Here is a 71,360-nt window from a genome sequence, read left to right on the forward strand (position 1 = left end):
AATACGGGATTGCTGGATCAAAGGATATGCATTTTGATACACTGCTGAAGTGCACTGCTGAGGTATGTTAACACCAATGTAAGCCCTATTTCAGAAGATAGGCAAGCTCCATGGGACAAACAACTCCCTGGGGTATGACACTGAAGAGAGCTAAGCAGCCCACAGGACTATAGGAGGGGGACTGAACTTTCAAGAAGGAAGGTGTTCACACTTGATTCTCAGGACCACTTAAGACATATTTTACTCCCTATAATGGTAGCATGTGTACAAAGCACTGTCTCATTGGAAGTCATAATCCTGTCAGCAAACAGCGTAGATATTATGATTATGTCTCTTCATCAAAAGGGACTGGCACACAGAAAATTAGTGGAGATTTTTCTGTCACGGAATGTGAGATTCAATTTTTTAAAATGAATTAATGGGGAGATGGGATCTGCTAGAGTTGTATCAACTGTAACAGAGCCCCACATAACAGTGACTTAAACATCACAGGAGTTCATTCTTTTTTCACATAAAATACGGGACTGTTATGGTCCTCCACAGAGCCAGAGAAAAAAATTCCTTTCGTTTCATTGTGGTGTCGTTTTTTTAAGATTTTCATTGTTAAGTAATCTCTACACCCAATGTGGGGGTCTAGCTCACAACCCTGAGATTTGCACAAGCTACCGACTGAGCCAGGTAGGCGCCCCTTGTTTTGCTGTTCTACCATTCTTTAGGAGTTGTCTTTATCTGAATGGTCTACTCAAATGGCTCAGGCCCATCTCCCTGCTCCTCCAGTGGGAGGGGCCTCAAGAAGGGTAGCACATGCCCGGGAAAGGGCTCATGGCTCACTTGCACCCTGTTACAGATGGGGCCACTTTCCTTTCGAAGTGGCCATAGATTTTGGCAAATACTCCTGTGGAAGAAAAAGTCAACAGTCTCTGCCACAAATTCTAAATAGAAGTACTTTTCTGAAGACATTGTGTTAATGAACTGTCCATTTCCAACCATTTTACATAGAAGATATTATTGACCTGATATAAACCCAAGACAAAGACATAACTGTTCATCCCAGAACCTGTGAGTTGTGCACTGAATAATTATTTTTACATTCCTCTAGGGTGGTGACTATAGTAGGTACTCTATGGACATGATATGAATAGGTGAATGAATAAATGAAGAAAGTGTAAGTGAAAAATGAACTGGAGAGCTTCTGCTTCTGACTTAGTTGTGCTATGGAAGATGTCTTTTGTGTAATAGTAATATCTGGATATGATACATTTTAGTAATTAGAAATACATGTAATACTAAAAATTCCCTTTGCATATTCAGCCTTTCTCTAATGATACAGGATGCTGCTATGTCCCAGATCACCAACCACCATTCTATTAGATAGCATGTAATATAGCCAATGGATAGAATATGTGGCCAAGTTGCTAATTATCCTAAATTCACTGAACTTTTTTTTAAGTAGGTTCCACACCCAGCACAGGGCTTAACATGGGGCTCAAACTCACAACCCTGAGATCAGGACCTGAGCTGAGATCAAGAGTCAGATGCTTAACTGACTGAGCCACCCAGGTGCCCTTGGACTTCTGTTTTTAATAGAACCCTGATCGGGGGTGCCTGGGTGGCTCAGGTGGTTAAATGTCTGACTTTGGCTCAGGTTCTGATCTCATGGTTTATGGGTTCAGCTCCACGTGGGGCTCTGTGCTGATAGCTCAGAGCCTGGAACCTGCTTCAGATTCTGTGTCTCTCCCTCCCCCACTTGTACTCTGTCTCTCTCTCTTTCTCAAAAATAAATAAGCATTAAAAAAAATTTGGAACCCTGTTGGTAGTTTTTCATTTGTGATCTGGCTCTGAGAATAGCATAAAACTGGGTATGCTGGTAACTTTAGCTTTCTGGCATTTGGATTCTAGAAAAGTTAAGTTTTCAGTGCTTCTTTTCAAAGCTTATAATCAATAACTCCCTCTCTGCTTTATGAGAGAGAAGGTTGGTATAATGTCAAAAGCTTAAATGTTGGTGCCAGAAAACCGTTGCTTTCTGTCCCAGCGCTGTCCCTTTCTGTGTGACCTGAGGAAATACAGTTTAACCTCTTTTGGCCTCAGTCTTCTTATCTGCAAAGTGAGGATAATATCTTATCTGGGTTGGAGGAGAAGTAAACATAATACAGGAGATCTCAGAAAATGATCTTGAAGCAAATAACCTAAGCATATGTTTACAATTACATATATCTATCATATCTGTCTGGGCTATATTTGTCATTTTGGAAATGATGATAGATCATGTAATTCATCTTAAAAGGCTAATTCAGTGCTTAAGATTCTCTCTCTCTCTCTCTTCCTCTGCCCCTCTCCCCAGCTTGCATTCTTTCTTTCTAAAAAGAAAGGAAAGAAAAAGAAAGTTTGAATAAAAAGTCTACTTCAGACAAGATCGGGCACGTTCAGGGTGGTATGGCCGTAGAGAAAAGTCTACTTCAGGGTAAAACAGAGCTCTCCCCAGTGTTTAAAGCCCAGCACTTTGAATGCTAGAGCGCTCTGGGGTACAGTATCCCCCAAAAAGCATATTTTTTAGCTCCAAAAGGTAGATCTCGATGGCTTAGGAAAACCTTAACTGTTGCTTCTTTGACTTCTGCCACTTAGACATTTTTCTGGTTCCATCAGTACACAATTGGATATGATTTTCTTCTCTGAAAATAGACAAAGTCCAGGAGAGTCTCATGTTCTTTTAAATGTATGCTGAATCTGTGACAGAAAAAATACAAAAACATGGCAAGACAGCCCTCTGATATGCTATCACCAGAAAGAACCTGTTAGAAATAAGCTCATCAACCAAATCAAACGAGGGACTCGGAGCCTGGGAGCACAGTGAAGCGAGCCTTTAATCAACGTTCTTGCAAGAGTGGGTATCTTATGGACAGGCATACTCGGGGCAGTTACAGCAGACAATTTCTCTCCTAGTGTGCAAGTCCCTCCCCTGGAACTTCATTGGCTGAGTCCTACAGAGATTACAGCCTTACCCAGAATTCATCTATGCCCTTGTAAGGCAAAACGTAGTCTGATTGGAACAAATGTACATTCCTGAGGATGAGATTTTCAGTCCCTCCTCCCTTTGTTCTTTGGTGCATGCTCATTGCAAAGCCAGCAAAAATAAACCCCAAAAATGGAGAGGGGAAGAACCAGGAAGTGAAGTGTCTAAAGATTTGGGACTCCTTTGGTGGTGGGGGGGAGGGAGTGTCATACATATTTCCAATAGGTTGTAAACCTATTATTAATTAGCATAGCTTTTATTTGGTATTTCTGAAAATGAATCATCTCCCTTACTTCTTTCTTCGCCCTGCCTATCTGATCCCTTCCATGAAATCCACTCAAAATACTTCCTTACCTTGGCTGTGACCCTCAACTCACCAGTGGTGTTTAGTGAGGCAGTAGTTCCCAGGAGGACTGGAAACAGCCACTGAGTCTGGACACTGCCCATGACTGAGTGCTGTCAGGATGCTATAAAGAAAAATTATCCAGTACTTGGAGTATCAGGCGAAAGGAAAATACCAAATGCTTTTTTTTATTTTTAACTTTTTAAAAATGTTTATTTATTTGTGAGAGAGAGATGTAGAGTATGAGCAGGGAAGGAGCAGAGAGAAATGGAGACAGAGATTCCAAAGTGGGCTCCAGGCTTTGAGCTGTCAACACAGAGCCCTACATGGGGCTCAAACTCACAATTGGTGAGATCATGCCCTGAGCCAAAGTAAGACACTCAACTGATTGAGACACCCAGGCGCCCCTAGCAAGTGCTTTTAATGTCATCTTGGATCACTGTGTTTAACAAGCTGTGATTTGGAATAAGAAATATATATTTGGTCTTCCTTTATTCAGGCGAGAAGGACCTGGGCTGCGACTGGCATCTGGTGGGGAAGTGACAGTCTTGCAGAACTGAGCCCTTGATCTGTATATTCTGATGCTCTCTCTGTGTAAACAGTGTCAGAATGGAGTTGAACTGTGGGATCCCCAGCTAGTGTCTGAGAATTGCTTTGGTGTGGGGAACTCCTCCACCCCTTGCTAACGCATAGTTGGAATTGGGTCCCACTCAAAGATTTTTTTTACAGGGTCATTCAAAGATTCCTTGATTATCTAGGGGAAGGTTTGACCCATCATTTACCTGGGATTAAAAAGTTGGGTTTTGTGAAGTTACACAGCAACTTACAGAATTTTGGCCAATGAGGATAACAGTGATTCCTGCCTAATAAACAAACAAACAAAACCCCTAAGCATAGGTATTTACCACCCTGTAGAATATTAACCAGAAATATTATTCTAACATTTCTTTCTCCAATGCCTAAATCATCCCTGTTCTCCTATTCTCTTTGAACTAGCTTTATCCACTACTGGTTTTTTCATTGATGAGTTGAACAAGTCTTTGATATTTACTCATCTGATTTTATATTAGATTCATGTTTTCAACTTTTTGAAGTGTGTATATATGTATTTTTTTAAGATTTTATTTTTAAGTAATCTCTAAACCCAAAGTGGGGCTTGAACTCATAACCCCAAGATCAAGAGTAGTGGGCTCCACCATCTGAGCCAGCCAGGTGCCTCGTGAAAAATCTATTTTGACAATCTTGAACTTTATAATGGCCATCCTTCCATATCTAGATGGACTTTGCATGGGTAGTGTGCCCAGGATCCCCAGGACCACCCCCAAATTTGGTGATTCCCTAGCAGGACTTCCAGGACTCAGCAGATAGTCATACTCATGGCTATGACTTATTACAGTGAAAAGATAAAAAGCAGAATCTGCAAAGGAGAAAGGCACATGGGGCAAAGTGTAGAGGGAACCAGGCACAGGCTTCCAGACTTCTTCCAGTAGTTTCCAATGCTTGATTACTCTGGCATCATGTGACATTTCTAAAGTGTTTACCAGAGGGGCACCTGCATGGCTCAGCTGGTTAAATGTCTGACAACATCGGCTCAGGTCATTACCTCACGGTTCGTGATTTCGAACGCCCCATCAGGCTCTGTGCTGACAGCTCACAGCTTAGAGCCTGGATCTTACATCAGATTCTGTCTCTGTCTCTCTGCCTCTGCCCTGCTCAAGTTCTCTCTCTCAAATATAAATAATATTAAAAATATTTAAAAAAAATAAAGTGTTTACCAGGAAGCTCATTAGAGATTCAGTGCCCACAGCTTTGACTGGTGACTGTTTATGTAGATACCTTCTTTCGAGGTGCTTTTAGGCAAATAGGCTTGAGAAACAGAATGTGGAAAGGGCCCACAGCGCCCACCTGGCCGAATACAGACAGGCCCATCAGGTGACCCGCCTCAAAATATCCATAGGCCCTAACTGACCAATGGACTACTTACAAGTAGGCACAGTTATCAGAAAAGGGAGAATCCCATACATCACACCTTCTCCTCTTTCCCCCTTTAACAGCCCTAACTCACTGCCTCATTGCAGACAGCCTCTCTTCTGCTGTCCAGCCCACCACTCCCTTGTGCTGTATTCAATAAACTTCTATCGCCTTTGTTCTCCCTCAGGTGAACCCTTTCACCTCGAGCATCACCGGCTTCCACCTGATCATTATCCCACATTTGGGGGCACCCATCCAATCAGGAGACTCCCTTCTAGATACCACACTTCCGTCTAGCATGCACCAAATTTACAAATTCTCAAATGAAAGCAAGGTATTCCGCAAAGAACCATATTGTTTGCACAGTTTAGCGACAGGGGGCCGCTCTTATCAGTAGAAACTCCGAGGAAATCCACGTTCCTGGATGCCAGCTGAGGACCCACCTGGCTGGCCAGCCTTTTTAAGGATAGCCGTGTAGGCCTACTCTCTCAACTCTTCTGCACAGCTACGTTACAAGCTTATAAAGGACACAGAGTAAAGGCCTCGGGGACTCCAAGGCACATTGCAAAGTTGTCACCCCACATCTGTTCTCCCTTTCTACCTCAGCATCAGGAGAGTGATATGTCCAGTTAAACAAGTGCACCACCAACTCCCCGACTCCCATCAGCTTAGGGCGGCCAATAAGACATAAGGGAAAGTTGTCAGGTGGAACTAAATGAAGGCTCAGTAAGAGATGGTAGACAGCGTGTCCCTTGCACGGCTCCATTTCCTCCTGTCCAGGAGTGTGGAGTCTTCAGCACCATCCTGTGAAGGGTCCTGGATAACTCCATGCATCCCCTCTACCGGCCCTGGACAGTCTACTGCTCCGATGAGAACAAACCCTTATGAATGAAAGCTGCTGTAGTCAGGCCATGGTTACTAGCAGCAACAAGCAATCCCCACTTTATATAAAACATATCTTTAAAAAAAAAAGAGAAGTTATTCACTCAATACTGAAAGACCTCTGAATTTAAGGAAACTTGTTCCCCATCCTGCAAACTGTTCTTCAACAGGCAGTTCCCAACTTGTGAACACATTTAAATTGCATTTGCAACGTGGATGTTTGGAATTCTGAAAACGTTTTCTCAGAGAAACATTATAAATTATACTGAGTTGTTAGATAAGTCCATAATAGTCTATTTAGGCCACAATTTGACTAAACTATAGGAATCACTGTAGTTCCAGGCTATTTGGAGCCACAATTTGTTGTGTTTTACTGGTTGGTTAGAAATAAGTGTTGTGGAGGAAGAACAGGGCCTTACCACAATCAACTGGGGTTGAAGTGTTTTAAACAAGAAAATGTAAGCAGATATATCTGCCATCTATCTATCTATGATAGCGTTAAAACATGCTTTTGAGTAGAGCTGACACTATAAATCTTCTCATGTGTAAACACAAACTTCCACTTTGATGATACTAGGAGCCAGGTCTCCACAAAGCATAATTTATAAAGAGAGAAATCAGAGGGGTACTGGTAGCTGACATAATGGAAGGGAAGAGCCAGAAACCTTAGGGCTGTTAAAAAAAAATTCAATTACTCTTGTTAAAACACAGCAAGGCAGACATTTTCAGGGCAGGGAGAGAAAATTCAGGGCTCAACTTTGAATACAGCATGGGCAAGTGAAACTTTACAGTCAAGGAGCAGAATGGGAGTCAGGGGATGGAAAATTACCAGGAGGAAACACTAGGAACAAGGAGGTTCTAGTTGGTTAAGCTGATCCAATGGGATCCTTGCTGAAGACAAGCAGGGCTGATCAGGCATCACCAGGTGGTGGAGGATGTGGAACCTGATCAGATATCAAGGTGATCAGGAACCAAGCATGGAGAATTCCAGTTAAAATGACTTAAGGTTCTTGCTAGATTTTACAAGGAAATGCACAGAGGGGTCTTGGAGAAGTTTCAGGAGCCCGACTAAAATTTTGTCAAGCAAAGAATCTTTGTCAGGACCTGCAAAGAGGACACTGATGAGAAGCCAGATATTTAGCCTCACAGAAACTGGAAAGATGTCAGTAACTGGAAGAGCAGGAACACTGGAGGCAGAGGCGGAGAGGGTGCTGAAAACAGGATGTAGGGGTCTGTACAAGCAGCTGGACCCCGGCGTGCCCACCACCACTCCAGAGCCAGTAATCTCCCTCCCCTTTACTCATGAGAGCTGAGGTTTCTGCTTGGGGATGCTCATGGTGGCAGCCAGAGGACGGAGCATTGGATTACATGAAAATATATATTCCGAACAAGTACCCCAAGCTCCTCCCCCATCCAGCTCCCAGAATTCCTACAGCCAGGTGTCTACCTGCAGGTGGGAGATTAGAGGAAATTCCTCCAGGAAAAATGATCTACATGCAGATGCTGGCTTTTTGGCACCTCCCAACAGAAGTCTGGCTTGCGGGGTGCCTGGGTGGCTCAGTGGGTTAAGCCTCTGACTTCGGCTCAGGTCACGATCTTGAAGTTCATGGATTTGAGCCCCATGTCAAGCTCCGTGCTAACAGCTCAGAGCCTGCCTGTCTCTCTCAAAAATAAATATATATTTTTTAAAAAGTCTGGCTTGCTGCTTGGAGTGGACATTTGTCATGGTATTTGCCTACCCAGCATTTTTTGAACATCCTTCTTATATCTGGAGAACTTCCCTCTGTAAAAAAAATTTTTTTAATATTTATTTTGAGTGAGAGATAGCACACAAGTGGGGAAAGGGCAGAGAGAGGAGGGAGAGGTAGAGAGGGGGGCGGAGAGAGAGAGAGAAGGGGAGGGAGAGAGAGAATCTGAAGCAGGCTCTAGGCTGAGAGCTCAGGGCAGAGCCCAACATGGGGCTCCATCTCACAACTGCAAGATCATAACCTGAGCCCATACCAAGAGTTGGATGCTTAACTGGCTGAGCCACCCAAGTGCCTCTAAACCCTAATTTATAGCATACTTACCAAGTACTCAATAGTACCCAAGGGGCTTCTCTAAATCCCAGACTGAATGTAGGTAGAGATTTGCTGAATATAACCTTAGCAACATGAAAGAAATCTAAAGTTACATGAACTAGTTTCAGAAAAAAGAACTTATGGAAACTCGATGTGAAATTTCACTTTAACTTTCATTCATGTATTGAAGGACACCTCTTATGCAAGTTTACTTTTCTTCAAGGAAATATTTGTTGCATATTACCAGTGATTATATTTCACAGCAAAAATAAATTAAATGGATACACTTCACAAACAAGCTGGAAATTAAGGTATCCATCAAATGCATATGCTGAACCCAGTCCCGGTTTTCAGCTTTCAGCAGTTAATCAGGATTCTGGTCCAGGACCACCAGTCCATGATTTCAAAAAGTTGAGTATCCTGTCAGTGACTGGAACAAAATCTTCTTTATACGTGACAATTGTTTCCACATAAAACCCTTTCGGGGGCTCGAGCATTTCATTTCTTGCAACATCCTTTTGCTCCACTTCATTGCCTTTCAAAAAAAATGGAACACCTGAATGATGAACTTTTAACTTAAGACAGCAGTCCTTAAAATTATTAGTCAAGTCTCAGAAATCAAATAAACTGAGGTGAAAACTACCCCGGCCCCCATCAGATTCCTGACACGTATTTCCTTTCTGTAAAGGGGAAAAATAAATACGACATGAGCACTACAGACTGCAATGTTTTCAAATGCTCAATACTGGACACGTGTACTGTCAGGCTATTACCTAACAGCTGTACCCAGATATACTTAACATATTTGAAATGTACCACTGAATGGCTTTTAGTGTATTCAGATCTGTGCAACGAGTGCTGCAACTTCAGAACGCTTTCATCCACAAAAAGAAACCCTATTCTTTTTAGTAAGCTCCGCCCAAACTCCTTCCCTTCAGCCTCAGGCAACCAGAAAATGTTACAGGTATCTATAGATTTCCAGCATATTTCTGAAGGCTCAGATTTCCTTTTCCGCCCAGTAACTGGAAAGATTTTAGTACTCGGCTGGCGGGGGTGCTGAAGTGTTTGCTCGCCAACTGCGACGGGGGCTAATGGAACCGGGGTACCACCCCTTTAAACCACCGTCCGGGGTCTTTGACATTCCCTTTGGAGCTTTATACAGAATCTTCAAATTCTGAGTGTAAAAACGGCCTCCTTCAACAAACAAGACGTAGGAGGAGGATTTAAAAAGTAGTTCCGGGTAGATTCCATTATAACGAATGGCTCTAAGCAATCTTTCCCACTGGTTAAGCAGAAGAAACCCGGTGCTTGCGGCACAGCTGAACCCCTTATATAACCCCTTGGGGACGCCTCACCGCAGGCTGCCGGAGGACCGTACCTGGTACTTCGCTCTTTTTCCGGCCTAAAAAAATCAAGGACCCCAGCATGGTCCAAGCGCCCAGCGCATAGACCATGGACATCCGCCGGTACCAAGCGGAGGCCTGGTCCGGTCGCATGGCGGTGCTCGGAGAAGATTTTGATCCTGGGAAGCCGGGGCGGAGGCGGACCTTCCAGTCGGTACGTCACAGCCCCCGCCACCGCCTCCAATGGACAGACCACTCTGGGAGGCCGCTTCCTGCGTTGGCCCCGATGCATCCTGGGGCGTGTAGTCCCGAAAGTCGCGCCGGGGCTTGCCCTCTGAGTGGTAGGGTAGACGCGGCTTGCTGTGCTGCGCACCCACTGCCTCGCATACCACGTGATGGGAACCAAATGACAATTTCTCTGAGCAGACTTCTTGCGTGGAAAATTTAACACCTGCCTTACGCAGGATTCAGATGGTATTCGTAAAGATTAATTCCACTCCACCAGCTCTCAGATATGTGGTAATACCGGTCTTCCTACTCAACTCTTCTCCATTTTCCTTTCTGGAGGGTCCCCCTTCGTCAAAGCTAATCCCTCCACTGGGTCTGAGTCCTATTTTTTTTTTTTTTTATTAAGTAGGTTCCACGCCCAACGTGGGGCTTGAACTCAGGACCCTGGCGCCCCTGGGTCCTATTCTCTACAGCCTCCTCAGAGGCCTTTCCCATCAATTACACTACCCACATCTCAAAAACAAAACAATGTCCACCTTCAACTTTTCTCTTATCCATACGTTTCCTCAAAGCATAATCTACCCCCACTCCAACAGATCAAACAACGTGAGAGCAAAACTGATATGCTTAGCACAGAGTGGGCATTCAGTAAATTGCCATATCCAGGGGTGCCTGGGAGGCTCAGCTGGTTGAGCGTCTGACGTTGCCTCAGGTCATGATCTCCTGGGTCGTGGGTTTGAGCCCCACATCGGGCTCTGTACTGACTGCTAGTTCAGAGCCTGGAGCCTGCTTCAGATTTTTTGTGTGTGTCTCTCTCTGCCCCTCCCCTATTCATGCTCTGTCTCTCAAAAATAAATAAATGTAAAAAAAAAATTTTTTTAAATAACCATATCCAGTAACTACTTTTCAGCCATAGTCAAATTTGCCTTCTAAATCCACTGACCCCACCTGCTCCTTTCATGGCTTCAAAAACATTATCTTCTTTAGTATCTTCGTATCTTTTATGGATCTTCTTCCACCCTTCAGAAATTGCTTTGCCATACACAAAAAATTAACTCTAAATGGAACATAGGCTTAATTGTAAAAGCTAAAACTACAAACCCAGAAGAAAACAAAGGAGAAAATTTGCCACCTTGGGATAGGTAAAGATTCTGTATAATAGAGAAAACATGAACCATAAAACAAATATTGGTAGGGGCACCTGGGTGGCTCAGTCTGCTTAAGTGTTGGACTCTTGGTTTCTGCTCAGGTCATGATCTCATGATTGGTGAGTTTGAGCCCTGCTCTGGGCTCTGTGCTGACAGTGCAGAGCCTGCTTGGAATTCTCTTTCTCTCTGCCCCTCCTCCTCTCTCTCTCAATAGAGGTAAACTTAAAAATATGTCTCTGTCTCTCTCTAAAAAAAACAAAACCTAAAAAACAACATCTCTCTACTTTAAAAAAAAAACTCACAGTTAAAATGAAACAAGCCACAAAATTAGATATTCAAACACCTATATTGGACCAAACACTTGTATCCAAAATACATAAGGACAATTTACAACTCAATTTTAAAAAGAAAACCCTATTAGAAACCAGACAGCAAGTTTTAACAAACTCTTAACCAAAGATATACAAATGGTCAATAAGCACAGGAACATCATTAGTCATCATAGAAATGCAAATTAAAACCACAAAAGGACACCATTACATGCTTATTAGAATGGCTAGAATTTACATTAATACCAAGAGATGTAAGGATTTGGAGCAATCAGACTCTTACTTGTGGGAACGTAAAATGTCACAATCTCTTTGCAATCCTGGCAGTTTCTTAAACAGTTGAAGATACACCTATTATATGACTCAGATATTCCGTTCTTAGTTATTTATCCATAATAAATGAAAACATACCCACATAGACACGTATATGGATGTTCACAGAGCTTTATTCATAAGAGCCAAAAAAGGGAAACAACCAAACTGATATCAACTAGTGGATGGATAAATGAAATGTGGCATCAAAATAAAAAGGAACTACTGATACATGCAGCTATGTGGTGACTCTCAAATGGATTCTGCTAAGTGAAAGAAGCTAGACACAAAACCAGACAAAATTCTAGAAGCACACTAGTCTATAGTGGAACAAAGCTGCCCAGTCATTGCCTACTGAGGAAAGTTTGGGGTGATGGGGACATTCCACATGGTGGTGGTGGTTTCATGAGCACACAGGTCAAAACTCATTGAATTGTATACTTTAAACGGGCGTAGTTCATTATGAGTTATACCTCAATCAGGTTATTAAAAACAAAACAAAAACATTGATATTCTGTTCGAAACTCACTTCTCTTCTCATCCTGAGCAACTTTACTCATGTTATTTGTTAATGATTGACTCTGCTCCAATTTCTCCTGAAAGCAAATTTATATTAATTACTGCCAACCTGCTGGACATTGTTATATCTCACAAGTTCCTTAAAATGAATGCCCAGGACTGAATTCATCAGTGCTAGGAAAGAAGGAGGAAAGAATTCTTTCCTTCCTTTTCTGTAATTCGAAGAATGATTGACATGATCACCCAAGCCAGAAAACTCAGACTCTTGCCTGAATCCCATTTGTCACCTCTGTCTGAACACCTGCCTCTTTCAGGCCTCACCTGGATTCCAGCTTCCTCCCATCCATCCTACCACTTCCTAGTGTTTAAAAAACCCCTAACTGATCCTTTCCCCAGTTTAAAATGTCAGAGGCTTTCCTTGCTTTGGAGAGGAATTTCGGAGTCCGTATTAGGCACACTAGGCTCCATGCTTCCCCGCTCAGGATGGCTGCTTTCCATATACTACTCCCCAGCTCCATGCTCCCTCTGGAAACAGCCACCAGTACGCCGAGGTGGCCCCTACATGGCCATGTCTTTGATATTAAGACAATGGTGCCACCTCACCTCAGCACCTAAACTCATTGTCACTGAAGAGAACACCAGAGCAAGGTGGGTCTGCCACATTCTACCTTGTTAATTTGAAATGGAATGGACCACGGTGGGACAGCTTCGATCTTAATCTGTATATGCCGTTTTCTGTACTCTTCTAGATGATGTATCTCAATTAAAAATTATTTCCAAAAAGACATTCTATGGAAAAGGTACATAATATAAAAGCCCTTGGCATTTAAAATGTGTTGGGGCATCTGGCTGGGTCAGGTGGATGAGCATGCAATTCTTGGTCTTGGGGTTGTGGGTTCAAGCCCCACATTGGATATAGAGATTACTTAAATAAATAAACTTCAAAAAATAAAATATAAAATATAAGTGTTAAACACCTTAAGATAGGTAACACTCCCAGAACACACACCAAAGGCAAAAGGCAGTAATACAAATTCAAAATCTAGAGAAGAATCTGTCCAGATGGTCCAACATTCAATTGATAAGAGTTCTTCAGCTTTGTTTTTCTATATAGCACTCAGTGCCTTTTAATATATAATTTACTTCCATCGTTTTTATTGTTGGTCTTCCCTAACCAGAACGTAAGCTCCACAAAAGCAGAAATTTTTATTTTATTGGCTACATTCTCAATGCCTATATGACACTCCATACATAGCAAATACTGAACAATTATTTATTGAATGAATGAAAAAATAGCTCCAAGGTTCTGAGAGAAAATTATTTTTGACCTAGAATTTTATACTTAGCAAAGCTATCAAGTATGAAGACAGAATAGATTCAATCAATTATCTCCCATGTAATTTTTTACAGATGCTATTTAAGACAGCAAATGACTTATGGGATAAAGAGTAGAACTAGTCCAGGAGTCCAGACAAAAGAAATTCCTGGATGACTGTTGTCATAGCAATTGGCCTGTGATTAAACGGGAGATCAGTGACCTTTAAAGAAGAATGGACTCCATTCAGTAGAATAGGAAATTCAAATTTCTGAATAAATAGAAAACAAAATCTTCAATCAAAAACAAATTAGCAAATTAGCAACTCTAGGTAAAACATTATAAGTAGTTATGATGTGAAAAGTTAGCAAACCAACTGTGGAGTGCTAGAATGTGAGCACAGTGACTGATTTTGTCACTGGATAGGTTTTCCTTCAAGTGGTAGAAGGACTTCGGCAGCAAATCCCTGGAGAAAAATGTAACACTGGCTGACTGAACATGGACAATGTTTACAGGATCACAACTGTGTAAATAGTATTTATTAGTTTTCAACTTTCAGAATGAACTTTCAGACAAAAGACATAACTATAGTTATAGGTCAGAATGTAAATTTTACCAACTTTGATAAATAGAAAAATAAAGGTGTAGCTGATCAGAACTGGATGGTGGAGAGAATGGTCTTATTTTCCTCATTCTGGAAAATGGGAATTGAGAGACATTGGCTAAAACTGATACAGCAACAAAATCTTGAAAGGAAAGGTTAAAACCAGTCACTTCTGAACAGTAGGTGTAGGCTCAGAGAGTGAAGAGAACTGTTATTTTTTTATAAAACTCCTGAGGTAAGTTTTGTTTCTTTTTTTTAAAACCATGCATATATTACTTTGATTAAAAAAAAACAGCGCCTGTTAAAGTAATTTTACTTGGTGCCCCAGATAAATGTGCTGTCACTTTGTTACAGTTATTTACATCAGTCACTCTTTAAAAATTTTTTTTAATGTTTATTTATTTTTGAGAGAGAGAGAGAGAGAAAGAGACAGAGCATGAGTTGGGGAGGGGCAGAGAGCCTGATGTGGGGCTCGAACCCACAAGCCAACCCACAAGCCATGAGATCAGGACCTGAGCTGAAGTGGGACGCTTAACCGACTCGAGCCACCCCCCAGGCGCTCCCCCATCAGTCACTCTTTATGGCTACCAGGGCCAGGCTGTTTATATGTGAGTTAGGGACAGTGCACTCCAGACAACTCTGCCTTGAAAAAGTTTCACATATTTCAAACTTTCCTTTGGTCTATTAACATTTAGACAGAAAATAAGGATTAAATTCAGGAAATATGTCTTGGGGGAGTCATTTAAAATACACACATACGGGGCGCCTGGGTGGCTCAGTCGGTTAAGCCTCCGGCTTCAGCTCAGGTCAGATCTCACGTTCATGGGTTCGAGCCCAGCGTCAGGCTCTGTGCTGACAGCTAGCTCAGAGCCTGGAGCCTGCTTCCGGTTCTGTGTTTCCTTCTCTCTCTCTGCCCCTCCCTCTCTCATGCTCTGTCTCTCTCTGTATCAAAAATAAATAAAACATTAAAAAAAATTTTTTTAAATACACACATACACCCATAAAGACCTCAGGAAATCAAATTTGTATTAGCGTTATTTTAGCCAGTGCTTTATCTAGATTGATTTCCTTTCTGATCATTATGATTTTCATCTAAGTTGCCAAAATACATTACCTCTGATTTTATAGAAGTGAGAAGTTAGGATACAAAAAGCATATAAAAATCTACAAGTACCAAAACATTTATGACCTTACAATTTCATGTTGCAAGAAAAGGGGGACAAATAAGGAATACAAATAAATTATAATCTAAAGAGTTACATACAATGCTTCCTTTGATTATTTATTAAAACTCACAAAGAAAGTGAAAGGAATGTTTTTAAGCCATTGTAAGCAATTACGAACACAATCCGACAACGTTCCCGCTCACATCCCCAGCTTAACAAGCACTGGACACAGCCAGCTTCTTCAAATGATCCATGAACACCTGCAGGCTAACGTCATCAGTTAGGATGGGTGCTCCTGTTTCCTGAAATGTAATGGTAAAGATTTATTGGCAGGTATCTCAAAAGCTGGTTAGAGTTTGTCAATTATCAAGGACCTTTCCACCTCAGAACATTCACAGTCACCCCCTCTCTGCTGGGAGTACTCCTTCTGCTTCACTAACCAGTCTTTCAACTGAAGCATAATTTCCTCACAAAACCCTTTTCTGAGCCACTGAGTCCAGGCCATCCCTGCCACCACAGACAGTTCTACTTTAATCCTCTCCATAGTTCTGATGACCTGTCCAGAGTCTGGCTCCCGTCAGGCCTGAGCTCCCAGAGGCTGCACTCCGGGTCTCGTCTTCCCCATCACACTGACAGCACCTGGCCCAGTGCTCTTTCATGCCCTGCTTACAACAGAAGCTCAGTGAAGGTGTATTTACAAATGAGTGGGTCAGTGTGTCCACTCAGCAACAGGGGGATATTTGTATTATCAGAAATGCTCGTGATTTATGTAATGCTAAGGGAGAAAAACTGAATAGAAACTTTGGCTCCCAGCAAGATCCTATACTTGTAAAAAATAAGTAAAAATATACATGATATACACATTTTATATTACCTACAAAGAAGCTAGAAATACTTAACTCTAGACAGTGGCATTATAGGTAATGTTAATTTTCTTTCTTAATCTTTTCTTTAACATACTCAAAATTTCCAAAATGATACTACCATTACAATTAGGAAAATGTAAGCATTGTTAAAATTTTATAAGATTTCTTCTAGGAAGAAGGAGGAGATGTGCTTTTCCCTATTCCTTCCACTAAGTACAACTAAAAACCCCCAGACATTTTATATAAAACAAACATAAGAAGACTCTAAAAGGTGGAGAGAAGAGAAGAGAATGGTCAAACCAAGGGCCCTGAGGCCCAAGGAACAACACAGTGATGCGTTCTCTGGGTTTCCTTTTAGCCTCGTATCTCAGACCTGGAGGCGAAGAGGCTGGCAAACAATCACCGGATACAGACAAAAACATCAGAAAAAGCCAACTTTCTCCAGCTAAAGGACCAGCATAGCCTAGCAAGACAAAAAAATGTTAGATAATGACCACTGCACTCCCAAGGTGACAGAAGATACTGTGGCCCAACCCACACCAGCAAAGGCTGAGTGGGCACCTTAGACTGCCACCCTCACAAGACAGCAACAAGGGACCCCAACACCCCCACCAAGATGCTGGCAAACAAGGTCAAGGATGGCACTGGGAATTTCATCCCCAACGGCCAGGGGAACATCTCCCTACTGCCATGGTATCAGTAGAGACCATTCAGGGAGCCTATACTCCCGCCCCCGCCTGGCAGTAGTAATAAGATGTACTCCAGGCCCCCTGCACCGGGCATCAGAGGCAGCCTAGAGGACAGTCAGCACTTTTCATTACCACCCAAAACAAATAAAGCCATCTCCACCACATGATTCACAGAGACTAGGAAGGGAGCTGGAATGCCTATCTCCACCCAGCAGTAACAAGGAACTGTCCCTCACCCAGGTGTTAAGAGACCAATGGAAAACCTGGTTTGCTTCAATTGAATGAAAAAAAGACAGTCAGCAGGAATTAAGTTGCCTACAGTGTTAGAATTATCTGACAGAGACTTGACAGCCATGACAGAAATGCTTTAATGACCAACTATGAGCACACTTGAAACAAATGAAAAAGTAAAAAGCCCCAGCAAAGAAAGTCTCAAAAAAGAGAGAGACATAAACAAGAATCAAAGGAAAATTTTAGGACTGGGAAACACAGAAACAAATAAGTTCAATGTATGAGCTCAATAGCAGAGAAGGAACAGAGAAAATAATCAGTGAACTGAAAGATAAAATAGTAGAAATAATGCAACTGAAAATCAGAAAGAAAATAGGTGGGGGAAAAAATGTACAGGGCCCCAGGGACATGTGGACTATGAAAGACCTGACATGCATGTCACTGGAGTCCCAGAGAGAAAGGAAAAAAAGGATGGGCTGAAAAATTATTCAAAAAAATAATGACTGATAACTAATAAATTTTGGCAAGACAGATATATACAGAATCAAGAAGCAAAGCAAAGTCTAAACAGGCTAAATCCAAAGACATTCACACCAAACACATGGTACTTAAACTTCTGAAAACTAGTGCTAACAAAGAAACAATCTTGAAAGAAGGCAGAGAAAGATATCTTACCTATAGGGGAAAAACAATGAGAATGACAATTAATTTCTCCTTAGAAACCAGAGATACCAAGAGACGTACAGCAAAATATTTTTCAACTGACTAAAGAAAAGGATGGCCACCAGAATTCTTTATCTAGAGAAAATATCCTTCATGAATGAGGGGGAAATCAAGATTCTCAAATGAAAATAAATTAAGAGTCTATTACCATCAGACCTAAAAGAATGGCTAAAGGCGGGGTACCTGGGTGGCTCAGTCAGTTGAGTGTCTGACTCTTGATTTCGGCTTGGGTCATGGTCCCAGGGTCAAGGGATCAAGCCCCTGTTGGGCTCCATGCTGAGCATGGAGGCTGCTTACAATTCCCACTCACTCTCAAAAAAAAGAAAAAAAATAAGAAAGAAGAAGCAAAGGGAAGAGGAGGAGGAAGAGGAAGAGGATGAAGAAAAATGGCTAAAGAAAGATCTCTACCCAAAAAGGAAATGATAAAAGAAGAAATCTGGGAGTACCAAGAAGAAATAAAGAACACAGTAAGCAAAAATATGGATAAATATAATTCGATTTGCATCCTCTCCTGAGATTTATAAATTGTTTGTTGTTTGAAGAAAAACTGTAACACTGATGCATATAGAAAAAAATATTTAACACAATTATAAATGGGGTAAAGGAATATAAATGGGAGTAAGTTTTCTATACATCACTTTAACTAGTCAAAAAGCCAGTGATTATGTATGTATAATGTAATATAATGCTCTACTATCTACAAGTAGGAGTGACAACTAAGAAACGCTACACAAAGAGATAAACTCAAAAACAATATAAATGAATTAAAATGGAATTCCAGGGGTGCCTCGGTGGCTCAGTTGGTTGAGCATCTGACTCTTGATTTTGGCTCAGGTTATGATCCCAAGGTCATGGGATCAACCCTGAACTGGGTTCCGTGCTGAGCATGCAGCCTGCTTAACATTCTCTTTCTCTCTCACTTAGCCTGTTCCCCTGCTAGTGCTCTCTCAAAAACAAATTTTTTTAAAAAATGAATTCTAAAAAATGTTCAAGTAACCACAGGAAGGCAGGAAAAACAGAGAAATGAAAATCAAAGAAACCAAAAAATAAAATGGCAGATTTAAGCTCTAACATATTCATTAATTACATTAAATATAAATGGTCCAAATACACCAATTGTAAGAGTTTAACAGAGGAGATTAAAAATCATGACCCAACTATGTGCTGTTCATAAGAAACTCACTTCAAATATAAGAAAAGAAATAGGTTGAAAGTTAAAGAATGATAAGAGATATAACATGCAAATATCTTTCTGCATGAAAAATTATCCACTTTTGCTCTGCAAAAGACCCTGCGAAGAGGACGTACAGACAAGCTACAAGTGAGAGAAAAAATTTACAAACCACATATTCAACAAAAGGCTAGCATGTAGAGCACATTAAGAACTTAAAACTTGGGGCGCCTGGGTGGCTCAGTCAGTTAGGCCTCCGACTTCGGCTCAGGTCATGATCTCATGGTTCGTGGGTTCAAGCCCCACGTCAGTCTCTGTGCTGACAGATCAGAGCCTAGAGCCTGCTTCAGATTCTGTGTCTCCCTCTCTCTTTGCCCCTCCCTGCTCATGCTCTGTCTCTCTCTGTCTCAAAAAATAAATAAATAAAACAGTAAAAAAGAACTTAAAACTCAACAACAAAAAAGCCAAATAATCCTATTAGAAGATGGATAAAAGAGAGGTTTCATTGAAGAAAATAGATAAATGGAAAAGTATATAAGATGCTCAGCATGATTAGCCATCAAGAAAATGTAATTTATTATTTTGTTATTTAAATGTTTATTTTTGAAAGACAGAGAATGAGCAGAGGAGGAGCAGAGAGAGAGAGAAAGAGAGAGGGAGGGAGCATCCGAGGTGGGCCATACACTAATAGTCAGCTAGATGCAGGACTTGAACTCATGAACTGTGAGATCATGACCTGAGTAAGTCTGATGCCCGACCAACTGAGTCAGCCAGGTGCCCTGAGAAAATGTAATTTAAAACCACAATGTCATACCACTACACACTTATTGGAATAGCTAAAGTCAAAATGATGACAATAACAAATGTTGACAAGGATGCAGAGAAACTGGATCACTTGCACATTGCTAGTGAGGATGCAGAAGGAAGCAGTCTCTCCAGAAAATACCGCAGTTTCTTAGACTAACTACATGACTACCCTACACTGAGCAAATGTACTCCAGGGCATTAATCTCAGAGACAGGAAGACTTATATTCATAAGTACCCCATACAGGAATATTTACAGCAGCTTTATTCCCAATAGCCAAGCATCTGTGAACCCAGATGTCCTTCAGCGGGTGAATGATTAAGCAACTACAGTACATCTCTACCATGGAATACTATTTGGCAAGTTAAAAGGAAACAAATTATTGATACATGCAACAACATGGATGAATCTTTAGATAATCATGTTGAAAAAAAAAAGGCAGTCCCCAAAGGTCTTGCACCATGTGATTTCACATACATAACATTCTTGACGACAAAATCACCGACGTGGAGCACACGGCAGCAGTGGCCAGGTGTCAAGGAAGAGGTGGCACAGGAGGGAAGTGAGAGTGACTATCCAAGGGCAAATGAGAGATCCCTGTGGTGATGGAAGTGTGTATCTGGACCATATCTACGTCAGGATCCTGGCCGTGACACTGCACTATGCTTGCATAAGATGTTCCCACTGTGGGACACGAGGTAAAGAGCACAGGGAAGGTCTCTGCATTATTTCTCACACCTGCTTGTAAATTTACAATTACCTCAAAAGAAAGTTTAACTTTATAAAGTATAAGAAAACAGAGCAAAAGAAAAGACCTATTTGAGAAAGACATAAATGTTGGGGATAATTAGATACAGAAGGAATCAGAGGCTGGAAAGTGAGGAGGAGGCAGAACCAGTGATAAGCAGGAGTAGATGTTTCTGCCCTGCACCCTCAGGAGAGGGAGAAGAGGGAGAGGGCCTGGGGCAATGTTGCTGTGTCTACGAGGAGAGCCAAATGCAGGTCATGCTACAGAGTTCTGTCCTCTGGCTGAATCTGTCACACTATGCTTCGTACTGCAGAAGGGGAGCCACACCAGTGTCCCCTCCGCCTCAGCTATGTTATTCAAAGTTTCCACCCACCCAACCACCCCCCAGCAAAACACATCAGGTAATTCTGCTTTAAGGCCTAAAGGGATCCGTTTGGTAACAAGTTTTTCAAAAGGAGCCTGGCCTCCTCCCCTAGATAACTGACAATTTCTTACCTGTCCCCAGGCATATAGATTATTGTGTGTCTGAGATGGGTTCACTTTGGACAAAAGGAATCGGGCCTTTAAAAAAGCAAGACATTTAAAGATTACAATGGCATTAATATTAGTGAAATAGTAACAACAAGTGTTTACAACATTTCTTTTGTTAAGGTAGCATTTTTCTACCACACAGGAACCAATGTCTTTAATGTAAGCCAATACTCCCAATTTATAAGGGTTCCCGAAACATGAGATATATGTTTTATTTTGGCAACCCTCTACTTTTATGGTGCCACTCATTTAAGAAGTCATACTTGGAAGTTTGGCTGAATGTCAATTTATGTCACCACATAAAATATTAACTACATCACTGCATTCATAGCCATGAAAATACATCAGGAAACCAACAGAACACGAGAGCTCACCTGGCTGCCTCCATGCTCCGTGTTAATGTAACGGGGCATCGGGAAGCGCGCCTGCAGAATCTCTTGAGCATCATCCAGTGGTGCCTGCAGAAGGTGCTTGAAATTTTCATACTCGGGCATGTCCTGGTACCCAGCTTTACGCCACTGGGCTATGGTCTGCACCAAAACAAACCAACGAAAACCATGGTGGAAACACCAAAACAACAGTCTTCCTTGACACTCTTGACACTCCCACAACCACCTAGAACTTGTTTCCCGTGAGGAAGTCTTATACCAAGAATGACGAGTTGCAGCGGGGAGAAGAGCAGAGCTGTGAAGAGTAAGTAGGAGTAAGCAAAGAGGTGCAGCCAGGACTCCCACACCTGCACAGTTCTCCCAGAAATGTCACAGCCATCAGTCACACCTCTTCCCTTTCCTTTTAATGTTTATTTTTGAGAGAGAGAGAGAAAGAGAGAGCAAGGGTGAGACAGAGAAGGCGGGACATAGGATCTGAAGCAGGCTCTGCACAGACAGCAGACAGCCTGATGGGGGGCTTGAACTCATTAACTGTGTGATGACGACCTGAGCCGAGATCAAGAGTCAGATGCTTAAGTGACTGAGCCACCCAGGTGCCTCTTCCAGGTGTTAATTTCTGACTGATTGGTGGCATAGAGGAAATGCCCATAACCTTTTTTGGGTCCAAGAGTTCATCAGAACACTCACAACCAGTAGATTTGGGGCTTTTGGAAAGTGAGAACTATGTCATTATCTTTGTTCTTAGAACGCATTACTTGCATGCAAATAGAAGGTGTTCAATAAATGTATCAACGAACAAGATGGGGGTTGTGGTCAGAAATGTCTGTAAGGGGTAAGCTGAAGGCTAGAAACCTAGTCGAGATTACTGCCCCTATAGGAACCAGTGGGAACAGCAACTGGTCACCCAATGGCCCTTGGTCTAGGACCATTACTGAAACTTAGCATCTGTAGGCAAGCAGCCAGCACAATGAGCATCAATATGCTGAAAACTATACAAATATGCATATTAATATCAGGAAACTAAGTCATTCTAGTTATTAAGGTAATTCTGAAACACAATGGATACCTTTGCAGGACATCTGAAATCACATCTAATGTAAAGAATGGACAGCAGACAAAGAATGTGTCAATGAACACAATGCTCAGTGAAAGGATTTTCTTCAGAGGAGCCACTCCCTTTCTTAGGAAACCCCTTTGAGAACGAAAGGGCTTCTCCCCTGACCATGACCCAGTCATCCTTGGGACCCACAGACCCAGTGTAAGGTTAAGCATGTTCCTTTTTTTTTTTTTTTTTAAGATTTTATTTTTAAATAATCTCCAACCCAATGTGGGGCTCAAACTCACAACCCCGAGATCAAGAGTCACATGCTCTACTGACTAAGCCAGCCAGGCGCCCCCAATGTTATTTCAACAAAGAAAAACCTTAGTCCCAAACTTACTGTTTACTGGTGATTCTAATAAAAACTGCTGTCCTCATAATAAACAGTGGGTCTTCTAAGCCCAAATTATTTCAAATGTCATCAAAACCTAAATTAATAAAAACAAAGCCAAAACAATAGTAAGGAAAGAAATTAACATCGTCTTACCTCACCAAGATAAATGACAATTTGGAAGAAAGTATCCATCAGCAAAATTCTGTCAGCTAGAATGCTGCTGCTGTCCAAGAGTACGGGCTGAAGAAAAAGGGAGAGGGATGGCATCAGTCTTCCCCATTCCCACATGGCAACCCCTCCAACCCACACCTGCAGTGTCCACTTAACAGCTGCAAGCTGTTTGCAACAGGCACCTGGCAGGGTGACTCTCCCTGTCTTTAAGGAAATGCCTGCTCCCTGCTCCTGGACTCAGGAGTTCTACAAATCAACTTTGCAGAAGAAACAGGCTCCGAATAACCCCTCATCAATTGGGAAGAGATTAAGGACATTTTCTGCTCCAGAAACCAGAAACATTCTGTTTTGTGTTAGAAACATTCTCTCAAATCTACTGCTGTAGATGACTGAGAGCAGTGATGCCTATATGAAAAAGAACAGCTTTTAATGTAAGGTTTAAAGGTTAACTACGAAACATTTTATTATGATTTCTATTTCAGTAATACAAGTAACATACTCATTAAGGAAAATTGGAAAATTTGTACCCAAGAACGACAAATGTTTGGAATTTATTTTCACATAGTTTTTAATTGTTGTATGCTAAAAAATATATAATTTAGGAAAGTTTCTATTTTGATTTTTTTCACATAACATCTTTTTTTAGGTTTTTTAAAAATTTGTGTTAGTAATCTCTCAACCAGCACTCTTAAGAGCAAGAAGCAGACGCTCTTCCAACTGAGCCAGCCAGGTGCTCCGCCGTTCTGTTCTTTTCTTCCTTTCTTTTTCTTCCTTCCTTCCTTTCTTTCTGTCTCCCCCGCCCTTTCTCCCTTTCTTACCTCCTTTCTTTTTTTTACATTTTTAAGTAACCTTTATGCCCAATATGCAGCTCAAACTCACGACGCTGAGATAAAGGGTCACAAGTTCTACCGACTTAGCTAGCCAGGTGCACCTTCATGTAACATTTTAATACTTTATCCCATTACATAAACTTTGCAAACATTTCTCAGATTGCTTATTTTCCTACTATTAAACACTTGGATTGTTTTCTAATCTTCTATTATAACAGTTCATTTTACTATTTCTTTGAACAAACCTTTTTCTGTATTTAGAAGGACTTCCCTCAGGTACAAGACATGGATTTACTGGTCAAAGTATATGATCACATTGGAAATAAAAGTACCCATATACTTTTGTAACTTTTTAACATGTAATCCTGCCTTCCACAGCTAATAGCTTTCTTTACATACCCCAGGAATTTTTCCTATGTGTATTTCTTATTACTGAGAAATAATGTTAAATTACTATAAAGACTCAAACTTTTCTTTTTTTATAGCTTTGTTCTAAGCAAAAACTTGCGAGAAAAGAAACAACCCATACTAGGGGATTCCAATTCTGAGAAAGGCGCTCATGCAAAACCTCACCTCTGGTGGCCCATGGAACGAATAGGAGTACAGAATGGGCTGGATCATGATGAGGGACTGGGTTAGGTCCTGTCGGGCAAAATGGTGTCTGTAATATGACGATTCGTCAGGACTGTTGTTAAACACTTGGAGAAACGGGGATCTTCTAAGATGGAACATGAACTGCATTTACAAAAAGAAAAGAAAAAGACAAGTGTATACAGTTGTAACTTTCTTAGAAACCCAAAGAGTGGACTTGCCTTAGGTCTCCGAAAGAGGAGCCAGATTTTAAAACAAAGGTTTCTGGGTTCGTGTGAGCAGAAAGTACATGGTAGTACCAGGGAGGGGGGAAGAGGGAAATGGGAAGCTGTTTAGTAAGTATACACTTTCGGTTTTGTAAGATAAAAAATGCTGGAGATCTGTTGGCTAACAATGTGAATATACTTGAAACTACTGAACTGCACACTTAAAAATCGTTAAGATGCAGGGTGCCTGGGTGCCTCAGTCAGTTGAGCTTCTGGTTTTGGCTCAAGTCATGATCTCACAGTTCATGGTTCGAGCCCCACATCAAGCTCTATGCTGACAGCTCAGAGCCTGCTTTGGATTCTGTGTCTACTTCCCTCTCTGCCCCTCCCCACTTGCACTCTCTTCTACCACAATTAGAAATAAACATTATTTTTAAGAAGGAGGGAGGAGCCCTGTAGGTATGTCAAAGCTTCCACGTGTAAGGGTTTCGAAAGGCAAAACAGCCTTTATTTCTGGAGTTACTGGGCCAAGTTGCAGACAGAATATCTAGAAAGGCCACAGGGCAGTGGGGAAAAGGCATACTACAAAAGTAATGAGCACAACACAAGAAAGTAGTAGTAGGATGGGGTGGGAACGGAGGGGCAGCAGGAGGCTTCCCAAGCCACTGGGGTCTGAAAGACGTGCATGAGGTGGCCGGGGGGTGGGGTGGGGGGACTACAGCTGCAGCAGTTAAGAGGGCGGAGCGCCCAGGACTCAGGCTGGCATGCTGGAGTGAGGGTGTGTACAGGAGAGGGAAGGAGAAGAGATGCGGCTGGAGAGGCATGCTCTCTACCATGAGGATCAGAAAGATGGCAGACTTCTAGCTCAATCTAAAGAGATGCCAGACATGAAAATGAGCTGCACTGAGAAGTATAACGCTTCCTGAGATTCCAAATATTGAATCACAGGTTCCTAAATAATAATTATGGCTGACATTCAATGCATCCTGTGTTCAAGGCACAAAGCAGTTTACAAAAACGATGTAATACTTACAGTAAGCCCATGAAGTAGGTTCTCTTACAATCCCTGGTTTATGGCCCAAGGCCACTCACACTGAGGGGCAGAGCCACTCTATTCCAGGCATCTGGTTCCAGAGACTGGGCTTGACCTCTAACCTAGATGCCTCAACTGAAGGAATCCTAGAAACCACCTCACTCAGTGGTTTTCAAACAGTGCGCTTCAGCACTAGCAGATCCTTAGGGGTCAGGCTGGGGGGCAGTGAAGGGTCCTGTGGCAGCACCCCGTGGGTGAGGGTGGTGCATGGGCACAACCAGAGCAACTGCAAGTCTACCTGCTTTATGTGCTGTCTTTTAAGGGGGTCCTCTCAAAGAAAGGATTCCATGGCTTTAAAGAGATTGCAAACCTCTTCTCCAGACCCACTCCCTGCTTCTGAAAGGAAACCAACATCCAGGGTATTCAGGACCTCACCCCAGATAGGCAGCAGCAGAGCCAGTGCTGGAACTCCACTCTGACTCTGGCAGGTCCAGGGCTCCTTCCCAAACACCCTACAGCCTCAGATGTTCCGGCACAGGGCACACAGCCACGTGTCAGGGACCACAGAGCCCTGCCCAAGTGAAGTGACCTCTAAGTGACCTTGACAGTCCAAGCTACACAAGTTCACGACTGAAACCCGTGACCAAATTGAGTAACTGAAAGAATACCTACTTGCATATCTGAGTGCTCACAAATTTACTTAAAAATGGAAGCTTTCTGCTCTCTACTTATTCCTCATGAAGGCATCTCTGAGGGAAAGGAAGGGAAGAGCAGCTGGGTTTGCTTCCTGTTCCGGGAAAGCCACACTGTGAAGAGGCCCCGAGAGTCCCGGGCCCCAGCTGTGGAGCGGGCTCACACCCACCAAGCCATCCGTCCACCTCGGCCTATCATCCCCACAGCACCTACGAGGACATTTACAGATGAGGAAGGGTGTTCAGAAAGGTAAATGCACAGATCTCTGACAGCGGCTTCGTGGTCTGTCCGCTTCTCTCCCGCCTTTCCTGTCCAACGGCTCCCAAGTGCCTGGTCCGGGCACAGAGCAGTTATTTACGGGAGCTGTTATTACTGCTGATTTCCAGGCATGAGGTGGCAGAGTCACTTAAGACTTACCATTAAATATTTGTCATTATTTCTGGTTCTGTTTTGTTATATTTGTTTTCATGTGTGCTTCATTTTCTTGATCTGCTGCTGAGAAAGCTGTCTACCCAAAACTTTTACAAATTAAGAGATTCTGTTGTGGCCTTCAGCAACAACCCTATTTCACCTTTTCATGGAAGTTTACATACTTCTCTTCTCCTAGGATATCATCTTTGTTTTCTGTAAGGCTGAGACACCGTCTCACAGAGACACAGAGAACTGAACAGAACAGAATAACCTTCATCACCTATAAGCGGAGTTCAAAACACACCAAGTCTGCACTTTAGCCTGAGAGCAGCAAGTCTTAGTTCTAAAAAGAAAATTTTTGTTTTTGTTTTTGTTTTAACATTTATTGATTTTTGAGAGATAGATCATGAGCAGGGGAAGGGGCAGAGAGAGAGGGACACACAGAATCGGAAGCAGGCTCCAGGCTCTGAGCTGTCAGCACAGAGTCTGACGTTGGGCTTGAACCCACGAACTAGGAGATCATGACCTGAGCCGAAGTCGGACGCTTATCTGACTGAGCCACCCAGGCACCCCAAAAAATTTGTTTTTAGAGAAAGAGAGAGAGAGCACACACAAATGGAGGAGAGAGGCGATGGGAGAAAAAAAGAGAATCTCAAGCAGGGTCCATACTCAGTGTGGACCCAGATTAAAAAAACAATTTTTTTGTAGCGTGTTTTATTTTCATCACAATTTATTCTTCTATAGTTATTTTAAAAACATCTTTTACTTACCTGAGGATACAGAGAGAAGGAATCTGATAACCTAAAAGAAGTGGGGTCTTCTTTGTTATACTGTCCAAATTTCTGACACTATAGAAAGAAAACAGCAAAAAAGAAAAAAAGAGAGAGAGAGAGAGAGAAGCCAAGTTAGTGTCATCTGGAAAAGGCCTGCAGTAGGACTGCTATGTTCTGATCCCAACTCAGCCTGAGAGTCCCAGCCCAGCGCTTCTCAACCACGGCCGGGCAGACCCAGCACCCAGGGCGTTAACACAGAGAGTGACTCGACAGACATGCAGACACCCCGCATTCCTGCCGGAGGACGGCCCGGCCCAGGCAGCGGCTCCGGGGGCTCTCTCAGGAGCCTCTCCCGTAGGAAAATCCCCGAAGTGCGCCCAAAACTGGCATGATAAGCTTTGATGTTCTATCACTCTACAGCTCAATTTTCTTCCTTTTTTCAAAGGCAAATTTCTGAACAATATTCTCTCTTCCAATCTTTATTCCCTCTATGTTTTGCACCTCCCTTCTGGCCACTAGAGAACTGAGCCTTCTGCTACTGAAGGAAAACTCATCTCTGACAGTTACCCTTTCGTAGCTTCCTAGACTCCCCAGTACCACGGGCCAAGTGGCTCCCCAAAACCTCATCAAATTCTCCTCCAGGTGCTAACACAGCACTTTCCTAGTTCTCATTCTCTCCAACTGATCCTTCTCTGTCTTGTTCCATGGCCCCTCATCTCCCTACCTCCTAACTGTGGGTTCCTCGGAGACTAGTTCTTGGCCCCTGCTCCCATCCTCACTATTTCAGCTACAAGTAACAGACCAATGTCATCTAAATCCACCCCCACATTCAGTGCTGCCTGTTAGAGGCATCCAAATGCAGGATGGCTCCCCTCAGATGTGTTTTCGCATCCATGAGTTCGAGCCCCACATCGGCCTCTGTGCTGACAGCTCAGAGCCTGGAGCCTGCTTCAGATTCTGTGTCTCCCCCTGTCTCTGCCCCTCCCCCACCTGTGATCACTCACGCGCTCTCTCTCTCAAAAATGAAGACAATTTTTTAATGTTTCTTTATTTTTGAGAGAGACACACACACATACACATAGAGTGTGAGTGGGGGAAGGGCAGAGAAAGAGGGAGACACAGAATCTGAAACAGGTTCCAGACTCCAAGCTGTGAGCACAGAACCCAACATGGGACTCGAACCTATGAACCGTGAGATCATGACCCAAGCCGAAGTCAGATGCTTAACTGACTGAGCCACCTAGGTGCCCCTACTTTTTTTATATTAAGTAGTTGCTCATCAATGAAACCGATTTTTTAAAAATTTTATTTATTTTGAGAGAGAGCAAGGGAGGGGCAGAGAGGGAGAGAGAATCCTAAGCACGCTCAGCGCTGTCAGGAAAAAGCCCAATGTGAGGCTTGAACCCAAGAACCATGAGATCATGACCTAAGCAGAAATCAAGAGTCTGTCACTTAATCAACTGAGGCACCCAGGTGCCCCAGCCTTTTTTTTTTTCTTTTTAAGAGAGTGTGCATATGCATGAGCCACATAGGGGCAGAGAGAAGGAGACAGAGAATGATAAGCAGGCCCCATGCTCCATGTGGAGCCCGACATGGGGCCAGAGGTTATGATCTGAGCCAAAATCAAGAGTTGGACACTCAACCAACTGAGCCACCTAGGTGCCCTGTGATAGTAATTTTTAAGTAAAACTTTCCCTGCTTAAAGTACTGTGTAATATATCTCTCCTGATTCCACCCAGAATAACACATGAGGTGTCTCTATACTCACGGGGCCATGGATCCCTACTCCTGAAAAAAACCGCCCAGATCTGGAGAGAAAATACAGAACCACAGCATCTACAGGGACTTATCTAAATCAACTCTTACGTTACACAGATTTGCATCTTTCTCCAAATATCCTGTGCATGTCATTTCTTCCCAACCGTAGTGTAAGCTCTTAGGAGAAAATGTACATGTAAATGTGTTTGGTTTAAGGTAAGCAACACAAAGTTCTTGTTGACTGACTATGAAATGACAGGTTTAAGCACCAGCTTTCTTTTCTCAAGGTAGAGCAGAGACTAAGACGGAACCTGTGCCACGGTGCCCAACTTACCAGTCGTATGAGCTGTCGGTCCAGCCACCGGAGCACATCGGGCCCTTCCTCTGACTCTGCCCGGAACACCCCCAGCCGAGCCATCAAGACTGCCGCAGCCTCCTGGTCAAATGCTGCTTCTATGTGCCTCAGCTGGCTCTGCGCATCTGCCCAACTGACAATTCCAGAATTAGTACCATGCTTACATTCAGGAGAGACAGAAAGCCAGATTTCCCTTCAGATAAAGAAACCTAAGTCCTGTTACTTCATCTAAGGCAATATAGATTCGAACTCCATTGTCAGTAAGGAATCACAGGAGTTTTACATACACTTTCATTTGCCCTCATGTGATCTCTAAAGGCTGTGAGTGCAGAGGAAAAATTACGGAGAACTTCTCAAAGTTCCACAAGATATCATGAGAGTAGATACCCAAAAAGTACCTACGTCTCCAGTTCCTTCCTTTAGGTCAATCTTGCAAACACCTGTGTGTTTACAAATATACTGGATGACTTTCCAGCATCATACCCAGGGTAGAAAGAATTAGCAGATATACAAAAGTTTTCTAAATGAATAAAGACATTATGAACAAAACTGAAAGACAACAGACAGGAACAGATAGGAACAAAAGACAATAATCATATCCAGAATACACAGAGTCCCTGCATATCAATGAACAAGAAAAAGAAAAAGGTTTTACAAAATGGACAAAGGTGATCACAGAAGAAATAAACATGAGAAGTGCTCAACCCATTAATAAACAGAAAAATGCACACAAAAGTGGCAAACTGCTCTATATTAGCATGTTAGAGATCAATAATATTCATTATTAATGAGAAGACAGGACTCCCCTTACACTATTAGGGAGAACACAAATTAACTTCTTAGGACAGTTTTGCAGGATACAAAATTCTACTTCTATGAAGTGGCTGGAAAGAAATACTCATATACACAAAGACCTAAACACATGAATGCAGCACTGTTGGACGGAAGGTAGGACCTGAAATTCCTCAAAGAGAGGAGTGGTACATCCCATCCTAACCATGCAGTGCTGTGCGGCCATTGCAGCGAGTGAGGGACTCGTATGTATTGATGTGGAAGATGTCCTTGACATGGTCTTGAGGAAAGTTTGTAAGTATACGAACATAAGAAGCCATACGTGCATATCATACACACATATGATATAACTGCATGGAAACTAGACTGTGAAGATGATACCAGTGTGGTGATAGCACCTCACCTCTGGAGAGTGTGGGCAGAGACCCATTCTTTATATACTTATGAGCTGCTCGCATCTTTTACAAGGAGAATGTATTTATGGGTTACTTCTCTGATGACAGTAAAAATTAATTTTTAATGAATTTAGTCCTACTGAAAGAGGATTCTTCTAGGCAAGTGCCTGCAGGCCTAACTAGGTTAGCCGGCAATGCCTCTTCCTCCTTCTCCTTCTCTAATCAAGTGAGCCAGTGAGACTGGTGAGAACCATGCGGTGAAATTAGGAAGATAAACTAACAGATGTTAAGTGACCTCTTCAAAGGAAAAGCCTGCTGGCTCCACAGAAAAGAAACCGGGATGCTCACTTTCGGGCAATGGTGGTCACACGGATGCGCCTCTGGGTGCTGGAGTGTTGATACTGCGTGACAAACTGGATGGCACCTCTGCCTCCTTGGGGGACGGGGGCGTTGTGCTGCAGGCAACAGGCCACATATCTGGTTACTGTCACAGGCATGACTCAAACACACACGGTCACAGGGCCCACTGTGCTCTTCCTAAAATGACTAACATAGCGCTGATAGCAAGGTTCTTGATAAGCTCTGAACAGTACATTTAAAATCAAGGCATTTCACTATACATAACTTTTATCTCAAAAAAAAAAACATATTCAAGTAAATATTAAACTCAAGTTACTGACATGCATGCTGAAGTGTTTAGGGATGAGAGACACTGATGACAGGAATTTGTCTTAAAGCAAAGTAAAATATGGTTAAAATGAGAACTATAGAATCTAAGCATTGGGTGACAATACCTATAATTGTACAGGTTTTCATTCTACAATTTTTTCCACTTTTTTGTACATTTGAATTTTTCTAAATAAAATAATGGGGGAAAACTGACACACTCAAAAGTTCACCAAAATTATGATGGCTGGTAAAAAACTATCCTCCTTCTAATGAACTTATAAGTTCAATAATTTAAGTAATGAAAGCAATCTGCTGTCTGACTCTGACCAAACCCCAGAAGGAAAAAAACGGTCATGCCAGACAGGTATCAGACAAACACAAGCCCAAAGAGGCATCAGTCTGAAGAGAAAGAAGCCAGGGCCACCCATCTGTAATAAATCCGAACACACAGGGGTGCCTGGGTGGCTCAGTCAGTTAAGTGTCCAGCTCAATTTCAGCCTAGGTCATGATCTCACAGTTCGTGAGATCACACCCCATGTTGGGCTCTGTGCTGATAGTGCAGAACGTGCTTGGGATTCCTTTCTCTCTCTGCCCCTTCCCTGCTCACACTCACACACACACACACACACACACACACACACACACACACTCTTTCTCTCAAAATAAATGAACATTTAAAAATAAACAAATAAATCAGAAAACACAACACTCAGACAAGAATACTCATAAAGAAATCCAACTCACTTGATTGACTACTTCAAAGTAGATGCCAAGTGTAGATGTGGGATCCAGGCCACAGATTTTCCAATGACTCGTACCACCAACACCAAGCTCCTGGGGTAAGAAGAGGAATTAAAAATAAAAATAAAAAAGCTACTCCCGTGGTTAATTGCTGATGAAAAGTACTGACCCTAAGAATGGTAGGCTATTTAGAAGATCTCATTCCAAATGAAAATTTAAATTTAACTAAAAAAAGTACAACTATAAGCCAGAATGAGGTTTAAGATTTATTACAGGACTCTAAAATTAGGCTTCTTTAAAAAAAATTTTTAATTTTTTTAAATTTATTATTGAGACAGAAATAGAGCATGAGTGGGGGAAGGGCAGAGAGAAAGGGAGACACAGAATCTAAAGCAGGCTCCAGGCTCTGAGCTATCAGTACAGAGCCCAACACCAGGCTCAAACCTACGAACTGTGAGATCATGACCTGAGCCAAAGTTGGATGCTCAAACGACTAAGCCACCCAGGCACCCCTAAAATTAAGCTTCTTACACTAAAATTTGGACCAATTTCCATTATATCACCAAGATAACTCTTTCTTTCTCTCTTTCTCTCTACACACACATACACATATACACACACACAAACATAACACTGAAGTTAGCTGAAAGAATCAAGTCAAGGTTAGAATTATCTTGAAAGTTACCTTGAAAGTTTTCACCATTATTATCTGAACAAGACATAGTTACAGAACATTAGTTATTAAATATTAATTTTTCAGTCCAGCTCCTTTATGTAAAAGCTACATATAAATCTTTATAAGAGGGGCGCCTGGGTGGTTCAGTCAGTTGAGCATGCAGCTTCAGCTCAGGTCATGATCTTGCGGTTTGTGGGTTCGAGCCCCACATCAGGCTCTGTGCTGACAGCTCAGAGCCTAAAGCCTGCTTCAGATTCTGTGTCTCCTAGGCTCTCTGCCTCTCCCCTGCTCTTTCTCTCTCTACCGCCCCATCTCTCCCACTCAAAAATAAACGAAAAAAGAAAAGAGGATGAGAAAGATGAAATCTAGTGTGGGCCTCCATCGTGCCAGAGGCTGTTCTGCATGTTCTCCCTGAACTTACTCATTTAGCCCTCCCAACAGATATGATTACAATCTCCACTTCCTACATAACATTAAATCCCCGAGCAATTACGTACCTTGTCCAAGCCACAAGACTAGCAGGGTAGATATGTGCCCTTGTATCCATGTCTGGCTCTACAGAGTCCAGCATGTCCTCGTTGAACAGGACAATGTAGGAAGGATATAATTGTGACAACCCCAGCCCAGAACCACCCTGGAGAGGCCTCACTGGACCCAGCGGTCTGTCTCCTGGCAGCTAAAGTATAAGCAGAGGAAATGAGCCACCAGCGAAGCCACCTCACCATCTGGTGGTAACTTAACTTTGTTCACATACTCTCAAAACGTTACCCAAAGAACATAGCTGTGTATATGTACGACAGTGTCATCCATGCCCAAACAACTCAAAATGGTCTCTGAGAAGGGAGACAAAGGTATCACCTGTAAGGACAACACACAGAGGTTTGTCCCTGAAGGGTCTAGCTGAATGCCTGCCTTGCTACACAGAATACCTGTGGCTCACTGGCACAGAGACTCAAACAAGGACCGTGGGTCAGGGGAACTGGGCCTCTAGCTCCTCTCCTCCATATGAGCTCTGACCAGAGAGCAAGATACTTGACCTCTCTAAGCCTCAGTTTTCTCCTCTGACCCTTTAGATAGATGAAGGACAGACAGAAATGACACCACCTCTCAGAGTTGTAGTCATCAGTAAGAGTTGACCCTTCTCCCCTCACCACAGACACATCCCAACAAGTGACATAGGTTGCCCCGCTGACATTTCTAACGAATTAAATCCTGAGACACAGGGGGTGAGAACGGAGTTTTCCTTACATTTTCTGACACACATGGTCCTTTCACATTCAGAGACACACAAGGACCAATGGCTCCTGCAACTTTCAGTTCCCGAGAGGTCTAGAACGGAAATACAAGAGAGCATAAAGTTAAAATTCATTGAGAACCATCCTCTCACAAAAGACACAACTAAAACTTACAGGAAAAATGTGGTAGTGTTATCATTCCAGTGAGAAGAAACCCTACATGGATTATTCTCTTGCAAACTTTTCCATGACCTCTGTAGTTGGATAAAAACTTTAATAAAATCCTCCTTTAGAAATCTCACTGACTTTGTTTCAAAGATAATGCAGCATTTTGAACTTTCTCACTTTTGAAATTATTGCTGTGCATACAGAGGAAATAATTCTGCCAAAAATACATTTTCTTCCAATCCCAAATACTTAGCTGTAATTATTTATAATTTCTGATCAGTGGATACACTTTTATTTTGCTTTAAAAATGCTTAATTCATGAACTCCAATATAATTACATGGCCAACATATTTAGATTTTAAAATCTCAATTCAAAAAGGAAAAAAACCACCCAAACATTTGAGAAGCTTGTTTAAAGTTTAATCCAGATGATTTAAGATGATCTCTAACTCTCAAAGTAATGATCCCAATCATATGGTGTAACATCCCCTTCTAATGTTTTCTCAATGACTTAGAATGAAGTGTGTAGGGCTTTCAGTAGGGACTGAAAGGAAAAGCAGGCCCCAAACTCCCACTGCTGCACTATTTCCGAGCTCTCTGGTCAGTCTGCAGGTAGGCACTGAATATAAACATGGGTCTATGAACATGCGGGCCCATACGACAGCCAGGGGGACGCGCAGCACCTCTGCTCCAGCCCGCCACCCCTCCTTGGCCTGCTGTCTTAGAGCAGGACCAAGCAGAGCCTGCAGGGCACTCAGACACCGCTTTGCATAAAACATTAATAAACATACAGGTCATCCTCAAGAAGCAAAGTGACAGACTCAATATACCTTGTTCAACTATTTTGCTGGGAGCCTTTTAATTTACCTTTTGGTGCCTGTGTCCAGCAAGGTGAGGCTTCTACAAGTCTGACTACTAAATACGTAAGAACACTCCTCTTCCATTAAGACTAAAAAGCTACCGTACCTTCACTTCCAAAGTAGCACCAAACGCCATGCGAAAATCTCCATTGAAATCTTTACTAAAAATTCTTTGGAATGTCTGCTTGAAGAGAGAGGTGTTGAAAGAGTCTCCCATCACCATGTAGCCTCTAGGAAAGAAGAAAGTGGACATTTGGGATGACTGAAAGCCACTCAGATGCTTCCATGGCGTTCACAAATAGTAATGTTTTTAAATATTTTTTTACAGTTTATTTATTTTGAGAGAAAGAATGAGAGAATGAGTGGGGAGGGGCAGAGAAAGAATCCCAAGCAGGCTCCATTTTGTCAGCATGCAGCCCGATGTGGGGCTCCAACTCATGAACCATGAGATCATGACCTGAGCTGAAGTCAGACATTTAACTGACTGGGTCATCCAGCTGCCCCCAAACAGTAATTTAAAGAAGGAAAAAAATCCTACATCTGTGAAGGTACTACTAATTTAAATGGGAAACAGCAAGTTCAATTTGTACTTAGTAAAGACACTATTTTCAAAACATCAAAGCTACAACTCCTTAGAACAGTTCTAAATCTGTCCTACAGAGGTGGTGGCACAAATCTATAGGTGATACAATCTCATGCTAAACACCCTCACATGTTACAAAAATGAGTGCTTGTACAAACTGGTGAAGTCCAAGCAAGGTCTATAATATAATTCATTCCATCCCACACAATGTCAATTCCTGATTGTGACACTGTGCTGTATTTCTATAATATGCTACCACTGGAGTTGCCAAATATAAGAGCATGGACAGACCTCTCTGTAATATTTTGGCAATTTCTTATGAATCCACAAGTATTTCAAAAGAAAAAGAAAACAAAAGAACCCTTCATTGGTAAACCCACAGGTTTAATGGGTCACCTACTGAGGAAATGTGTCCAGCTCCCCTCACTCACTCTTCTCTGATCGGGGAAATACCCAGGCTGCGGGAAATCCTTTTCAGGTTAAATCACTACCTCAAAACATTGACTCTTTGGCTATATGTGAATTATCTCTACTGTATAAATACCTATATTCATCCCTTTTTGAAGTTAGAGGAAAATACTGTTCAAAATTTCCACAGTTCATGTATTTGGGCACATAACCCTGCGTGATGCAAGTTATGCATCTAGGCCTTGATCATCAAAAGGGATTTCAGAATTGGGCAGGACACAAGATCATCTGGTCCAGCTATCTCAAGAGTGCCTCAACCATCAGGAACAGAAATGGCTCTTTGGCCCTATATAGCCCACCTTTTTCCCTTGCTTAGTCAAGGGATTCATGGTTTCCTGGGGAAAAAAAAGCTACATTTCCCAGCCTGCCTTGCATGTGGCCATGTAACTCAGCTTTGTTTGTTGGAGGTGGCCTTTGGGATTTGTGGGGGGCATTCTCATGGGAAGAGGCATGTCTTGCTTTAACCCCTCCCCTCCCTCCTGCTGCTGCAACACAGTGAGAGCCCAGTTACCATCCTCAACCGCAGGCAGCACATGAAGGTGGTGGAGTAGCATAGGAAGGGCTTCAGCCCCAGTGATAATGAAACCAATATCCCAGTCCTGGCTGCCTACTTGCAGTGTCTACCTCTGGTGCACTCACACCAACCTAATTCTGAACTCACACCAACCCTCTGTAACATCCCTGCCAGGTTATCACCTTATTCGACTTGAACTCCTCCAGCACCAGGAGGTCATGCCCTCCACAAGCAATCCATTCCAGGCATGGACAGGGCTAACCGATAATACGGTCTGTCTTCATACTGGGTGAAATTCTATTTCCCAGCAGCTCCAACACTGGCTCTAGTTTTCCCCTTTGGTTACACACGGAAGAAACAAATCTGACACCCTCTCCACAGAAGAGGACTTCGATTGTTCAATATAGATCTTCTACCCCATCTGTCTTCAGTGGTATCTTTTCTAGATCCTTTAATCACTCACCTATGACACAGTTCGGAATACTCTCCGCCACTCTTACTGCTCACCTCTGAACTGCCCGAGTTCATCTATATACCGCTTTTAAACTAAAATACTCAGAATGGAAAACAATATAATCTGGGTATGCCTGGCACCAAGGAAACTAAGCACTATGATCATCTCTAAAGACAATCAATTCCTGTAACACAGCCTACCTACCTTGCCTTTGCTGGAAGTCCTCCCAAATGCTTGGCTCACCTTGAGCCACAACTAAAACCTCTAAGACTGATGTCACTGCTAACATGTTTCCCTGATACCATTTGTGCAGTAGGTCATGGCACCAAGTCATTCAGGAGTCAAGGTCTTCACTGACATTCTGATGGAAGTGATGGTCCTTCTCCACAGGAGATACACAACACACACACACTCACACACACTCACACACACACATATACACACGCACACATGCACACACTGGCTTATAAACTTGGGGATGTTCACAAATACAGAAAAGTTTCTCCATGGATGTTCTAAGAGCTCTTGGAGGATACTGGTAGGAATTCATCCTACTAAATGATGTGGCTCACTGGTATAGCTATGTGAGTGTCATTAAGGCCTGGTCACCTAATAAATCTGATGCTCTCTGAGACAGCTTTAGATGACTTCAGTTCAACCTTCTACGCACCCCTTCTTTACTCAGTGAGGACCAGCAACATCGCCTGGGAGCTTGTTAGAAATGCAGAATCTCAGGAACACGCCACAGGTCTATGCCAGTACTTCTCAGACTGTTCTGAGCAAATCACCTGGCAGCTTATTCAAATGCAGGTTTTGATACAAAAGGTCTAGGGTGCGGCTCAAGAGTCTACATTTCTTGCAAGCTCTCATGTGAGGCTGATGCTGCCTGTGTTCAACCATATTTTGAGCACGAAGGGTCCACACCGTGGTTCTTAAACTCCCCTCACATTAGAAACACCCAGGGCAGTTTAAGAAATGCTGATGCCTGCGTCATACCCCATGCTTATTAAATCAGAATCTCTGAGCAACAAGACTCAAAACAAGAGTAGTTTTTAAAGTTCCCAGGAGATTCCAATGTATAGCCAGCTTCAGATCTGCGGTGCACATCAGCAGTTCACAGGCTTTCTGTGTCCCAGAGTCCCCTGGTGAGCGTGTAAAAGCTGACGACTGGGCTGAGGCCTCACAGTCTGATTCAGGAAATCTGGGGTAAGACCCGAGAAGGTGCACTTCTACTCAGTCTCCAGGAGCCCTGAGGGTTGCTGGTGAGGCTCCACCACACTCTGAGAACTGTGCCCTACGCTATGATTGGTATGCACAATATGGACTTGGGCTCTAAGCATGCCCCACCGGGCACCCTCCAGACTGAGCATGTGCTCCGTGTCGGTCACGCTCCATCCACTGACACCACAGCCCGGAGCTTCCTGAAAGCTTATCTAAGTCACCCACGCACATGCCTATGGTTCCACCACTCACCTCTCTTTCCTTAAAACACACACACACACTCGCCCTCCCCAGGTGTTTGTCGTCAACATACCCAGTAATATTTGCACAACACTTCATCTCCAGAAGTCCCGTCTGATCAAGGGCACAAGCATAAATATCAATGCAGTGACCATTTGTAGCAGTTCGGTTGGCAAGCATCTCATAGTGCTGTGAAAAGAGAAAAATTATCTTTAGGAAACAGCAGTGTTTTCACTAGGTATGCCTTACTGTACCATAGGGATGTAACCAAACTCAAGAATATGGAGATAGTTTTCTTTATAACATCCACATTAAATCAAACATATAGTTTTCAATCTCAAAATACTTTCAGCAGTTTTAAGACCACCCACTCTAATAAGGACTCAGAACTGCGGCAACAATTTAACAACAGCCGAGATGTGGAAGGTCATCTCAGCAACAGCAAGTTGCTGACCACAAAGCATGGTCACAGCAAAGCATGGTCACAGCAAAGCAGCCATCACTCCAGAGCAACCTAAACCCAGCACTAGGTTACCAGAATTATAGCCTGTGTTCAAGAACACCTACCTTGATCGCCTTTTTCATGAAACGTGCATTATCTTTCTCAATATCATGCCAGGAACGAATAGGAACCTTTAACTCATCTCCAACTACCATGCCAGGCCCTTGGGTGGGGGGACCGCCAGTGAACAACATAATCCTGGCTCCCATGTTTGGAAAAGTGCCCTGAAACGGCAAATGGCAGTATTTTAGAAACATACAGCCCACCCCGAGTATGCTTCCATTTCTCTAAAGAATACTCCAAACAGTTCTTGTCAGCTGAATACTGTTGATAGTACAAAATAACACAATGACACAAATGACAATCTGCATGTCTTCCAACCTAAGGGCTTCGTAAACTTTTTTAAATTCACCGTGAGCACTTGCCATTGCCCTAATGGCCTTGTGTTTCTCATGAAAACTTCTGATATTTTCAAAACATCACAGGGTTCCTTCACTGTGGATAATAATAATGACTGAAGTGCTTTCTGATAAATGAACACAGTCAGTTGACTTAGGTCACAAGTGATTTTCAAACAAGGCTAGCAAACACAACTTGTGAGAGCAAGCTTGCATGGTTTGAGGTGTCCCGGTAAATTCTGAGTTACCTCCAACAGGCCAACAGCAATGGACAAAGCAACACCAGTGGATCGCAAAGGTCTCTTCCCCTGAGTCACAGGCCATGGGTCCCTCTGCAGCTCCCCAAGGAGATCAGTGAGGTTCATGTCAATCTTGTGAATGGGCTGCAGAAATCTGCATGATTTTCAATGGATACATCAATCCTGGTTTAATAAGTACTCTGGGTTTTAACCCCCGGTGACACACAGTCACAGCTCTGCAAAATAATTACTCACAGTAGGAAAACCTTGCAATTTTGTTTCTTCAAAGCAATTTTAGCCAGGAAAATAATTTAAAACTGAACATATAGCAATACAGATAGATAGATATAGGTAGTATAGAAAAAAAATGAATTTAAATAGGAACAAATCAGTTTTAATTAAATTCTAAGCAGCAAAGAAATCCTAAAGACAGGCCTAATGTGAATTCAATCCATGCAAAGTTCATGTACATGGACCACCTTCATCATTCTAAGGATCCATTTTATTCAAGTTTATTTATTTATGTTGAGAGAAAGAGAGAAAATATGCATGCACTAGCAGGGAAGGGGCAGAGAGACAGGGACAGAGAGAATCCGAAGCAGGCTCCATGCTGTCAATGCAGAGCCCAACATGGGGCTCAATCCCATGAACCAGGAGATGACCTGAGCCAAAACCGGGAGTCAGATGCTCAACCAATGAGTCACTCGGGTGCCCCTAAAGATCGACTTTAATGTGATTCTCAAGTGTTTCTCTTGAGCCTTAGGAGTAAATACAAAGAGAAGCACTGGTTTCTTATCATAGGAAGTGGCTGTCCCCAGCATGTCAGACAATGAATTTTATCATGTTTGCTGACTATTGCCAGCCCTAGGCAGCCCACAGCTGAGAAAAATAAGTGCCTAGTCCCAGGTTTGCTTGAGGACACCTAACAGAAGCCTTTTATGTTTTATTTAAGACCCAAAAAAGGACAACGGTTTTGTGTAAGAGGAGGGGAAGGCTTGAATACAGTGGTCTCAAAACCTTTGTGATGATACAACACTAAGAGGAAAAACATTCTGAGCAAATCTACCACATACATATGTGTGTGTGTGTCTATGTATTTGCATATACACAATTTACTTATTAGTTTCAAATATATACCAATGTGTCATACAAGTCAGTAAATGTTAGGCTTAATCATTTTTTTTTTTTTGTCTAAAAACAAGAAAACAGAAGTTCTAACATTTTTCCTCCCTCCCTTCAGTGGACTGCCCTGCATGCCCACTACTGTTTGTGCAACATTTTATGTTGGTAGCTCACCTGCTTGAAATGAAAGGGTGCTCCTGGGGTTGACCAGGTCTTGCTTGCTGCATGGGCATGGCAGGCTTGGCAAGGCCCAGCATATCCTACAGAAACCAAAAGGACTTATTTCCCACAACAGTAGGGTGAATGACCAATTACTTTTTAAGACATCTCCTTGCTCCTGCTTGTGCACAAACAAGGCACAAACCTGTATTTGCTTTGCGGTTAAATCCTTGGTCCCTCGGAAGACATAGCTTTTGGAGATTCCTTCACAGCTGAGCTCGTGAACCTGCACCATCCTCCCAAATGTGATCAAACCCACCAGAGCATCTGGAGGAAGGAGGCTCAGAGACATTTGCAGGGATTCTTTGAGTGCTTGAAGGTCATCTTCTTCCAGGCACGTGTCAACCACATACAGGAAAATCAGAGGGGATGGAGGACCTCGCTTTATACAAAGAAACACAGTATAATGATCAGTATACAGACGGACATAACCAGCTCTTTTCAAAGCAAATCAGGTATGTAAATAACAAATCTTATCTATATTTACTGTCATGAAATATGAACATCCAATTAACTTCTACTCATTTCATTAAATGACAGGTTCTATTAAAACAAACTAAATGTAAAAACTATTTGTATCCAACAATTTACTCTACATATTTTTAAAATGTTTTATTTTTGAGAAAGCACGAGCAGGGGAGGAGCAGAGAAAGAGGGACAGAGAATCTGAAGTGGGCCCAACACAGGGCCCAAACCCACGAACCATGAGATCATGAACTGAGCCACCAACATTTTTGAATGCCTTCCATGTGCCAGACACTGTTCCAGGTCCTGGAATATATCAGTGAACCAAAAGAGCAAAGATTCATGCCTACCTTAAGGAGCTGATTTTCTGTATGGAGAGAGTAAGGGGATGCCAGTAGAGGTAGGGGGCAGGTTCCAATATTACATAAGAGGTCACGGAAGCCTCAATAAGAAAGTAACATTAGAGCAAAACCCAAGAGGAGAGGGAAGGAGCAATACAGACATAGGGGAAAGAGAATTCCAGCCCACAGCAAAGGCCCACAGGCAGGAGCATTCCTGGCATGTCCAAGGAAAGTCATGAGGCCCATGTGGCTGAACAAGGACACTAAAACAAGTTGAGGTCTGCGTGATAATATAGGGCTGGTCCATAAAGAGCTTGAAGACTGTCTCTTACTTAGGATGAAAGGGAGTCATTTTCACCATTGGAGCTTTCTGAACACAGAAGTAACATGACATGTTTTTAAAGAGTTACTCTGGCTTTTGGCTTAAGAATAAACTATACGTGGGAAAGGGTGAAATTAAGGAGAAGGGTCAAGAGACTGCCTAATAATTCAAGAAAGAGGCAATGGCTGGCCCAGGAAAAAAGTGGTGGGAAGAAAGATATGGTTGGACTGTGGAGAGACTCTGAATATAGACCCAGTGGGATTTCCTAGTGGACTAGATATGGAATGCACAAAAAAGACAAGTCAAGGATGAACCTAACGTTTTTATGCTTGATTACAAGATGGAGTACCCTCAACAGAGCTGGAGAAAGCTGTGGAGGACAGGCACTAAACTCAACCAGTGACCCGTTTCTAGTCTTCTCTCAAGACTATAAGTCCAATGCATGCACACACACCATGACCAAGTGTTCAGGGTCCAGCTCCCCTCGTAGCTTTAAATAGTCCAGAAAGATAAGGGATACAGAAGACGAAGTATCACAAGAGAAACTCAATATTAACACCACTCATTAAATGCACAAGAGAGAAGTTACCTGTATCACATACTCAATTGTAGAAAACTGGGGCATCAATTCAGCAGGCTGATTCACCTCAGATATGCCTGTATAAGCAGGAGGAAACTGAACAGAAGAAAACAAAGCAATGTTTTATTAGGGCTGAAAGATATTTGTTATGCCTTTTTTTTCCATTTATAAAAACAGGTAATGTCCATGAATTGATTCTGAAAGCATAAAATATTGAGCATATAACTAAAATACAAAAATCAAAATTTTAAATTGAAACCCTGCCTTACATTTAGATCCCATTGTAACTTTTTAAAATGTAGTTTGAAGGTATGTTGCAGCTTCAAGGTGATTAAAAAAGGCACTATTAAAAACATGTTTTAAGCACTGCCCTACAAATTAAGGGCAGAGATTTTAGCTGTCTCATGAATAATTTATGGGGGAGGCCATGTTTCACCAGCGGGCAGTGCCCTTGCAGCCTCCTGCGTTCTCCAAGGCCAGAACCCAGGAGTGTGACTAAGCTTCTCTCTTCAAACCCTTTTGGAGAGTGACTGGTGAACCAACCAGGAGATGGAATGAGGAATGCTGATTTCTGATGTACTGTCTACCAGTAGTTCAAGACATACTGGCCTGGGACTCTAGTCTCCAGGGAAAATGCCTTCGAGAGAAGTGCCACTGGAAATAGAAATGAACCCTCAAGCAACTTGCTAAGGACCACCCTAGAGCTGCCTCTTCATTTTTCCCCATCTTTCTTTTCACGATGCCTTATAACATGAAGCTTCCACCATGGAGAGTCAAACCTCTGTATTCAAACTTTGGAGAGACAAACCTTTTGTTCCACATTTCAAAAGAGGACAGAGAGCCTGGGGAGAGTTCAGAGAAGAGGGATCCAAATGATAGAAGTGATAGAATGGTGCTAAGTGTAGAGTACAGTTCTACAGAAAAGGAAGGTAAAAGATGGCAAGCATATGAAACAGAAATTGTAAATGAAATTATAAGGAAATATCTAAGGAAACTGTAAAACCATCTTTCTTCAAAGTTAAAAGTCATAATCTGGGGAACAGACTTAAATTAGGAAAAAAAATTTTTAACATTTTTTATGTCTTTATTTTATTTTGAAAGAGAAAGAGAGGGAGACAAAGAATCGGAAGCAGGCTTCAGTCTCTGAGCTGTCAGCACAGAGCCAGGCACAGGGCTCGAACCCACATGTGAGATCATGACCTGAGCCAAAGTCAGCCGCTTAACCAACTAAGCCACCCAGGTGCCCCAAATTAGGAAAATTTTCATTTATACAGGAAAATATCCGATGAACCATGAAAGTTAAAAAAAATAGTTTTAACCAACAAAATAAAGAGAAGCTAGAAAATAACAATTCTTATAAACAAGAGGAGTCCTATGCTAATGAGGCATTAAATAAAGAGCTGTGATTAGAACCAAAAAAAAACTTATGTAGAAGAAAAAAAAAAACGTATGCTTTTATTTGGGTTTATTATTTTAGCTGTTATCAATAAAGTAATACATGTTCATTATAGAAAAACTGGCAAATACAAGAAAATATGAGAAAACAGGAAAACGAGCACTTGGCTGGCTCAGTTGGAAGATCATGTAATTCTTCTTCTTGGGATCAAGAGTTCGAGCCCCAAGTTGGGTGTAGAGATTACTTTAAAAAAAAGAAACTTAAAAAAAAAAAAAAGAAATAGGAAGAAAAAAACCCTTTTTGTTCCTACTAACTAGAGACAGCTAGAGTCAAATGCAGACATATTTCTTTCCAGACTTTTTCTACTTAAGCACAGATGAGCTCATCCTGTATGAACAATTTTGCAACCTGTTGTTTATGGCTGACATTATATCACAGACATTTCATCTTTAAAATTTTCTGCAAACATTTGAAACTCATATAGCCTGCAGATTGATGTTTTACTCAAGTTTTTTTATTGTGGCAAAGCATATATAATTTTTACCATATTAATCTTTGTTCAATGTATAGTTCAGTGGTCTTAAGTATTCATCACCACCATCCACCTCCAGAATTCTTTTTATCTTGCAAAACTGAAACTCTGAACCTATAAACATTTCCTCATTATCTCTTCCCCTGGATGTCCTGATATTAATCTCCTACTCGATTTATGATTAGCAAATATTTCTGCCCATTCTGTGGACTATATTTTTACTCTGACATTGTCTTTTGATGCCTTAGAATTTTCACTATAACTGTATTAAACACAGACCTCAATTCTGAATGTCTTTAAGAGTTGCACATACTCCTGAATCTCTCATGGAGGTAAGTTTTAAATGGTATCTGCTCATAATTTCCAAGCCTATACTTAGTAGGTCTATTCATCACTGGACTTACTGTGAGATGTATCAAAGAATGAGATTATTAACTGCAATTATGATTAAATATATGAATAAATAAATGCCATGTTATTAATATCTTAAGATCTACTAAACCACTATCTACTATACTAGAAATAATTAAAATTTTCTAAAGTTTTATTGAGATGTATTATATATACCATAAAATTCACCCTTTTAAATGTATAATTTGATGATTTTTTAAAAAAAAATTATTCAGACAGAAAGAGAGAGAGAGAGAGCGTACACACATGAGCAGGGGAGGGGAAGAGAGAGAGGGAGACATAAAATCCCAAGCAGGCTTTGAACTGTCAGCACAGAGTTTGCCGTGGGGCCTGAACTCACAAACTGTGAGATTATGACCTGAGCTGAGATCAAGAGTTGGACATTTAACCAACTAAGCCACCAGGTGCCCCAGTAGTTTTAAAATTTTTAAATCAAGGAATGCTCAACATTGGTACCTGGGCCCTGAAAGTTATAAAGATCAAAAAATGAAAATTCAGTAATATACACACTATGCAATTAGAATAAACTGAAGTCAAATGAAATATACACAACATATCTGTTTTCTTAAGATAACATATTCACTACCTACAGAGAACATTAAGAAGGGAATTTTATGTCCCCTCCACAGCAAATGATATAAACCCACATAATGAAACTGAGTCATCGTTCAACAGAAAAATCACAAATGTTCAGTGTTCAATTATGCTTAACAAAAGCTATCGCCTTGAGGTCAGCAGAAATTCAACCTTCCTTTTTTTCAGAGTAGTTCAACTAAAATAAAACACAGAAAAACACTTAAAAAAAATTCACATACCTGATTTCTTTGGAAACAGAAATTACAGGCCCAAAGTTTTGCTCGATAATCAACCTGACTGTGAGAAAGATAAATATTACAGCTAGGCACCGTTTTCATTTTTAATGGGGAAAGCATTCAAACGCAATCTTCAAGTTCAGCAAATCACGTACACGTGTTTCTGTGTATGAGCATGAATGGATGGAGGGATGCAAAATGTCCGCTGCAGTTAAGCGTTGCGGCTGCGTACACCAAAAACTTCCTTCAAACAGCAGCACTGAAGAGTTAGTACATCTTCTTTTTTTTCTAATTCCTTCAACAATATTTAAAATGTCATGATTTTATAGAAGTTACAGGTTATTCCCTTTTGTCCTGTTATCTTAACAGAATCTGTGTGATTTTTCTAGCACTTTTATAGATGAGATATGTGAAAATACGCAATGTCAACACTAAATTTCACTGCCTGACTTTCACCTCACTTAACTCACTTGACGAAAGGTTAGGAGGCTCGCTTCCTAGAACTGGTTAAAGATAATGCTTCAGTTGGTTTTTTCCTCCATTTCTGCACTTAGAAAATTAATAAGAATGGCTATCTCTTTGAAAGGAAAGTAGCAGCATCTTATATATGGGTACAATAAGTAAAAATAAAGGGGAATGAAGTAAAAAATGTTCCCTCATAGGAGGCTTGTTTTTTCCCTCATGTAAAAGTTTTACATTTTAAAGAGTATTTCTGATACTCTTCACCTGTTTAAAAATTCTTTCAAATAATGCCCACATTTCAGAGAAATATCACACTCTCTCAGGTACAAAAAATTACACTTAACAATCATTAAGAGTTATAATTTCTTCCGCCTATTACTTCCTGCCATTGGCATCACCCTACCAGGTAAGTATGAAAAAACTGTCAAAAAAAAGATTTCTGATTTTTTCTGGAAAATGCTTTGAAAGGTACCAATATAATCTATGGTTAAGCCAAAAGCAAACTGAAGTAAGAAAAAAAAGTGAATTCCAAATCCTTTCCTATGACTTCTACCTCAGTCATGTAAGTTCTAATTTTATCTCAAATATTAGGCCAAGAAGAGTTAGATTTCTAGAAGCATTCTTTAAAAAAAAAAAATATATATATATATATACATATATTTAATTTTATTTAAATCCTAGTTAACATATAGTATAAGAATAGTTTCAGCAGAAGAATTTAGTGATTCATCACTTACACATAAATAACACCCAGTGCCCATCACGAGTGCCCTCCTAAACGCCCAACCCCCACCCTAAACTTCTACAAGCATTCATCACCTCAGAATCTACTCATCTACTACTAATCCCAAATTTGAAGACTTGCCCAAAGTCTTTACATAAAAGTCACAATTTTTACTGTATTCTTCCTTTTTACTAGTTTTAAAAAGAATTCCTACCAAAGTGGGTTGAGAATGGCCTTGCAAGTTGGCCGGCTGCAAAGCACAGGCTCGTACTGTACAGGAGGCAGGTCTGGACGTTCTTTCAAAGGAGTGAGGAGACAAGCCAGCGGAACAACCATTCTCGTAGCCTCGAGGCGGCTGGAAGGCCACACGTTCCAACTGAAGCGCACACCATCCCGTTCTTCATTCTGCTGAATGAACTCCAAATATGTTGCCATCATCTAAAAAGAAACTATAGATAAGGTTTTAATTTTATGTGAAATTCTCAACTAAACTTCAATAAAGAAGACGGTCACCCAACAATGTTCTTTAAACAGTTAGTCCAGAAGAACTGGTCACAGTAAGATGGCAACATCTCCCTTCCCTTTGGCTCCCAAAGCCAAGTAACCTCAGTTATCTTTGCCTATCATTCCTTTCTCAACACCCCTCTCTAGCACTTAAATAAAATAAAAGATGCTGGGAGTTTACAATCATTTGATCATTTCCAAGCTGCAAGTTGTTGAATAATACTAATGTAAACCTCCTCATAGACCATGCAACATCTCAACCAAACCAATTCTAATTCCCCTTCCCCAAGAGTCAGTCTCAAATCCTGTTTCAGCATCTAGCTACCTTCCTCTCTGATCCCCTCCCTTTCTTGCTTTATTAAAGCAAACATTATTAAATTTTACTTTCCAACTGGTTTTGTTTTGGTGCCCTTTCCCCTCCTCTCTGTTAGCTGTGGAGACAAGAACTGGATGCTGACGTGTGAATCCAATTCATAATGAGAACCACTACCAGTTCTGAGCCAAAGTATTTCTATTTGGGATCACCAAAATTATGCTAAGTTTGCTACCATGCTGAGCGAGTTCTTCACCAGGACTCCTTCCTCACTATGTCTACTTATGCTCATGCCTTAAAAAATTCTGGTTGATAAAATAACCACTTAGACTAACTTTTTCAAACCCAGACAATGCCAACTCCATGAGTGTTTCATACATCCTGTTTACATCCTAAAGTCTAGGCTAAGGCTAACACATATCTCAGACTCTAGGGTTCCAGGGAACAAGCCCCTCAAGAAAAAAGGAAACACAGGCAAATTAAAGAATCTACATTCGGGGCACCTGTGTGACTCAGTGGGTTAAGCATCCGACTTTGGCTCAGGTCATGATCTTACAGTTCGTGGGTTTGAGCCTCGCATCGAAGTCTGTGCTGACAGCTCAAGCCTGGAGCTTGCTTCAAATTCTGTGTCTCCCTCTCTCTCTGCCCCTCCCCTGCTTGTATTGTTTCTCTCTCTCTCTCAAAAATAAACATAAAAAAAAATAAAATAAAGAATATATGTTATTAGTAGCCTCTGGTGCTTACTTCCTGAGGTGCTGAATAGTAAGTGTCTCCATGTTATCATGAGAAGTGCCATACTATAAATAATATGGAATAAGGGAATACATTTTTGAGGGGGGAGGTGCAGAAACAATAAGGGAGAAAGAGAATCTTTTTTTTTTAAGGTTTATTATTTATTTTAGAGAGAGACTGAGAAAGCACATGCAGGGAAAGGTCAGAGAGACAGGGAGACAGAGGATCCAAAGGGGGCTCTGCCCTGATAGCCCAATGCAGGGCTTGAACTCACAAACTAGGAGATCAAGACCCAAGCCAAAGTCGGAAGTCGGATGCTTACCCAACTAAGCCACCCAGGTGCCCCGAGAGAGAATCTTAAGCTGGTTCAATCTCACAACTGTGAGACCACAATCTGAGCTGAAATCAAGAGTTGAATGCTTAACCGACTTAGCCACCCAGGGAATGATTTCATATGAGTAGAAAAGCAAGTGAAGGAATTAGCCCACTACACACAACTCGGACCACACTTCTAAATGTTTGCTCCAACTAAAACTCTAAGGCATCTACTTGTTATTTCTGGCAAAAGTGGGAAACCAAAGCACCCTTTACACAGGAGGCCTTTCTGCAGCTATGAAGTGGCAAAGGGATAACTCAGGGAATAAAAGCAAGTTCTAATATCACAACTCTCAGCAAGCACCTCAGCAAGTTTCATTCACTGACTATTGCCCAATCAAAACAGTTCATTAACGAAAGATACTGGCTCCATCCAATGTCCCCAGGGAGCTACGTATTAAAACCTGCTCTTTAGGTTTCCCACTGTCTCTTTCCCTCACCTCTTCTAGAACTTGGATTCTTAAATCCGGCACAAAACCAAGGGGGCACTTCAGTGGATCAATAAATCCTCTTAGGTTGTATGCAAAATTGTGCCTGAGCATGCAAAATTGTGTGCATGAGCGAATACGCATTTTTCTAGGGCGGTCGATCTATGGCTCACATCATATTCTCACAGAGGAAGAGTTTCTCAAGAGGCTAATAGCTGAATGAATGAGTTAATGAAGGAGGAAATGAAAAGAACTTTAAAGGTTCTGTAGGAGTATCTGTCAAACGCGCGCTCGGGCACCCCCGCCTCCCCCCTCCCCCCCAAAAACCCCTGAACCGATCATTCCATCAAAGCATAACTTTTCAGGACATGGTAGCCAAGTTTCAGCAAAGCTCAATGCTTCAAGCGTAGTCCGTAGACCTAGGTCCTAGTTCCAGCTGTCACAAGGCAGAAATCATTCACCCCATTTCAGGTTACTCAACAGTAAAACTAACCTGAATCCTTCCGCACCCCGAGATTCTGAGGGTTCCCGAGTCAGAAGCCGGACGGCCGCACTGCCTGACGAGGAACGCGTCACTCTCGGCAGACCCCTGGGTCCCTAAGTTCCTCTGGCCGCGGAGCTGCCGAGAAAAGGCTTGGCCCCAGGAGCAACCCATTCGGTCCCTACAGACACTGTAGTCCAAGCCCTCGGGTCCCCATCACCAGGACTCCCACTCACCTGGCAGGAGCCGTTCACCTGGCCGCGTCCGCACCCACAGCTGCTACAGCCCAGCTCTGGCTCCCACCGCCAAGTCCAGCTCAGCTCTCAGCCGACTGGTCAGCGCCACTGTGCGTCACGCCACGGCGCCGTCCTCTGGCCAATCAAAGAGGGCCTCCCCCGGCGGAGGAGCGGAAGCAAAACTCTCAACGAAGCCGCGCCGCCATCTTGGAATAGGGCAAGCCAGTGGTGCCTCAGGCCACAAAAACCACCGCTCCTCACATCTAAGTTCCTCCGCGTTCACCTCTAAACGTTTGTGCTTCAGAAAACTCAGGTGCCTGCCGGACAGTTTCCTAAGTGCAGCCTGCATGCCTCAGGGAATCGCCCTGATCCAACAGAACTTCCGCCCGCCTCACTGGGAAGTCCCTCTCATCGCCTTAGTTACCGGGAAGCGATAATGATGACGTGTAGCACCGGGAAAAGGAGGGGCGCCGTCGGAGGAAGCGGAAGTTTGCCGGGAAAAGGTCTCAGTGGAGCTAGGGCTGGAGTGGGGCGGGGTAGAGAAAGCGTGGGGCCGCACGCGCTAGATTTTGGAATTCAACAGGTGCAGAAATACTTCATTATGTTACTACCTTTATGTTACTGCTCGCTGTGTGGGCCTCGCGTTCTCTTCAGGGACTGACACTAGCGGACAGTTACTCTCTGGGTGTCTAGTCCTGTTCTCCATATTCGAGCATCTTAGGAGACTAAAAAAACTCATAATTATATCGAACCCAACTTTCTACAGCCGTTATACACCTTTTTCTAAGAAACAAAAATGAGCACGTTTATTAATGTGACCCCGAGATACAGCCTCTCTATATTTTAAAAAAGAGGCAAAGCTATATAAACTTAAAATGCTTAGAATATATCTAGGCATCCAAGAAGTATCATTAATTAGCTCAATTTAGTACAAAATTTTAAGTTACAAAGCACAGTTTTGGTTTTAAGGCGATATATTCTGAAACATATCTTAAAATAAGAAGTTTGTCAAATAATGATGCACTTTTGTTGAACAAATTCACGATTTTCATATTCCTAAAACATGTCAGAATAATATTAGGTTATTTCATCATTAAGCGAATAAATTTAGGCTGTTTGTATTAATCTCTCAGTAAGGAAACAAATTCAAGGGGTGCCTGGGTGGCTCAGTCGGTTGAGCGTCCAGCTTCAGCCCAGGTCATGATCTCACGGTTTATGGGTTCGAGAATCGGCATTGGGCTCTGTGCTGACAGCTCAGAGCCTGGAGCCGGCTTCGGTTCTGTGTCTCTCACTCTCTGACCCTCACCTGCTCACGCTGCCTCTGTCTCTGTCTTTCTCTGTCTGTCTGTCTGTCTGTCTGTCTCTCTCTCTCTCTCTCTCTCAAAAATAAAACGTTAGAAAAAAGAAAGGAAACAAATTCAATTAAAATAAATACACATTTGTATTATAGTTTACCCTGAGAAAAGACAGAGCTGTATGGTTGTTTTTTTTAACTAAACATTAAAAGAATATCATTTAACTAAGACTTGCTTGAATTATTTGACCCTGGTTTGTTTGTTTGTTTCTTTCTTTCTTTTTATAAATGTTTTTTATTTATTTTTGAGAGACTGAGAGAGACAGCGCGAGGAGGGGAGGGGCAGAGAGGGAGACACAGAATTGGAAGCAGGCTCCAGGCTCTGAGCTGTCAGCACAGAACCGGATGCGGGGCTCAAACTCACTAACCGTGAGATCATGACCTGAACCGAAGCCAGAAGCTCAACCTACTGAGCCACCCAGGCTCCCAACCGTGGTTTCTTTCTATATGAGAAATTTCTAGGAAGGATTTTTTTTTAAATTCTTAACACATTTAAAGTATTGAAAGTAGAATTTCTTTATTTTCTGGGAGTTTTAGGAATATTTGATTTATGTAAATATGTATTTATTTCAATAAGCCAGTCAGGACAAACTGAGCTCCTATGTGTTTATTTACTTTCAGAGAGAGATGGTGAGTGGGAAGAAGGTAGGGGGCAGAGGAAGAGAATCCCAAGCAGGCTCCACACTCATGGTAGAGCCCGACTCAGGCTTGATCCCAAGGCCCTGGCATCACAAAGACAGCCAAGATCTAATTGGATGTCCAACTGACTGAGCCACCCAGGCACCTCAGAACAGAGCTCCTTTAAGAGACATACTAATCTGAGGTGCCTGGACGGCTTAGTTGGTTGGGCATCAGACTCCTGATTTTGACTGGGGTCATGATCTCAGGGCTTCTGGCTTCGAGCCCCTCCTGCTGACAGTCCTGTGTAGGGCTCAGCCCTGTTAGCATGGAGCCTGCTTGGGATTCTCCCTCTCTGCTCCTCCCCTGTTCAGACTCTCTCTCTCTCTCTCTCTCTCTCTCTCTCTCTCTCTCTCTCTCTCTTAAAATAAAGAAAAAAATCACATAAAAATATTTTAATTAAAAAAAGAGAGACATACCAATCTAATTTTTTAAAGGTCTCCAAGCTTGGTAAACATGAAGTAAAAACTTCACAAGATGTGAAAGCTTTTCTTGGTTACAGCCATAAAGACACAGAGATACATAGACACAAAGAAAGGACACAGCTTTGATTCTACAATGTCAGTCACAGGTCAGAAGTGAACACAGAAACACAAAAACTCACTAGATCAGATATCCTAGAGCCATTCTCCTTCCCGGTACGCATGAAAATCTTGACTGATTTGGACTCATAAATAGAAAAAAAGGCAAACAAAAAAGACCAACTAGATTCTCTGTCATCTCATCCAAAAGAGAATATATCTCTGTAAACTATCAATTAACTTAGTGAGACCACTAAATGGTTAGAATATAAAGCCAAATTCCTAATCATCGTTGCCACCAATGATGAGAAACATATGAGCTGTAGATGTATCAGAAACAAAACCGGAAATACAAAATCATTAAAGAGAAAAAAACTAAAGAAACAGAGTCAGTACAGTGTTGTATAATTGTCACTTGAATATTTATTCTTCACTCTGGGAGCCAAAAGCAAAATATGCCTGGGCTTAATTAAGCACCCCAGGAGGTATTCTTGAGGAGCATGATTTACCTGATTGTGTCAGGTGAATCCATTGGGATGCTAGTGACACCTTTAAAATTGTTTAAGTTTTGAAAAGGTAAAATTCTGGCCCTCATACCAATACAAAATGAGAATATGTCAAAAACTCATTTATTAATGAGGGAACCAAGTAAGGATGTTGACACTGGTTCAAAGAAGAATTTGATTTATAGGTCCATATTCCCTACGGTACAAAATTCATTTGCATTGCTGCGGAGAAGACTCGTTTGCATTGTTGTGGACAGGGAACATTTGCATTACTATCAGTTTTCTGTAAATTAATTTCTTTCTCTGCAGAGTTGTAAAATAGCTTAGTCAAAGATGGAGGCACACACCCCTTATAATCAGATGACCCCAGAGAGTCCTTTAAAAAATGCCCAGCATTCCATGGAAGTTCACCAAGTGATCTCTTTTGAGTATTTCAAAGTCTCACAATTTTCCTGACATATTTTCATCATCTGTAATCTAATTTCTATATTTCTGGCTCATATTTATCTAACATGAGATTCATATATCTAGCAACCTGCTAGATATCTCTGGGCATTCTTGGCACCTCAGTCTCCATAAGTCCTATTAAGTTCATTAAAAAGAAGACCATTAGACGGATGTAGTTCTAATGCCATATGCAACCCAAAATGTAAGTACAGAAATGCCTCAAGGTTATGAAATCAAAACACTGAGTACAACCAACAGCCAACTGGACAATGAAATAATTTCTTCTCTTGGCTTCTACACCTTCTCTTTTTAGGTGTTTTCCCTGACTCCTGTTGACAGAGGGCTCCTAACCACTTCCAGTTTGGTGCTGTTTGATTCAAATTGAATTTCGCTCAAATAAACTCTTACAATTAAAGAAATTTTTTTGATGTTTATTTCTGAGAGAGTGCACATGAGCTGGGGAGAGACAGAGAGGGAGGAGGACAGAGGATCCAAAGCGGGCTCTGCAGTGACAGCAGCGAACCCAATGCAGGGCTCAAACCCACCAACTGCGAGATGATGTCCTGAGCTGATGATGATGTCCTGATGTTGGACACTCAACTGAGTCACCCAGGTGGCCCAGCTCTTACAATTTTAATATGCCTCAGCTTATCTTATAACGGCCCTAAACTGAATTCATTGTTTCCCTTGCCCAAACTAACCTCTCTCTTGTACTTTCTATTTCACTTGAAGGTACCATTCTCCTCGCAGTCATCCTAGTCACTAGGGAGTTATTCTCGGTCCCTCCTTGTCTATGATGGGGTTCAGGACACACTAACAAAATATGACACATTAGCATAATGAGTATTTTAAGCTGAAGGACTTTGAGAGAGGATAGGTGCAAGGAAGAACCCACTTGCCTCCCCTGTCTCTCCTCAAACAGGTCATAAGACTATCATGTGAGAGGTGCTCTGCTTTTACCAAGAGAAGACATTTGTTACCTCTGCAGACAGATGGGTGCCATGTGAGCCAGACAAATGCCAGCTTGGATAAATCCACAGTGACTATCTCTCTGGGACCTGAAGCATTCTCCAGAACAGCTGCTCCCCTCCCACACTTTCTTTTGTCTAAACATACTATTAAGTACACCTTTTGGGGAATAACAACCTTCTCTGGAGATATGACTATGACACAACTATTCTCAAACATTTCCTCCTGTGGGGGTCTTCCAGAATGTATTCCCCGGGCTGTAGGTCTAAAAAATATCTTATGAGAGATAGGGCTGCAGAGATCTACTCATCCCCTTAGTAAAACAGTTCTGTTAGGGGTGAGGTGTCTGACTCTTGATTTTGGCTCAGGTCATGATCTCAGGGTTTGTGGGATCAAGACCCATGTTGGGCTCTGCACTGACAGGGGACTCTGAACTGACAGTGTAGAGCCTGCTTGGGATTCTCTCTCTGCCCCTCACCAGCCTGTGTGCGCTCTCTCTCGCTCTCTCTCTCGCTCTCTCTCAAGATAAATAAACATTAAAAAAAAAAACCTGTTCTGTCAAGCTGGATTTATCAGCCTTTTACTTTGGTCTTATGACTCCTTCAACCTTTGGAAGTCATTTTACATATACCTCCCTTTCACAGAACAGATGCTGAGAGGAATAAGAATGAACAGGATTTGGTAAATTTCTTCCAGTTAACTACCCTAATTTTATATTCTTTTGTTCTACTGCATTTTTCTCATGACCTACCACTCTTCATAAAACCTAGCATAAAAACAATCTGGTTTAACTGCTTTCATTTCCTTTAAAAATTTTTTTAATGTTTATTTTTGAGAAAGACAGAGTCCAAGGCGGGGGGGAGGGGCAGAGAGAGAGAGGGAGTCACAGAATCTGAAGCAGGCTCCAGGCTCTGAGCTGTCAGCACAGAGCCCAACGCAGGGCTCGAACCTGTGAACCACATGATCATGACCTGAGCTGAAGTCGGACACTTAGCCGACTGAGCCATCCAGGCAACCCTGGTTTTCACTCCCTGATGAAGGCTCCCATGTCATGTAAAACATTAAGAAATCAATTTTTTGTATGCTTTTCTCTTGTTTATATGTCTTTTGTTTCAGAGCCCCAGCCAAGAACCTAGAAGGGTAAAAGCAAAAGATACTTTTTCTTCTCCTACCTAACACCTCCAACTCTTAAAGTAATAATGAATCACTTGGGCCTGTGGATTGTTTTTATTCTAGATGTTTCTAATTTCCATCTACCTACTTCTTTCAAGCCCTCATTCCCTTTTCCTGAATTACCACAACATCTTCCCAAATGGTCTCCTTGCCCAAATTTTGCCAAAGCCAAATCTCACTTTGGTTGCCAGATAGGTTTTTCAGAGTTACACATCTGCCCCTGACCTTGCCTTATTTAAAACAGCATAGCTTTCCCTCATTCACAGGATAAAGTAGATGCCCCATCTTCCTGTAGAAGGGTCTCCACGATCTATTTACCTCAGTCCTACAGCAATGAACCAACTGTCTCGCCCAGCCTATGCTGCGTCTCATCTCTGTGCCCTGTCCATCCCTCCTCTCTGCTAAGAACAACCTGGTCACCTCCATGCTTTTCCCACTTGACTTCCATGTGTCCTTCAAGACTCCAAAGAAGCTTTCCTTATATTCCCTTTTCTTCTTGTTGGTTAAGACAATAATAATATGTGAAAGAAATAGCAAAGGAGCCACAGAGGGTAGATTGCCTGGACAGTGACCTCGGAGAGTTGAAGACAAACTGCCTAAAGAAGAGATTCTGATCTGAAAAGAAAAGTTCAGGCAAAGGAAGGTGATTCCGAAAGAGAGCCTTAGAGGTTGGTGGTGACTGAATGTGTCAGAGGAATGAAAACAGCCTTGTCGAGTTCTTGAGAATGGCTCTTTCAATGTTAGCAAATGATGTGCCGGATAGAAATGTGCATTTTCAATGTTTTTAGTTCATAAAAATGATATTTTAGTTTTGAAACCAAGAGTTTTTTTTTTTATAATGGCAAGCTCAGATAATGGTTGCCCAAGAGGTAGAAAGTAGAAAAGAAAACAAGGTGGGTTTATGTGTAAGTACTTAGTGTTTGCTATCATTATTGACCACAACCGACAGGGTTGACAGCTGAGACCATTGCTTTATTTTTCTCCTTCTCAAGGGAAGACCAACTATCTTTTGAGTGAAAAGAAAGACAAATCTTTTTGTTTGTGGATGTGCAAAAAGGTGCTTTTTTATCAACCACAGAGCATGAGGACAGGACCTGTGGGCAGAAAGAGCTGCTGAAAAAAAAAGATCTTAAAACAAATCTTCAGGAAGGATAAATTCTTTTCAACTCACAGTTCCTATTAATAGAGTGTCACTGTTCATTGAACTAAAAACCACTAAGCAAAAGGTCTCTAGGCTACAGGAATGCCTCTGCTTGTTTTAATTTATATTTAAACTTTAGGAGCACCTGGGTGGCTCAGCTGGTTGAGCATCCAACACTTGATTTTGGCTCATATCATGATCCCAGGGTTATGAGTTCAAGTGCCACATAGGGCTCTTCAGTTAGTGTGGAGCCTGCTTGAATTCTCTCTCTCTTCTTGTCCCTCTGCTCCTCTCCCCTACTTGTGCCTGCTTGCTCTCTCTTTCTTGAAAAAGAAAGACAAAAAAATAAATTTTAAACAGCTTTACTGAGGTATAATTGCCACACAATAAGCTGCACGTATGTTAAGTTTGGATGACTATCACCATCAGAATAGTGAACGTGTATTATCACCCCACAGTGTTTCCTTGTCCCCCTGTTATTTTGCATAGTTTTAATTTATTATTATTATTATTATTATTATTATATTTTAATGTTTATTTTTGAGAGAGAGACAGAGAGGGAGAGAGAATGTAAACAGGGGAAGGGCAGAGAATATGAAGCAGGCTCCAGGCTCTGAGCTGTCAGCACAGAGTCCGACGTGGGGCTCAAGCTCACAAACTGTATGATCATGTCCTGAACCAAAGTTGAACACTAAACTGACTGAATCACCCAGGTGCCCTCCACGGTTTTAAGTTAGTTGAATAATATAGTATGTACTCTTTTTTTGTCTCACATCTTTCACTCAACATAATTATTTTGAGATTAATCCATGGTGTTGTGTGTCTCAGTAATTCATTCCTTCTGAAGTAAATAATGTTACATTTAAAATTCACACTAATATGGGGCACCTGGTGGCTTAATCAGTTAAGTGTATGACTTTGGCTTATGTCATGATCTCACGGTTTGTGGGTTTGAGCCCCACCTCAGGCTCTGTGCTGACTGATTGGAGCCTGGAGCCTGCTTTGGATTCTGTGTTTTCCTCTTTCTCTGCTCCTCCCCTGCTCACACTCTGTCTCTCTCTTTCTCAAAAATAAGCATTTAAAAAATGATAAAATTCAAACTAATATGTATGGAAGTGGATTTATGTATATTATCTGTGTACTTTATCTATAAAGACTAATTATGATGCTCCTAGTAAACCATTATGCTTTTGCATTAATATATTATACAATACAATTAATAAAATAATTTCAAAGTCAAAATATACATAAAATTCAACAACATTGACTTCTTTTTAATGTTTTATTTATTTTTGAGAGAGAGTGTGTGCAAGTAGGGGAGGGGCAGGGGGGGAGGGGCAGAGAGGGAGGGCAGAGGATCTGAAGTGGGTTGTCTGCTGACAGCAGTGAGGCTTGAACTCACAAACTGTGAGATCATGACCTGAGCCGAAGTCATACGCTCAACATGCTGAGCCACACAGGTGCCCCTTGACTTTTGTTTATTTCTTTTGAGAGAGAGAATGAACAGGAGAAGGACAGAGAGAGGGCACGTGTGAGAATCCTAACAGTGTGGAGCCTGATGTGGGGCTCAAACCCAGAAACTGTGAGATCTTGACCTGAGCCAAAACCAAGAGTTGGATGCTTAAGCCACTGAGCCACCCAGGCGCCCCAATAACATCGACCTTTTCAAAAAATGTATAGTCTAAGGTTCAAAGAGTATGCCAGGTTCTTCCCAAAGCATGTGATGGTGGGGCAGTGCATCTTGATCACCTGCTTGTGCCTGTTCAGATAATAAACTGCGGGGGAGCCCCAGTTAATCCATCGACTCTTGATTTTGGCTCAGGTTATGATCTTGTGGTTTGTGGGTTCGAGCTCTGCATTGGGCTCAGTGCTGACAGTGTGGAGACTGCTTGAGATTCTCCTCTCTCTGCTCCTCCCCACCTCGTTCTCTCTCTCTCTTAGAATAAATAAATACACTTAAAAAAACTGTTATTGAGTGTTTCTCAATAACAAATGCAGAAACATGCTTGATGTACAAAGTGAGTAAGTTCACAGGAGAGGCAAGGAATAAGAAGCACTTTCCTGTTCATGTTAATTTGTTTTTTGAGAGAAAGAGCACCCAAGCAGGGCAGGGGCAGCTAGAGAGAGAGACTTATTTTCAATATTTAATTATTTTTGAGAGAGAGAGAGAGAGAGAGAGAGAGAGAGAGAGAGAGAGAGAGCATGAGCAGGGGAGGGGCAGCTAGAGAAGGAGACATAGAATCCAAAGCAGGCTCCAGGCTTCGAACTCTCAGCACAGCCCAAGAACTGTGAAATCACGACCTGAGCCAAAATGAGATCCTTAAAGAGTTGAACTACAAGGTGTCCCAGGGGAGAGAGAGAATCTTAAGCAGGCTTCATGCTCAGTGTGGAGCCTCACGTGGGGCTCAATCTCACCACTGGGAGATCATGACTTGAGCTAAAATTAAGAGTTGGATGTTAACAGGCTGAGCCACCCAGGTGCCCCTGTTTATTCCCATTTTTAACCACATAAGCATACATCTGCCCACCTCAGTATAAAAGATTTTGATAAATCTACAAGGTATGACTGTTTCCTAAAATTTCAGGACTGCCCTTTTATAATAGGTAAACCACTGCATTGCGACCTCAGTTTCCCCAGTCTCTAAATCATTAACGTATTGATGTGGAAAATGTTGGGGTTCAAACCCAATGGCCAAGAAAGAATTCTTGAGACATCTTTGGTGCAAAAATGTGGTTTTATTAAAGCACAGAGACAGGATCCGTGGGTAGAAAGAGTTGCACTGGCGTTGAGACTGTGACTGATGATACACCTTCAGGTTGGGAGGAGGTTAGGGACAGGGAAAGTCTCTAAGGTATTTTGGCAAGAATGTTTCCAGGACCTTGAGGGGCTAGCTGCTGTTAGGAAAATGTCTTTTATTACTTTTAGTAAAACCTCAGTTAAGAGACCCTTCAGATATATACTAGGTGGCCATAAGCTTAGAGTATTATTGTCAACATTTATCTGGGGAGGAGAGAAAAAGGAAGTTTCCAAAGGAATTTTTTAATGTTTTAAGTAGACTTACAGGATCCTGAAGGTCTGGATAATGTTAAGCTAAGATTGCCTTTTGCCCTCAGCAAAGTGTCATCATCAAGGGAGCTGAGCTCCCAGAGGAATACCATTCTGCCTGTCTCAAGGACTTGTTCATGGGCTGTGAGTTGCAAGGAAATAGTAATTTATTTCTTCTGTCTTTGTTTCTCACATCAAGTGTGAATGTTATCCATATACCATCACCAATGGTGATATTTTTTAAAAGGACAGCATTGAAAGCAGTGGAAAGTAAAAACCAGGGCTGACAGTGACAATTGTACTAGCAACAAATGTTTTGAAATCAGAAGGAAAAGTAATATGAATTCTAGGAGTCCTCAATTCATAAAAAGGTTATTTCTGTATATACGGAACTAAAACCACACTTTCCAATAGAAATATATCATAATTCTAATAAAGAGAAAACATTCTGGGCTTGTCACAGTCGGTCCTAAATAAGGCGCGGAGGGGACCAGAACACTAGCAAGAAGCAAGTGAAAGGCGATTTACATTTGCTGGAAACTGGCAAGTTTGCTTTGGCCATCTTTGGCAGTAAGGGCGGCCAGAGTCCACCAGCCGGCCCGCGGGCCGCCCAGAACTACAAGTCCCAGAATGCCACAGCGCAGGCTCCTCAGCGGATGCAGACTCGGGCTCTCCGCCGTGCAGGCCCAGCTGCCAGTCGACCCTATCCACTCTGCGCTCATGGCTTCTCCGAGCAAGGCAGTTATTGTTCCCGGGAACGGAGGTGGGGATGTGGCCACTCATGGCTGGTACGGCTGGGTGAAGAAGGGGCTGGAGCAGGTAAGAGACAAACCCAACTGCGCTGGGAGCTTTAAGGGGACGGAGGGGACAGTGGACTGAAGTTTGAACGTGTGTTCACTTCGCCCCCAGCCCCTTCCCCGTCAGCAAAGCCCTGTGTGTTTTCATTGCTCTCCCCGCTTCACTGTCTCAAACTCTAGAACTAGTGGTCAGAATTTTGGTGGATAAAGCTGCCTGGAAGACTTCTCTGCAGGTTCAGTGGTTCGAGTACAAGGCACCAACTCTTAGAGCATCCCCTGTCTTCCTGCGTCTGCTGCTGGTTCAGATTTGGGGCTTCCTAGATAAGTGTACATCTATCTTCACTGCTTCCTGACTTACATTAAAAAAAAATCAATGTGTAATATTTAATATAGGAGAAAGATGTATGTGACATATATGTAAATTATGAACTATAATGTAATGAATACCTGAGGCTCCATAACCAAACTAAAATCTTCAGCATTAAAAACCCCTTCGAAGCCTCCTGTATACCCCATCCCATTTCCCTGCCATCCTGAAATTTTTTTCATTTGCTCCTCTTTTAAAAATGAATATAGTTTTGCAACTATGTGCATATACTTTGAACAATATCTTATTTGATTTGGCTTCTTTGTAAGCTTTATACAAATGGTGTCCAACTGTAGTTGTTTTGTGCATCTTGATTTTTTTTTTTTTAACCTCTTCCATAACCAATCAATAGGACTGCTTCCTGGTTTGCCATCCTCTAGAGTATGTTTCTAGAATAACATTCTAGGGTTGTAGCTAAAAACCAAGGCCAGAGCTACAAACCAAAAAGAGCAGGGCTGACACTGTCCAAGAAAGTGGGATCTCTTTCTGTACTACGTTTTGTACCATGTTTTACCCACTCCCTGGTGCACAGTCTGTTTGACTCCAGGTCAGTTTGTCTAGAATGCATTCATTCATGATGCCTCTGTAGATACATGCCTATGGTGATAAACAGAGATGTACAAATGCAGATATTTACAGAGCTGGGTAGGTAAGAACTACAGACGGATGGGAGTTTATCAAGAGGGTTGTCTGTTCACATGTAATCCAATGGCATATCATTTCATAATATGAGCAAAGACTTAATTGAATTGATAGAGATCATAGCAGGTGTCTCATTTCTTATTAGCAAAGTGTTAGTTGTAATTGAGCTCTTTATTATAGCTTTCTTTTCCCCCTCGTGTCATAGATACCTGGTTTCCAGTGTTTGGCTAAAAACATGCCTGACCCAAGTAAGTTTTAAATGTGTTTTTAAGTAGTTTCATCTTGTTGGGTTTTGATCTTGCCATTCTGGTAGAGAACAGGAATATCATTGTAGAGAAGCCAAAGGGAATATATACCTAAGAAGGAATGATGGCAAGTAGTTTGGGGAAAAAGGTGTAAACCAAAAAGCATCGTAGAAAATTCTAGTAAGGATCAGGAAAAGCACCTGGGCTTGGTAAAATTTAATTTTCAATTTTGAAAGCAACTTGATTTTCCCTTCTGTAAGTCCACAGACTCAACAGATATTTTCAGGCAAAATGTATGAGTGTTTCATGTGAGACAGAGATTAGTAAAACTTTACAGCGCCTATATGAGATCCAAATATTTCACTTTTGTTCTGACTATGCCCAGGACTTGTGTCAGGACTTTCCACTTAGGAAAGAAAGAATATTTATACATGTGAATTTGAGAATGTTGTCTAGAATTTTTTCTTAAGTTTGAAAGTTTACATCAAAGTTTCAGAATTACATTTTTATTATTTCCTCAGTATTTTCTTATAAGAACATGGTAAAAATATAAAAGCTATATATATATATATATATATATATATACACACATATACATATATAGCAAAGTTATGGACTTGAGTCTTTCAAACAGCACCACATAAATTGTTGGCTCTATTGAAACAGCCCCATCTCCCCTGTGGTCCTACAGTTCTTAAATTGAGAAATGCTGAGTGGTCCTCTGTTAGAAAGGTGGGGCGGCATTAGACTAAGACTGTCCCTATCAAATGACACTCTTTCTTTACCCCAAACCTTAGTTACAGCTCGAGAGAGCATCTGGCTGCCCTTCATGGAGACTGAGCTGCACTGTGATGAGAAGACCATCATCATAGGCCACAGTTCTGGGGCCATTGCAGCCATGAGGTGCGACACTTGTTGAACTACCACCGTGTGTGGGCTCCAGCTGGCTTACAGACCTCACTGTAGTTCCTTGAACTTGCCAACTACGTGCCTACCTTAGGCCTGTGCTTGCCCCTGTTCTACCTGGCATACTCTGTTCCTAGATCCTTGCACGACTTTCTCTTCTTTAAGTCTCTACGCGAATGTCTCTTTTCACTGAGGCCTACTCTAATCACTCCAAGTGAAACAATGCCTCCTATCCCCTTTGTATCTTGGTATTCCTCTTTTAATCTATTACACTTTTCAACCTCTGATGTCCTGTGTATGTCTTGTCTCTGGCCAATAAAAATGTAAGCTCCATGGGGTGGGACTTTATTCACTCTGACATTGAAACCTCAGTGCCTAGAAGAGTGTCTTGCATATGGTAGATGCTCAACAAATACTTGTTAGAGGGCTGAGGCTGTTACACCACCCAGCAACCCCCAGTCCTTAGCTCCCTTGATGTTCTTGGTTATAAGATCATGTCTCCCCCTTTGGGCTTATAAGGCCTAGGGGATAGGACTTAGCTGGCTGACTAAGCTATATTAGGGTTGGGTTTTTTGCATGTTTGCTAGGCTGGATGATGAAGGAATATAGTTTTTTTGTAATCTCTTGTCTCAAGCAGTTGCTCAGGATGGCACATGAATTGCATGTCAGAGAACCCTGCCAAATTCCATAACCTTTCCATCATTTGAAGCTATGAGATAATGCTTTCCAATGTGGAGCTGCAGAATTATACTACATAGTGTTTATAAGCTGCCAAAGGTTGTCTGGAAAATGAAATAATCTCTTTATGCTGAAATCTGTACCAGATCAAGGCCAACTGAATTTTCTCAGGCAATTGGCTAATAAAGATGTGCCTTTAAAAAAAATTTTTTTTAATATAGTTTATTTATTTTTGAGACAGAGAGAGACAGAACATGAGTGGGGGAGGGGCTGAAAGAGAAGGTGACACAGAATCAGAAGCAGGCTCCAGGCTCTGAGCTGTTAGCACAGAGCCTGACACGAGGCTCGAACCCACGAACCGTGAGATCATGACCTGGGCCAAAGTCGGATGCTTAACCGACTGAGCCACCCAGGTGCCCCGTAAAGATGTGCCTTCTTTTAAAGATCCCTGTAACTGGGGCACCTTGGGTGGGCCAGTCGGTTGGGCACCCGACTTGATTTTCGCTCAGGTCATGATCTCATGGTTCATGGATTCAAGCCCCACATTGGGCTTTGTGTCGTCAGGGCAGTGCCTGCTTAGGATCTGCTCTTTCTGCCCCTCCCCTGTTCACACTCTTTCTCTCGGTCTCAAAATAAATTAAAAAAAAACTTAAAAAAAAATCCCCATGGTGCCTGGGTGGCTCAGTCGGTTAAGCGTCTGACTTCAGTCCATGTCAGAATCTCAGCGTATGAGGGTTCAAGCCCTGCTTGTCAGGCTCTGTGCTGACAGCTCAAACCCTGGAGCCTGCTTCAGATTCTGTGTCTCCCTCTCTCTCTGCCCTTCCCCTGCTTGCACTCTGTCTTTCTTTTAAAAATAAAACAAGGGGCACCTGAATGACTCAGTCGATTAAGCTTTGGACTTTGGCTCAGGTCCTGGTCTCACAGCTCCTGAGTTCGAGCCCCATGTGAGCTCTGTGCTGACAGCTCAGAGCCTGCTTTGGATTCTGGATCTCCCTCTCTCACTGCCCCTCCCCTACTTGCAGTCTGTCTCTTAAAATAAACGTTTTAAAAAAATAAAACAAAACACACACATACATACTTACAATACATACATACATACATACGTAAGAAACTTACTGCAGGATTGTCTACAACCTTCTGAAAATTAACATCTAAAGTAACGTAGGCAAGGAGAAAATACATGCCAGTATGGGGTATAAGATTGTAGGGGGAAAGGATATTGTTAGAGCCACAGAGAACCACCCTGCAGATTACTCACTAATCACAAAGGGGACAATTGTGTCTTTACAATGGATATCTGATATCACCTTAAGTAATCAAACTTAATCTCACCAATAAAGGGACACTAGCATTGTGTGTCTCTGATGTGATGGAGTGGGAAGGACACATTGCCTTTGTAGTATTCTTGCCAAAAATGTTTAATCTCGTCTAATCACGAGGAAACAAGTTCAGTTTAGAGGTGATATACAAAACAATTGGCTTAAATTCTTAAAAATTATCAATGTCATTCAAAACAAAAAATTTAAAAGTGAACAGAGTCATGAAAACCAAATGCAATGCATGATCTTTGACTGGATCTAGGATTGAACAGCAGTTTTGGGGGTGCTTGGGTGGCTCAGTTGTTTAAGTGTCTGACTCTTGATTTCAGCTCAGGTTGCAATCTCCTAGTTTGTAAGTTCAAGCCTCATATCAGGCTCCGTGCTAACAGTGCAAAGCCTGCTTGGGATTCTCTCTCCCTTTCTGTCTCTCTCCTGGGTGCACACGCACCCTCTTTATCTATCTTAAATACATAAACTATAAAAAAAAGCAAAGCAGCTTTAAAGAACATTTTTGGTATGACTGGCTAAAAATGAATACAGACAGTATTCCTACCTCAGTGTTAAATGTACCGGGTGTGCTCATGGCACTGTGGATATATAAGAGACTACCTTGTTCTTAGGGGACACATTTGATGTGTTTAGTGTGAAATGTGGTAAAATTAATCTAGGTACTTGTTATTCAACTTTCCTGTAGGTTTGAAATTTTTCAAAACAAATGGTTGAGCAAAAAGTTTAGATGGCAAAACAAAACACCAACCCTAAGTTTTTCCTGGCACAAAGGTCCCTTGAAACTATTACTGTTCCTCATCTTTCCCTAACCTAGTCTTTGCTGAATGTCTGCTTGCTGGGCACTGTACTAGGCCCCAAGGTCACAGAAATCAAGAAGGCTCACACCTGCCTTTAAGGACCTGAAGGTTTATTGGGGAAGACAGATAGAATACAACACAAAGAGTAATACAGTGCAATGTGGAGTGTGCCGCAAAAGAGGTACATTTCTGCTGTGGTACAGTATTTCGTAAAATACGGCTTACAGGTCACTTGTTTTAGTCATCTGGGTTGGGGGGTGTCATGCCTTAAAATGCAGGTCCCTGGGCCTTGTACCAACTCTGAATCAGATGCTCTGGCACTGAATCTATATGTTAACCAACCAAGCAGTGCTGATGCATATTGAAGGTAGGTGAATAGGTACATCAAAGATAATGACTAAACTTAAAAAAGATATATTTATTTTTTGGGAGAACACAAGCGGGAGAGGGACAGAAAGAGGGGGACAGGATTCAAAGCAGGCTCTGCACTGACAGGCTGACAGCAGCAAGCCTGACATGGGGTTCAAACTCACGCACCACAAGATCATGACCTGACCTGAAGTTGGACACTCAACTGACTGAGCCACCCAGGTGTGCCCACTCTTTTTTTTTTTTTTTTGAAAGGAAACCAAAGAGGTTTGGACTACCTTGAAAAATAAGTAGAAACTCATCAAGTAGCCAAGGTAATTTATTAGCCACTGGGCTTGGAGTTCTGTAGTTTCCTTACTTTTTTTTTTTTCTATATTAACTTCAACAGCATATAGCACCTGCCTTCTGTAAGCTAAGTCAAATGAGTTTTATGTGGTGTTGTTTGTTTGTTTGTTTTACTTTTTGGCAATCAGATTTAACATTAAGTACTAGCTGACATCTTTTCTCTTTCTCTAGGTATGCAGAAACACACCGAGTATATGCTATTGTGTTAGTGGCTGCATACACCTCTGACTTGGGGGATGAAAATGAGCGTGCCAGTGGTAAGTCCGAAGGCAGAAACTGATTCAGAAAAACCCTTCCTCTAGTCACAGGGGTACCTGATCAGGTTAAATAGTACTGGCTTTGGGATAGGCTAAAAAAACCTCTCTAGTCACAGATAAGAAACATATTTAAGAAACATATTTCGCCCTTCTTTACAAATTAGACCCTCTGAGAGGTGATAGACCACTTTCTCATACATTTTACTCTAGAGGCCTGATTTTATCTGAGCCACATAACTCCCCTTCACAAGTAGCTATGATATTAAGCTCTACAGATTTGAAAACTAATGGACTTCTGACTCAAGCTCAGCTTCTGTGTGTCTGCTATGGTCTTTGCTAGATATTTACCATGGCTAGAATGGGAAATACCCATGGGCAGTAATAGGCTATATATATATATAATGTAATTTTTTCCCCCTCCATAGGATACTTCAGCCGTCCCTGGCAGTGGGAGAAGATCAAAGCCAACTGCCCTCACATTGTGCAGTTTGGCTCCACTGATGATCCTTTCCTTCCCTGGAAGGAACAACAAGAAGTGGCTGACAGGTTGGAAGCCAAATTGTACAGATTCACTGACCGTGGCCACTTTCAGAACACGGAGTTTCACGAACTGATCAGTGTGGTAAAGTCTATGCTGAAAGTACCAGCATAGACAGGATCACTTCTGCTATTTTGCATTCCAATATAGGGGTAGAGCAATGATCAGGTTATTAATAGATAAAAATCATCTATTATCAGATGATTAGTGGACACATAAAACAGATTAAAGTTTTGAAAAAACACCCACAAGTTCAGTATTCAAACTAAGTTACAAACAGCATTTCCATTTTCCATTGGATCTCTGTCTCACAAACTACCATGAACTAAAGTAGTATTTTCCCCATTTGATTAGGGATGTAAGGACAGTTTAACTACCTTTATCTGTCCAAAGTGAGTGAGACAGAAGCAGAATCCAGCTTTCCTGATTCCCAGTCCAGAATAAAACTAGTTTTGTGTATGTTGTAGGAGTTGTACTCCTCTTTGAAATGAACCTTTGTCTTAGGTGGCAGGGTGGGGTGGGGTGAAGAAAATACTAAGGTCCAGAGTGTTGGCTTAGACCTCAAGACACTAGGTGTTTTGAGCTGGCCCAAAACATTAAACCCAGACTAGGGCTTTCACCTTTGACCCCTGCCCTCCCTTCAAGCACGTTAGGGAGAGGGATACATATGGATCTAAGAGCCAGGGGTCTGCCAGATCAGGCAGGGAACAGAAGCCCAGCCTGTACAAATATGTCAGCCCGGACAACTAGATGTGTGGTGGGGATTAGGACAGCACAGAGAACTTGTGCCCTGTCTAAACTGTTGCCATCTGGGAAGGTGGCAGGGTGTTGCCAATTTTCTGATTTTTTTGAGGGAAAAACTTCATGCAGTGTTTTTCATATCTATGGACTATATGTTTATTTATATACACAGTTCATATGTATATGAATTATACCCAGTACTTGTACATATGGATTATATAAGTTGGCAACAACAACGTAAATAAATTTACAAACACTGCAAGACACACAAAGTCCAAGCCACCCATTTGTGACCTCTGCCATTAGGATTACCCTAGCCACGTTCTTTAAATAATTCTCTGTAAGCCTGAGAAACTTCATGTCAAAGGATGAAATCATGGGAATAATTTAGATTTTGTTACAAAATTTTAAAGTACTTTTTAATGTAATCTTTCCATACTTCAAATTTTGTTCTGTAAAGAGTTCTGCCTTTTAAATTCCCTATTCCTTTAGCTTGCTTTCAAGCATCATTCCACTTTTCTTCTGATCACACTCCTTCAAAAAAAAATGCTTTTCCTTTCCCAACATTTCTTGGCTGTTGTGATTCCCAAGTATTGACTCAAAACTATTTCCAGTGACTTCATACTTAATGTTACAGAACCTGATGCTTGCTGCAAAACTACGAATTTCCTTACTATTTATGTCTAAAGGAGATTCAAAGCCATCATTTTAACCTGAAAAGTTTTGGTTTCTAAATTTAGTGCCCAAAGAAAAAAAGGAAAGACTCTAAACTTTTAAGAGCAGTTATCTTTGGGGAATGGGAATTTTAGGTACAGTTTGAAGGAAGTCTCTTTACTTTGTACACCTGGGGATTATCGGAGTTTGTTATAATGAACAATGAACATGTATTACTTTTATAATTAAAATGACTACATTTATGACTACGTTTAAAACAACTTATTTGATATATTAGTGAGAAGCAAATTAGATAAATCGAGTAATAATTTTTTTTTTGAGTAATAATTTTCTTAAAGACGTTTGATTTGACCAAGCCTATAACCAAAGTTTGATTCTATTTGTATTATTTGGAATTATTAATTGTTCTTATTCTCGGCCTTGTTTTTGGAAGTCTTTTTTCAACAAATTACAAACTTATACTACAAATAACAGTTCTAATAATTTTGTTGTACTCTTTCTCCACAGGAAAACAAATACATACAATTAAGAAATAATTTTGAAATTCTTCATTCCTATAATTAATGTAGACCTATATGACTGCAAGGATTGTGCTAATATGGTAGCCAATAACCACAGGTAGCTATAAATTGAAAATTCTGTTCTTTATTCAAGTCTTCACAGTCACGAAGTGACTAGTGGCTACTTTTACTGAACAGCAGATATGGAATACTATCATCACTATAAAAACTTCTGTTGGACAGCAGTGATCTAGTGCCTGTATTTTTATTTTTCCCTTACCCACCATCTAATAATGAATAAGAGTTCAAAGTAAAAGTCAATCAACTTGAAATTACTTGACTAGTTTTTATTCAGCTGATCACCATAAAAATCATGGCTCATAAAACTTACTCCTCACCAAACTAAGCTCAGAGGAATTTTATAGGAGAATGCCACATAAACTATCCATTTAAACTTCTAAGTCACGCTCTCTTAGGATTGTCTGACTCCCTATGATCCTTAGTAAACAAAGCAGAAGGGCCCTGACAGACTCAGGGGCGTATCTATTCTCAGGTGACCAAAAAAACCTTATATTAAATGGAAAGCAACTGTTAAGGATTAAGACTTCATTACATTTTTTTGTGGATTTTTTTTCTGTTTTGTTTTTTGCGGTTATGAGTCTGGAACCCCGTATTTATTTTGGTCAAAGTTTACTTCTGGTGGGTAAATATCCATTTAACTATATATTAGAGGTGCTAGATTTTTAAACTATTATCTCTTTTCTCCAGTTAATATTCAGAATGAAAGGCATGCTGTGGGAAAAGCATTTAAAGGGTCTCTTCATTCTGGTGAGTCAATAAACTTTTATGTAGCCTTTGATTGTAAGCTTTAAAAATCAATCTTTGGCTATCAAGACATAATACAAAATCTGTAGTTAATACATGAACTGCTTCCTTCTCCCCACATCTACCTTTCCCCCAAGTTCAGTTTTCTCATTAAATCAGACTAGCGCCTCTGTGACAGGCCAGGTTCCAAGAAGGACAGATAATGTTCTTACTATTCTAGCTTTCTTTGGGGGTGGAAGAGAAACCTTATGTAGTTGCAGCCTCCTAGATTCTTCCGTATCTTCTAAATATCCGATACTTGAAATGATCCTTGTTTCAAAGTGCTAGTATCATCGAATGCTATTTTGTAGAGCTGGTCACATGTTCCATCTGGTTCTTAGTCGGTTACTGAGCTTAATTTCATTTTATTGATCCCTTTATCTCAAAATTGTCCTTCTGATGGCTGCTCACTTGGAGTATCTCCAAACTGGTAGCGAACTCTGGCATCAGTAATGGCTGACCTTGAATTCCTTTCCCTTGATCCCATGCTTTTGGCTTGGACACAGAAATCATTAAGTGGAATACAAATTGAAAATACAATAGCTGAGATCCTAAAAACCTAGTTTCTGTGCAGTAGTACACCGAATAACCTACTGCTCTCTCTATGGTTAACGATTAGGACTGGAAGTACTATTAGAACTGAGAACAATTATAATGACTTTCTGCTTCGTTTAGACCAACTGCACCAGGACTTTAGAAGAGAGTAAGGAAACACATTTAAAATAGGACAAGAAAAGAAGAATAGTACCCTGCTCACAATGAAGTATAAATGGAGGGCAATGGATTATGGGACAACTCTAGCAAATAATACAGTTGAACTACAGAGTGAAATTTGGAAGCCTGTAACAAAGGGCTAGTGAAAGCATTCTCTTTTGGATGAGAATAATCATAACTGTGCTGAAAATCCTTGATAATAGTCATCATTTGGATTTGAGGTAAGTACAATGCATAATTCTCTGAAAGAGTATTTCTGACATCAGGAATTAATAGTGTGGAAAAGGGATGTTTCACTCTCTCTTCCCCACTTTTCCCTAAATGCTATTCCTGCCCCACCACTTTTAATTCCTTCTCAATGAAACCACTGAGGAAAGGGAAAACAAATGGCAATAGTGAACTAGATATAAAAAATTTCCAATGAAGACCTTAATAACTATCTTGAAAAAGGGCATTTTTAAGGTCTAGCCATAATCATAGTATTTGGCAAATATGGATTTATTGGCTTCATTTT

At 41.6% G+C, this 71,360-nt stretch overlaps 4 protein-coding genes across 10 annotated transcripts in view; 1 reads left to right on the top strand and 3 right to left on the bottom strand.

Annotated features, from left to right (window-relative positions):
• Nucleotides 1–8,418: 8,418 nt before the first annotated feature.
• Nucleotides 8,419–9,935, bottom strand: SMIM26 (small integral membrane protein 26). Its single transcript, XM_029919124.1, has 2 exons — nucleotides 9,645–9,935; nucleotides 8,419–8,801 (listed from the first exon to the last, which is right to left on the bottom strand). Exons 1-2 carry the CDS (start codon nucleotides 9,760–9,762, stop codon nucleotides 8,635–8,637), a joined length of 285 nt encoding a protein of 94 aa, XP_029774984.1. The 5' UTR covers nucleotides 9,763–9,935; the 3' UTR covers nucleotides 8,419–8,634.
• Nucleotides 9,936–15,320: 5,385 nt separating this feature from the next.
• SEC23B (SEC23 homolog B, coat complex II component) lies at nucleotides 15,321–50,593 on the bottom strand. Of its 5 annotated transcripts, none has more exons than XM_029919119.1 (21): nucleotides 50,249–50,593; nucleotides 47,394–47,617; nucleotides 45,997–46,054; nucleotides 42,852–42,938; nucleotides 41,280–41,516; nucleotides 41,090–41,175; nucleotides 39,803–39,947; nucleotides 39,222–39,380; nucleotides 38,728–38,843; nucleotides 35,281–35,404; nucleotides 34,160–34,240; nucleotides 32,239–32,328; nucleotides 31,174–31,280; nucleotides 29,618–29,771; nucleotides 27,523–27,600; nucleotides 24,392–24,553; nucleotides 22,971–23,057; nucleotides 21,644–21,679; nucleotides 21,370–21,525; nucleotides 20,960–21,025; nucleotides 15,321–15,532 (listed from the first exon to the last, which is right to left on the bottom strand). In XM_029919119.1, the coding sequence occupies exons 2-21, from the start codon at nucleotides 47,615–47,617 to the stop codon at nucleotides 15,443–15,445; spliced, it is 2,343 nt and encodes a 780-aa protein (XP_029774979.1). In that variant the 5' UTR covers nucleotides 50,249–50,593; the 3' UTR covers nucleotides 15,321–15,442. The 5 variants fall into 5 exon arrangements, with proteins under 5 accessions (XP_029774979.1, XP_029774977.1, XP_029774978.1 ...); XM_029919117.1 differs by having other exon boundaries at nucleotides 47,394–47,628; XM_029919118.1 differs by lacking the exon at nucleotides 50,249–50,593 and adding an exon at nucleotides 50,025–50,109 and having other exon boundaries at nucleotides 47,394–47,628.
• Nucleotides 50,594–60,737: 10,144 nt separating this feature from the next.
• RBBP9 (RB binding protein 9, serine hydrolase) lies at nucleotides 60,738–69,600 on the top strand. Its single transcript, XM_029918913.1, has 5 exons — nucleotides 60,738–60,902; nucleotides 62,095–62,137; nucleotides 62,932–63,037; nucleotides 66,729–66,814; nucleotides 67,240–69,600. The coding sequence occupies exons 1-5, from the start codon at nucleotides 60,804–60,806 to the stop codon at nucleotides 67,464–67,466; spliced, it is 561 nt and encodes a 186-aa protein (XP_029774773.1). The 5' UTR covers nucleotides 60,738–60,803; the 3' UTR covers nucleotides 67,467–69,600.
• Nucleotides 69,601–70,061: 461 nt separating this feature from the next.
• Nucleotides 70,062–71,360, bottom strand: part of POLR3F (RNA polymerase III subunit F) — a 13,696-nt gene continuing 12,397 nt past the window's right edge. For all 3 annotated transcript variants that reach the window (XM_029918912.1, XM_029918911.1, XM_029918910.1), the window contains one exon: nucleotides 70,062–71,360. This exon is cut by the window's right edge and continues 364 nt beyond it. The gene's annotated coding sequence lies outside the window, so the exon portion shown is untranslated.

The sequence above is a fragment of the Suricata suricatta genome, chromosome 12 (assembly GCF_006229205.1).
Source record: "Suricata suricatta isolate VVHF042 chromosome 12, meerkat_22Aug2017_6uvM2_HiC, whole genome shotgun sequence".
Classification (NCBI taxonomy): Eukaryota; Metazoa; Chordata; class Mammalia; order Carnivora; family Herpestidae; genus Suricata; species Suricata suricatta.

Bases quoted from the DNA above. Each gene is read 5' to 3' on its own strand.
- SMIM26 (XM_029919124.1), bottom strand. From the start codon at position 9,762: ATGCGACCGGACCAGGCCTCCGCTTGGTACCGGCGGATGTCCATGGTC. The intron at 8,802-9,644 runs GTACGGTCCTCC...TTTTTTTGAAAG, and splicing joins GAAAAAGAGCGAAGTACCAG to GCAATGAAGTGGAGCAAAAG.
- RBBP9 (XM_029918913.1), top strand. From the start codon at position 60,804: ATGGCTTCTCCGAGCAAGGCAGTTATTGTTCCCGGGAACGGAGGTGGG. The intron at 62,138-62,931 runs GTAAGTTTTAAA...CCCAAACCTTAG, and splicing joins TAAAAACATGCCTGACCCAA to TTACAGCTCGAGAGAGCATC. The intron at 63,038-66,728 runs GTGCGACACTTG...CTCTTTCTCTAG, and splicing joins GGGGCCATTGCAGCCATGAG to GTATGCAGAAACACACCGAG.
- SEC23B (XM_029919119.1), bottom strand. From the start codon at position 47,617: ATGATGGCAACATATTTGGAGTTCATTCAGCAGAATGAAGAACGGGAT. The intron at 24,554-27,522 runs GTAAGTAAAAGA...TTGTAAATGCAG, and splicing joins CCTTCTCTCTGTATCCTCAG to TTCATGTTCCATCTTAGAAG. The intron at 21,680-22,970 runs GTAAGACGATGT...TACTCTTCACAG, and splicing joins TTGTCATTTATCTTGGTGAG to CTCTGCTCTTCTCCCCGCTG.